This window comes from Triticum urartu, chromosome 2 (genome assembly GCF_003073215.2).
Source record: "Triticum urartu cultivar G1812 chromosome 2, Tu2.1, whole genome shotgun sequence".
NCBI lineage: Eukaryota > Viridiplantae > Streptophyta > Magnoliopsida > Poales > Poaceae > Triticum > Triticum urartu.
This window is the reverse complement of record NC_053023.1, coordinates 383,159,679-383,231,767: the sequence shown is the minus strand read 5'-3', so window position 1 is coordinate 383,231,767 and position 72,089 is coordinate 383,159,679. Positions and strand designations below refer to the sequence as shown.

At 42.5% G+C, this 72,089-nt stretch overlaps 2 protein-coding genes across 2 annotated transcripts; both read left to right on the top strand.

Moving 5' to 3' along the window:
• The first annotated feature begins 22,039 nt into the window (after window positions 1-22,039).
• Window positions 22,040-38,198, top strand: LOC125537433 (187-kDa microtubule-associated protein AIR9). The gene is made up of 38 exons (XM_048700748.1): window positions 22,040-22,228; window positions 22,918-23,699; window positions 23,794-23,859; window positions 24,065-24,130; window positions 24,226-24,297; window positions 24,377-24,442; window positions 24,544-24,606; window positions 24,680-24,745; window positions 25,053-25,152; window positions 25,616-25,717; window positions 26,171-26,394; window positions 27,522-27,636; window positions 28,044-28,164; window positions 28,306-28,478; window positions 29,149-29,281; window positions 30,601-30,701; window positions 30,773-30,820; window positions 30,938-31,122; window positions 31,236-31,353; window positions 31,825-31,952; window positions 32,128-32,296; window positions 32,647-32,765; window positions 32,876-33,044; window positions 33,212-33,296; window positions 33,385-33,458; window positions 33,562-33,681; window positions 34,008-34,194; window positions 34,286-34,407; window positions 34,495-34,702; window positions 35,087-35,160; window positions 35,241-35,379; window positions 35,465-35,646; window positions 35,902-36,057; window positions 36,152-36,283; window positions 36,583-36,641; window positions 37,338-37,370; window positions 37,474-37,605; window positions 37,722-38,198. The coding sequence occupies exons 2-38, from the start codon at window positions 23,016-23,018 to the stop codon at window positions 37,896-37,898; spliced, it is 4,968 nt and encodes a 1,655-aa protein (XP_048556705.1). The 5' UTR covers window positions 22,040-22,228; window positions 22,918-23,015; the 3' UTR covers window positions 37,899-38,198.
• Window positions 38,199-38,854: 656 nt separating this feature from the next.
• On the top strand, window positions 38,855-39,610 carry LOC125537432 (photosystem I reaction center subunit psaK, chloroplastic). Its single transcript, XM_048700747.1, has 2 exons — window positions 38,855-39,105; window positions 39,201-39,610. Exons 1-2 carry the CDS (start codon window positions 38,956-38,958, stop codon window positions 39,441-39,443), a joined length of 393 nt encoding a protein of 130 aa, XP_048556704.1. The 5' UTR covers window positions 38,855-38,955; the 3' UTR covers window positions 39,444-39,610.
• Window positions 39,611-72,089: the final 32,479 nt, after the last annotated feature.

The window sequence follows — 72,089 nt, the reverse complement described above, 5'->3', positions numbered from 1 at the left end:
ATCGAAGCTCCAAACATCAAATGGTTCAATAACGAGTGAATAATTCATAGGCATTTCTTGACGTCTACTAATATTACCAATTCTTTGACATTCATCACAAGATAAGACAAACTTACGGGCATCCTTGAAGAGAGTAGGCCAATAAAAACCGGATTGCAATACCTTATGTGCAGTTCTATCTCCAGCATGGTGTCCTCCATAAGTTCGGAGTGACACTTGCGTAGGATCTGTTCCTGTTCATGCTCAGGTATACAACGTCTAATAACACCATCTACTCCTTCTTTATAAAGGTTTGGGTCATCCCAAAAGTAATGTCTTAAATCATAGAAAAACTTTTTCTTTTGCTGGTATGTGAAACTAGGTGGTATAAATTTAGCAACAATGTAATTGGCATAATCAGCATACCATGGAGCAGTGCGAGAAGCATTTATGATAGCTAATTGTTCATCAGGAAAGCTATCATCAATAGGTAGTGGGTCATCAAGAACATTCTCTAACCTAGACAAGTTGTCTGCAATGGGATTCTCAGCTCCCTTTCTATCAATAATATGCAAATCAAATTCTTGTAGCAGGAGAACCCATCTAATAAGTCTAGGTTTAGCATATTTCTTTTCCATAAGATATTTAATAGCAGCATGATCAGTGTGAATAGTTACTTTAGAATCAACAATATAAGGTATGAACTTATCAAAGGCAAATACAACTGCTAAGAATTTCTTTTCAGTAGTAGCATAATTTCTTTGGGCATTGTCTAGAGTTTTACTAGCATATTGAATAACATTTAATTTTTTATCAACTCTTTGTCCTAGAACAACACCTACAACATAGTCACTAGCATCACACATGATTTCAAAGGGTAAATTCCAATCAGGTGGCTAAACAATAGGTGCAAAAATCAAGGCTTTCTAAAGTATTTCAAATGCTTCTACACAATCATCATCAAAGACAAAAGGAATATCTTTTCGTAATAGGTTAGTCAGAGGCCGGGAAATTTTTGAGAAGTCCTTAATGAACCTCCTATAAAAACCGGCATGACCAAGGAAACTTCTTATACCTTTTATGTCCTCGGGACATGGCATCTTTTCAATAGCATCAACTTTAGCTTTGTCAACTTCAATACCTCTTTCAGAAATTTTATGCCCCAAGACAATACCTTCATTAACCATAAAGTGGCACTTCTCCCAATTCAAGACAAGCTTAGTTTCTTCACATCTCTGCAAAACTCGATCAAGGTTGCTCAAGCAATCATCAAAAGAGGATCCATAAACAGAGAAATCATCCATGAAAACTTCACAAATCTTTTCACAAAAGTCAGAGAATATAGCCATCATGCATCTTTGAAAGGTAGCAGGTGCATTACATAAACCAAAAGGCATATGTCTATAAGAAAAGGTACCGAAAGGGCAAGTAAAAGTAGTCTTTTCTTGATCATCAGCTGACATAGGTATTTGAGAGAAACCAGAGTAACCATCTAGATAGCAAAAATGTGTATGTTTGGATAATCTTTCTAGCATTTGATCAATGAAAGGCAAAGGGTAATGATCTTTTTTAGTAGCTTTATTTAATTTGCGGAAATCAATCACCATCCTATAACCTGTAATAATTCTTTGCAGAATCAATTCATCTTTATCATTAGGAACGACGGTAATACCTCCCTTCTTAGGGACATAATGGATAGGGCTTACCCACTGACTATCAGCAACGGGATAAATTATACCTGCTTCAAGGAGCTTTAATATTTCCTTTCTTACCACTTTTTTCATCTTAGAATTTAGCCGTTGTTGGTGATCAATAACTGGTTTGGCGTCTTTCTCCAAATTTATTTTGTGTTGACATAGGGTGGGACTAATGCCCTTAAGATCATCAAGAGTATATCCAATAGCAGCATGGTGCTTCTTCAGAGTTTTCAATAATTTCTCTTCTTCATGCTCTGAAAGGTTAGCACTAATAATAACAGGATATATCTTATTTTCATCAAGATAAGCATATTTAAGAGTATTAGGCAATGGTTTAAGCTCAAACACGGGATCACCCTTGGGTGGAGGAGGATCCCCTAGGATTTCAACAGGCAAGTTGTGTTTCAGAATAGGTCCCTGTTTAAAGAATACTTCATCTATTTCCCTTCTTTCATTCATATATGTATCATTTTCATGGTCTAGCAAATATTGTTCTAAAGGATCACTAGGAGGCACGGCAATAGAAGCAAGACCAATAATTTCATCTTTACTAGGCAATTCCTCATCACGGGGTTGTCTACTAAATTTAGCAAAATTAAACTCATGCGACATATCACCCAAACCAATAGTAACAACATCTTTTTCGTAGTTTATCCTAGCATTAACAGTGTTCAAGAAGGGTCTACCAAATATAATGGGACAAAAGCTATCTTGTGGGGAACCAAGAACAAGAAAATCGGCAGGATATTTAACCTTCCCACACAAGACTTCAACATCTCTAACAATCCCAACCGGTGAAATAGTATCTCTATTGGCAAGTTTAATGGTAACATCGATATCTTCTATCTCAGCAGGTGCAATATCATGCATAATTTCTTCGTATAAGGAATGAGGTATTGCACTTGCACTAGCACCCATATCACATAAGCCATGATAACAATGATCTCCTATTTTAACGGAAATAACATGCATGCCTACAACAGGTCTATGTTTATTTTTAGCATCAGGTCTAGCAATTCTAGCAGCTTCATTGCAGAAGTAAATAACATGCACAACAATATTATCGGCCAAGAGATCTTTAATCATAGAAATTTTAGGTTCAACTTTAACTTGCTCAGGGGGTTTGTGTGTCCTAATATTACTTTTGTTGACTACAATTGAAGCTTTAGCATGACCCTTTATTCTAATAGGGAAAGGTGGCTTCTCAATATAAGCAGCAGGAACAACAGGATCATCATAAATGATAGTCTTTTATTCAACTTTAATAGGAGCAACTACTTTTAACTTAGTGGGAGGATTATATTTAAACCACTTCTCCTTTGGGAGATCAACATGAGTAGCAAAGGATTCACAGAAAGAAGCTACTATCTCAGAGTCAAGTCCATATTTAGTGCTAAATTCGCGAAAAACATCGGTATCCATAAAAGATTTAACACAATCAAACTTAGGTGTTATACCTGACTCCTTACCTTTTTCGAGGTCCCAATCTTCGGAGTTGCGTTTAATTATTTCCAATAAAGACCATTTGAATTCAATAGTATTCATCATAAAAGATCCAGTACAAGAAGTATCGAGCATGGAGCGATTACTGAGAGAAAGCCGAGCGTAAATTTTTTGAATAATCATTTCTCTTGAGAGCTCATGATTGGGGCATGAATATAACATTGACTTAAGCCTCCCCCAAGCTTGAGCGATGCTTTCTCCTTTGAAAGGCCAAAAATTATATATATAATTACGATCACGATGAATAAGATGCATAGGATAAAACTTTTGATGAAATTCCAAATTTCAATCGTTGGTAGTTCCATGATCCAATATCATCACATAGCCTCAACCATGTCAATGCATCTCCCTTCAAAGATAAAGGGAAGACCTTATTCTTGATAACATCCCCGGGCATACCTGCAAGCTTAAATAATCCACAAACTTCATCCATATAGATTAGGGGCAAATCAGGATGTAATGTTCCATCACCTGTGAAAGGATTAGCTAGCAGTTTTTCTATCATACCCGAAGGAATTTCAAAGTAAACATTTTCAGTAGGTTCAGTAGGTTGAGGAGCAACTCTTTGCTCTAGTGGTCAGGGTGAAGATACCCCGAACAAGCCCCTCAAAGGATTATGTTCCATAGTAACAAGTGACGGTAAATTTCAGCACACTGTATAAATTTTTCCTTACCAAATTCCACCTACCAAAGGCGCTTCACTCCCCAGCAACGGCGCCAGAAAGAGTCTTGATGGCCCACAAGTGTAGGGGATCTATCGTAGCCTTTTTGATAAGTAAGAGTGTCGAACCCAACAAGGAGCAGAAGGAAAATGATAAGCAGTTTTCAGTAAGGTATTCTCTGCAAGCACTGAAATTATCGGTAACAGATAGTTTTGTGATAAGGTAATTTGTAACGAGTAGCAAGTAATAAAAGTAAATAAGGTACAACAAGATTGCTCGATCCTTTTTGTAGCAAAGTACAAGCCTGGACAAACTCTTATATGAAGGAAAGCGCTCCTGAGGACACATGGGAATTATCGTCAAGCTAGTTTTCATCACGTTCATATGATTCGCGTTCGGTACTTTGATAATTTGATATGTGGGTGGACCGGTGCTTGGGTACTGTCCTTACTTGGACAAGCATCCCACTTATGATTAACCCCATTGCAAGCATCCGCAACTACAACAGAAGTATTAAGGTAAACCTAACCATAGCATGAAACATATGGATCCAAATCAGCCCCTTACGAATCAACGCATAAACTAGGGTTTAAGCTTCTGTCACTCTAGCAACCCATCATCTACTTATTACTTCCCAATGCCTCCCTCTAGGCCCAAACAATGGTGAAGTGTCATGTAGTCGACGTTCACATGACACCACTAGAGGGATGACAACATACATCTCATCAAAATATCGAACGAATACCAAATTCACATGACTACTTATAGCAAGACTTCTCCCATGTCCTCAGGAACAACCGTAACTACTCACAAAGCATGTTCATGTTCATAATCAGAGGGTTATTAATATGCATAATGGATCTGAACATATGATCTTCCACCAAGTAAACCAACTAGCATCAACTACAAGGAGTAAGAAACACTACTAGCAACCCACGGGTACCAACCTGAGGTTTGGATACAAGAGACGAACTAGGGTTTGAGATGAGACGGTGCCGGTGAAGATGTTGATGGAGATTGACCCCCGCCCGATGAGAGGATCGTTGGTGATGACGATGGTGATGATTTCCCCCTCCCGGAGGGAAGTTTCCCCGGGAGAACAGCTCCGCCGGAGCCCTAGATTGGTTCCGTCTCGTGGCGGTGGAGTTTCGTCCCGTGAGCTAGCTTATGATTTTTTCTCGGATGAAAGACATCATATAGCAGAAGATGGGCACCGGAGGCTTGCCAGGGGGCCCGCGAGGCAGGGGGCGCGCCCCCCACCCTCGTGGCCAGGGTGTGGGGACCCTCTGATGGATTCTTTCGCCAGTATTTTTTATTAATTTCAAAAATAACTTTCGTGAAGTTTCAGGACTTTTGGAGCTGTGCAGAATAGGTCTCTAATATTAGCTCCTTTTCCAGTCCAGAATTCCAGCTGCCGGCATTCTCCCTCTTCATGTAAACCTTGTAAAATAAGAGAGAATAGGCATAAGTATTGTGACATAATGTGTAATGACAGCCCATAATGCAATAAATATTGATATAAAAGTATGATGCAAAATGGACATATCAATGTGTGAATACATAGACAAAACAAAGTGTCCCTAGTATGCCTCTACTAGACTAGCTCGTTAATCAAAGATGGTTAAGTTTCCTGACCATAGACATGTGTTGTCATTTGATGAACGGGATCACATCATTAGGAGAATGATGTGATGGACAAGACCCATCCGTTAGCTTAACATAATGATCATTAAGTTTTATTGCTATTGCTTTCTTCATGACTTATACATATTCCTCTGACTATGAGATTATGCAACTCCCGAATACCGGAGGAACACCTTCTGTTCTACGGTGCGGAAGATGTGTTGCCCTATGATATTATCCATGACTCACCTTGAGTGCGCATGTACATAGAGAGAGAGGCCGAGCTTGATCGGCAGGACAGCCTAGATACCGAGGAGCGCAATGTTGCAAAAGCCCGTTCCGCATTTTATCAACAACAGGCCCGCAGATACCAAAGTAGAGAAGTACAGGCCAAGACTTATAATGTCGGCGAACTCGTCTTACACTTACCGGTGAAGAAAAAGGACAAACTCAAGCCCAAGTGGGAGGGTCCCTTTATAATTGACCAGGTTCTCACGGGAGGAGCATACCGCCTGCGTGCTGCATCAGACAATCGCCTAGAGCCAAACCCCTGGAACGCGGCCAGACTCCGAATATTCTATGCCTAGCGCCGAACTATGTGTTTGTCTCCTTCTCCCTATTGCCTCCTTTATTTTTTCCTCTCTTTTTGTTTTCTCTTTTTCCTAGGACTTAAAATCTTTCACACGGCTAAACCATGCACCTGTGATGTACACATCTTAGAGAATGTACGTCCACTATACCTGGGGGCTCCCCGGACATAAGCTTATTTTTTGAGCATCAAGCTCATCACATATGTGTTTTTTCTCATATGTACCTTTTCTTCGCCATTATATGCATCGATATGACTTAAGTTTTGGCCAAGCTGGGTTGCCTGGCTCCTGTGCTTATGCCCTACGTTCCTGTTAGTTCGGCTAGGGCATAAAGGGAGCACCTCTGCGATTGTTACTGTCGGGTCATCCGGATGTGTACCTCAGACTGGGTGAAGCCGAAAGCTAGCGTTCTTAAGGGAATATTCGGTCGGCAGACTAAAGATGTTGTATATTCCTTCCATTATGAACCCCCAGATAACTACCTGTACTGTACTATTATCGATCACAATTCGGACATGCATTTTAATGCATGCACACCTAGGGAAAGGAACCCCTAACGGAACTATTCTCTCTGGAAGATGTTTCTTACAATCATAATGTAATATAACATAACTAGTCGGATACACATTGTCTGTTCAAGCAACTATGACCCCTACGCCTAGTTCCCACGCATACCACGGTCTATTTTATCGCTAAGGTATTCGGAAACACTCCGCACCTTCGGGTCCAGAGGTCGAAGCAAAAAGGTCTGCCATGACAATTGTTTTTATAATTCAGCTAGAATCACATATGTCAAGGAAAGTACATAGTCACTAGAACTCAAAAACTTCCTCCTCTATGTCGTCCAGCAGGCGATCTAATTTACAATCCTGCTGGGAATACTTGGCGGCTACTTCCACTTGGTCATATACCAAATTAACGGGAACTTCTTTTCCATCTGACCCTAGAGGTCCGACTCGAGCCATATGATTCGATCAAGCTTGGTATACCATGTTTTCACCATGGCCCAGGCTTCTCGTGCACCTTCCCGACAGGCCGATATCTTCCACAGTCGAAAGCGCCGCCGGGCTCCCTTGAATAGTTGTATCAGCTCCTCCATCTTTCCCGGAGGGGAGGCGGATGGCCATAGGGCCTTGGCAACACTTCGCAATGCCTGCGGAGCTTGCTCATGCACCTGCTACAGCTCTTGTAGCAGACCGCTCGAAGATCCAGACATCTCCTCTTCAGGACGGCCAGTCAGCATACCTGCAGACATAACTATATCAGTCTTTCTACCTCCGAATTATTCGAAGGTAAGTTCGACGACATAATGAATATGCCGCCTCGCAGCCTTTTATTCTCCTTTACGGAGTGCGCCAGCTGGGCCCGTACATCTTTCAGTTCCTCGCCCAGTTGGGTATTTGAATCCCGGAGCTTGTTTTCCTCCACGACGCCTTTGCTAGCGCACGCTCGCCCGCGGCTAACAGTTTTTTGGCTCCTCGTTCTCCGCTTTGAGCGGCTTCCATATTTTCTTGCACTTGACCTAATGATCCTATTAAAACATAAGCATTCATGCTAGCATTATTGGTATACCATTATGTTTTCTCGATGGAGGGAAACATTACCAGGAGATGCCTTCTTGGATTTCTCCAGTTCGGCATTGGCAGCAGCTAGCTGGGTCCGACACTTTTTTAGCTCCTGAGATAACATACCGTTCTTCTCTGTAAGCACCTGGTTATACATTGATCCTTAAATCAGTTATATCAACTACTTTAAGCCTCGGGGGCTATTGGTGTATGATTATTAAATCTACGCTTACCCGCATATCTTTCAGATGCTGGTCCGTGGCTCGGACAAGACCATCCCGAGCAGCTCGGATGTATGCATCGGCCGAATTGAAGGCATCAAATGCCTCTTTTGAAAAACTGGGATTATGAAGAACGGCCCTCCGATGACGATGATTCATAGCGCTCTCCACTTCAGAGTCCGTGACGGACATATCGTCTGAATCCTCGATGGAAGGACAATTCGGTGCCACTCCCGTGTCAGCCCCCGTCCTTTGGGCAGGGTCCGGAACCTGACTGGTGGATGCACGTCCGGACGGATCCCCGGACATGGTCCGGCGGATACTTGTCCAAATAGAATGCGGCGAATGGCATTACAATTTGATGTAACGATCAGAAAGGGTATTCTTGAAAAGAAAAGCCTTACATCTTTAACGAGGGTTCTGCCGTGTTATCGTTTGCCTTCCTCTTCGAAGATGCGCCACGCGTGGGCGCTGCTCTCCTCGGAGATGCTTCCGGTGCATGTTGCGGCGCTGAGTGCCTCCCCTTTGGAACACGGAATAGTGTGGTGGGTGAGGCATAGTAAGGTAGCTCTTTCAAAGAAAGTGCCTTTTAAATTACTTACATGCGAAGCGGGAAGGAGGCCAGGGTAATCGGGGATGATGGGTGTTGGGGAACATAGTAATTTTAAAAAAATTCCTACACACACGCAAGATCATGGTGATGAATAGCAACGAGAGGGGAGAGTGTCGTCCATGTACCCTCGTAGACTGTTAAGCGGAAGCGTTATAACAACGCGGTTGATGTAGTTGTACGTTTTCACGATCGACCGATCCTCAGCACCGAACGTACGACACCTCCACGTTCAGCACACGTTCAGCTCGGTGACGTCTCGCGAACTCACAATCCAATAGAGCTCGGGGAAGAGTTTCGTCAGCACGACGACGTGGTGACGATGTTGATGAAGCTACCGACGCAGGGCTTTGCCTAAGCACCACTACGATATAACCGTGGTGGATTATGGTGGAGAGGGGCATCGCACATGGCTAAGAGGTCAACAGATCAATTGTTGTGTCTATGGGGTGCCCCTTGCCCCCGTATATAAAGGAGCTAGGGGGGAGGCGGGGGGCCAAGGAGGAGGTCGCGCCAAGGGGGGAGTCCTACTCCCACCGAGAGTAGGACTCCCTCTTTTCCTAGTTGGAGTAGGAGAGGAGAAGGAAGGGAGAGAGAAAGAGATAGAAAGGGCCCCCCCTCCTTGTCGGGCGCGCGACTGCCCTTGGCCGCCCCTCCTCTTCTCCCACTAAGGCCCATTAGGCCCAATATACTCCCCGGGGGGTTCCGGTAACCCCCGGTACTCTGGTAAATGTCTGGAACCTCCCGGAACCTTTCCGGTATCCGAACAAAGTCATCCAATGTATCGATCTTTACGTCCCGGCCATTTAGAGACTCCTCGTCATGTCCGTGATCATATCCGGGACTCCGAACTACCTTCGGTACATCAAAACACAAAAACTCATAATACCGATCGTCATAGAACTTTAAACGTGCGGACCCTACGGGTTCGAGAACTATGTAGACATGACAGAGACACGTCTCCAGTCAATAACCAATAGCGGAACCTGGATGCTCATATTGGTTCCTACATATTCTACGAAGATCTTTATCGGTCAATCCGCATAACAACATATGTTGTTCCCTTTGTCATTGGTATGTTACTTGCCCGAGATTCGATCGTCGGTATCTCAATACCTAGTTCAATCTCATTACCGGCAAGTCTCTTTACTCGTTCCGTAATGCAACATCCTGCAACTAACTCATTAGTCACATTGCTTGCAAGGCTTATAGTGATGTGCATTACCGAGAGGGCCCAGAGATACCTCTCCGACAATCGGAGTGACAAATCCTATTCTTGATCTATGCCAACTCCATGAACACCATTGGAGACACCTATAGAGCACCTTTATAATCACCTAGTTACGTTGTGACGTTTGGTAGCACACAAAGTGTTCCTCCGGTATTCGGGAGTTGCATAATCTCATAGTCATAGGAACATGTATAAGCCATGAAGAAAGCAATAGCAGTAAACTTAAACGATCAAGTGCTAAGCTAACAAAATGGGTCAAGTCAATCACATCATTCTCCTAATGATGTGATCCCGTTGATCAAATAACAACTCATGTCTGTGGCTAGGAAACTTAACCATCTTTGATCAATGAGCTAGTCAATTAGAGGCATACTAGTGACGCTTTGTTTGTCTATGTATTCACACATGAATTATGTTTCCAGTTAATACAATTCTAGCATGAATAATAAACATTTATCATCAAATAAAGAAATAAATAATAACTTTATTATTGCTTATAGGGCATATTTCCTTCAGTCTCCCACTTGGACTCGAGTCAATAATCTAGATTACACAATAATGATTCTAACACCCATGGAGTCTTGGTGCTGATCATGTTTTGCTCGTGGAAGAGGCTTAGTCAGCGGGTCTGCAACATTCAGATCCGTATGTATCTTACATATCTCTATGTCTCCCACCTGGACTTGATCCCGGATGGAATTGAAGCGTCTCTTGATGTGTTTGGTTCTCTTGTGAAATCTGGATTCCTTTGCCAAGGCAATTGCACCAGTATTGTCACAAAAGATTTTCATTGGACCGATGCACTAGGTATGACGCCTAGATCGGATATGAACTCCTTCATCCAGACTCCTTCATTTGCTGCTTCCGAAGCAGCTATGTACTCCGCTTCACACGTAGATCCCGCCATGACGCTTTGTTTAGAACTGCTCCAACTGACAGCTCCACCGTTCAATATAAACACATATCCGGTTTGCGATTTAGAATCGTCCGGATCAGTGTCAAAGCTTGCATCGACGTAACCATTTACGACGAGCTCTTTGTCACCTCCATAAACGAGAAACATATCCTTAGTCCTTTTCAGGTATTTCAGGATGTTCTTGACCGTTGTCCAGTGATCCACTCCTGGATTACTTTGGTACCTCCCTGCTAAACTAATTGCAAGGCACACATCAGGTCTGGTACACAACATTCCATACATGATAGAGCCTATGGCTGAAGCATAGGTAACACTTTTCATTCTCTCTCTATCTTCTGCAGTGGTCGGGAATTGACTCTTACTCAACTTCACACCTTGTAACACAGGCAAGAACCCTTTCTTAGCTTGATCCATTTTGAACTTCTTCAAAACTTTATCAAGGTATGTGCTTTGTGAAAGTCCAATTAAGCGTCTTGATCTATCTCTATAAATCTTGATGCCCAATATATAAGCAGCTTCACCGAGGTCTTTCACTGAAAAACTCTTATTCAAGTATCCTTTTATGCTATCCAGAAATTCTATATCATTCCCAATCAACAATATGTCATCCACATATAATATTAGAAATTCTACAGAGCTCCCACTCACTTTCTTGTAAATACAGGCTTCTCCAAAAGTCTGTATAAAACCATATGATTTGATCACACTATCAAAACATTTATTCGAACTCCGAGAGGCTTGCACCAGTCCATAAATGGATTGCTGGAGCTTGCACACTTTGTTAGTACCCTTTGGATCGATAAAACCTTCAGGTTGCATCATATACAACTCTTCTTCCAGAAAACCATTCAGGAATGCAGTCTTTACATCCATTTGCCAAATTTCATAATCATAAAATGCGGCAATTGCTAACATGATTCGGACGGACTTAAGCATCGCTACGGGTGAGAAGGTCTCATCGTAGTCAACTCCTTGAACTTGTCGAAAGCCTTTCGTAAAAAGTCGAGCTTTGTAGACGGTAACGTTACCGTCAGCGTCAGTCTTCTTATTGAAGATCCATTTATTCTCGATGGCTTGCCGATCATCGGGCAAGTCAACCAAAGTCCACACTTTGTTCTCATACATGGATCCTACCTTAGATTTCATGGCTTCAAGCCATTTTGCGGAATCTGGGCTCATCATCGCTTCCTCATAGTTCGTAGGCTCGTCATGGTCAAGTAACATGACCTCCAGAACAGGATTACCGTACCACTCTGGCGCGGATCTTACTCTGGTTGACCTACGAGGTTCAGTAGTAACTTGATCTGAAGTTTCATGATCATCATCATTAGCTTCCTCACTAATTGGTGTCGGTGTCACAGGAACCGGTTTCTGTGATGAACTACTCTCCAATAAGGGAGCAGGTACAGTTACCTCATCAAGTTCTACTTTCCTCCCACTCACTTCTTTTGAGAGAAACTCCTTCTCTAGAAAGGATCCATTCTTAGCAACAAATGTCTTGCCTTCGGATCTGTGATAGAAGGTGTACCCAACAGTCTCCTTTGGGTATCCTATGAAGACACATTTCTCGGATTTGGTTTCGAGCTTATCAGGTTGAAGCTTTTTCACATAAGCATCACAACCCCAAACTTTAAGAAACGACAACTTTGGTTTCTTGCCAAACCACAGTTCATAAGGCGTCGTCTCAACAGATTTCGATGGTGCCCTATTTAACGTGAATGCAACTGTTTCTAAAGCATAACCCCAAAACAATAGTGGTAAATCAGTAAGAGACATCATAGATCGCACCATATCTAGTAAAGTACAATTACATATTCGGACACACCATTACGCTGTGGTGTTCCGGGTGGCGTGAGTTGCGAAACTATTCCACATTGTTTCAAATGCATACCAAACTCGTAACTCAAATGTTCTCCTCAACAATCAGATTGTAGAAACTTTATTTTCTTGTTACGATGATTTTCCACTTCACTCTGAAATTCTTTGAACTTTTCAAATGTTTCAGACTTATGTTTCATTAAGTAGATATACCCATATCTTCTTAAATCATCTACGAAGGTGAGAAAATAACGATACCCGCCGCGAGCCTCAATATTCATCGGACCACATACATCAGTATGTATGATTTCCAACAAGTCTGTTGCTCGCTCAATTCTTCCGGAGAATGGAGTTTTAGTCATCTTGCCCATGAGGCATGGTTCACAAGTACCAAGTGATTCATAATCAAGTGATTCCAAAAGTCCATCAGTATGGAGTTTCTTCATGCGCTGTACACCAATATGACCCAAACGGCAGTGCCACAAATAAGTTGCACTATCATTATCAACTTTGCATCTTTTGGCTTCAACATTATGAATATGTGTATCACTACTATCGAGATTCAACACAAATAGACCACTCTTCAAGGGTGCATGACCATAAAAGATATTACTCACATAAATAGAACAACCATTATTCTCAGATTTAAATGAATAACCGTCTCGCATCAAACAAGATCCAGATATAATGTTCATGCTTAACGCTGGCATCAAATAACAATTATTTAGGTCTAAAACTAATCCCGAAGGTAGATGTAGAGGTAGCATGCCGACGACGATTACATCGACTTTGGAACCATTTCCCACGCGCATCGTCACCTTGTCCTTAGCCAGTCTTCGCTTTATCCGTAGTCCCTGTTTCGAGTTGCAAATATTAGCAACAGAACCAATATCAAATACCCAGGTGCTACTGCGAGCTCTAGTAAGGTACACATAAATAACATGTATATCACATATACCTTTGTTCACCTTGCCATCCTTCTTATCCGCCAAATACTTGGGGTAGTTCCGCTTCCAGTGACCAGTCCCTTTGCAGTAGAAGCACTCAGTCTCAGGCTTACGTCCAGACTTGGGTTTCTTCTCTTGAGCATCAACTTGTTTGCCGTTCTTCTTGAAGTTCCCTTTCTTCTTCCCTTTACCCTTTTTCTTGAAACTGGTGGTCTTGTTGACCATCAACACTTGATGCTCCTTCTTGATTTCTACCTCCGCAACCTTTAGCATTGCGAAGACCTCGGGAATCGTCTTATCCATCCCTTGCATATTATAGTTCATCACGAAGCTCTTGTAGCTTGGTGGCAGTGATTGAAGAACTCTGTCAATGACACTATCATCTGGAAGATTAACTCCCAGCTGAGTCAAGTGATTATGGTACCCAGACATTCTGAGTATATGTTCACTAACGGAACTATTCTCCTCCATCTTGCAGCTGTAGAACTTATTGGAGACTTCATATCTCTCAATCCGGGCATTTGCTTGAAATATTAAATTCAACTCCTGGAACATCTCATATGCTCCATGATGTTCAAAACGTCGTTGAAGTCCCGGTTCTAAGCCATAAAGCATGGCACACTAAACTATTGAGTAGTCATCAGCTTCGCTCTGCCAGACGTTCATAACATCTGGTGTTGCTCCTGCAGCGGGTTTGGCACCCAGCGGTGCTTCCAGGACGCAATTCTTCTGTGCAGCAATGATGATAATCCTCAAGTTACGGACCCAGTCCGTGTAATTGCTACCATTATCTTTCAACTTTGCTTTCTCAAGGAACGCATTAAAATTCAACGGAACAACAACACATGCCATCTATCTACAATAACATAGACAAGCAAAATACTATCAGGTACTAAGTTCATGATAAATATAAGTTCAATTAATCATATTACTTAAGAACTCCCACTTAGATAGACATCCCTCTAATCATCTAAGTGATTACGTGATCCATATCAACTAAACCATAACCGATCATCACGTGAAATGGAGTAGTTTTCAATTGTGAACATCACTATGTTGATCATATCTACTATATGATTCACGCTCGACCTTACGGTCTCAGTGTTCTGAGGCCATATCTGCATATGATAGGCTCGTCAAGTTTAACCTGAGTATTCTGCGTGTGTAAAACTGTCTTACACCCATTGTAGATGAACGTTGAGCTTATCACACCCGATCATCACGTGGTGTCTCGGCACGACGAACTTTGGCAACGATGCATACTCAGGGGGAACACTTTTACCTTGAAATTTAGTGAGAGATCATCTTATAATGCTACCGTCAAACAAAGCAGAATAAGATGCATAAAGGATAAACATCACATGCAACCAATATAAGTGATATGATATGGCCATCATCATCTTGTGCCTTTGATCTCCATCTCCAAAGCACCGTCATGATTACCATCGTCACCGGTGCGACACCTTGATCTCCATCGTAGCATCATTGTCGTCTCACCAACTATTGCTTCTACGACTATCACTACCACTTAGTGATAAAGTAAAGCAATTACAGGGCGATTGCATTGCATATAATAAAGCGACAACCATATGGCTCCTGCCAGTTGCCGATAACTCCGTTACAAAACATGATCATCTCATACAATAAATATAGCATCATATCTTGACCATATCACATCCCAACATGCCCTGCAAAAACAAGTCAGAAGTCCTCTACTTTGTTGTTGCAAGTTTTACGTGGCTGCTACGGGCTGAGCAAGAACCGTTCTTACCTAAGCATCAAAACCACAACGATAGTTCGTCAAGTTAGTGATGTTTTAACCTTCTCAAGGACCGGGCATAGCCACACTCGATTCAACTAAAGTTGGAGAAACTGACACCCGCCAACCACTTGTGTGCAAAGCACGTCGGTAGAACCAGTCTTGCATAAGCGTATGCATAATGTCGGTCCAGACCGCTTCATCCAACAATACCGCCGAACCAAAGTATGACATGCTGGTAAGCAGTATGACCTGTATCGCCCACAACTCACTTGTGTTCTACTCGTGCGTATAACATCTACGCATAAACCTGGATCGGATACCACTGTTGGGGAACGTAGTAATTTAAAAAAATCCTACGCACACGCAAGATCATGATGATGCATAGCAACGAGAGAGGAGAGTGCCGTCCACGTACCCTCGTAGACCATTAAGCGGAAGCGTTATAACAACGTGGTTGATATAGTCGTACGTCTTCACGATCGACCGATCCTCAGCACCGAACGTACGACACCTCCGCGTTCAGCACACGTTCAGCTCGGTGACATCCCGCGAACTCGCGATCCAGTAGAGCTCGGGGAAGAGTTTCGTCAGCACGACGGCGTGGTGACGATGTTGATGAAGCTACCGACGTAGGGCTTCGCCTAAGCACCGCTACGATATAACCGAGGTGGATTATGGTGGAGGGGGCACCGCACACGGCTAAGAGATCAACAGATCAATTGTTGTGTCTATGGGGTGACCCCTGCCCCCATATATAAAGGAGCTAGGGGGAGGCGGCCGGACAAGGAGGAGGGCGCGCCAAGGGGGGAGTCCTACTCCCACCGGGAGTAGGACTCCCTCTTTTCCTAGTTGGAGTAGGAGAGGAGAAGGAAGGGAGAGAGGAAGAGAAGGAAAGGGGGGCGCTGCCCCCCTCCTTCTCCAATTCGGACTAGAGGGGGAGGGGGCGTGCGAATGCCCTTGGCCGCCCCTCCTCTTCTCCCACTAAGGACCATTAGGCCCAATATACTCCCCGGGGGGTTCCGGTAACCCCCCGGTACTCCGGTAAATGTCGGAAACCTCCCGGAACCTTTCCGGTATCCGAACATAGTAATCCAATATATCGATCTTTACGCCTCGGCCATTTAGAGACTCCTCGTCATGTCCGTGATCATATCCGGGACTCCGAACTACCTTCGGTACATCAAAACACAAAAACTCATAATACCGATCGTCACAGAACTTTAAGCGTGCGGACCCTACGGGTTCGAGAACTATGTAGACATGACTGAGACATGTCTCCGGTCAATAACCAATAGCGGAACCTGGATGCTCATATTGGTTCCTACATATTCTACGAAGATCTTTATCGGTCAAACCGCATAACAACATATGTTGTTCCCTTTGTCATCGGTATGTTACTTGCCCGAGATTCGATCGTCGGTATCTCAATACCTAATTCAATCTCGTTACCGGCAAGTCTCTTTACTCGTTTCGTAATGCAACATCGCGCAACTAACTCATTAGTCACATTGCTTGCAAGGCTTATAGTGATGTGCATTACCGAGAGGGCCCAGAGATACCTCTCCGACAATCGGAGTGACAAATCTTATTCTTGATCTATGCCAACTCCACGAACACCATCGGAGACACCTGTAGAGCACCTTTATAATCACCCAGTTACATTGTGACGTTTGGTAGCACACAAAGTGTTCCTCCGGTGTTCAGGAGTTGCATAATCTCATAGTCATAGGAACGTGTATAAGTCATGAAGAAAGCAATAGCAACATACTAAACGATCGGGTGCTAAGCTAATGGAATGGGTCATGTCAATCAGATCATTCACCTAATGATGTGATCTCGTTAATCAAATAACAACTCCTTGTTCATGGTTAGGAAACATAACCATCTTTGATTAACGAGCTAGTCAAGTAGAGGCATACTAGTGACACTCTGTTTGTCTATGTATTCACACATGTATTATGTTTCCGGTTAATACAATTCTAGCATGAATAATAAACATTTATCATGATATAAGGAAATAAATAATAACTTTATTATTGCCTCTAGGGCATATTTCCTTCAATGGGTACATCCGTACCATCATAGCTCGTCTGATAGAATATTCCATCCTCGAGCTCCACAAATATGTCCGGATCTTCTTCATATCTGGGGTCAAGATCCCGGTTGTGATTCTCCGGCAGAGGAGCAGGGTCATGGATCCCCTCGATAGCCTTTCGCCATTCCTGTTATAAGCGGATATGATACTGCCTGTCAAGAATGATTCAAGGACAGGAGTAAAATAGTAGAGTTATAGCTTACCCAGCTAGGAGGATTATACATGAAAAATCCGTCTCGATATTGGAGACGGGTGAACTCCTCCCTCTCCCCTTTATACAGTTCGGCCAATATTTTGGCCAGAGTGGCAGGGGTCTTTGGGCCCTTCCGACCATAGCGTGAGGCGTCGTCTTCCCCGTTGTAATGCCACATGGGCAGCCCTCTGTATTGGAGTAGCTGGACCCCCGGTGCTATGGAGATCGCCATTACCTCGACTATTGACAATCCGGACTAGGCAAGCATCTTAATCTTGCCCAGCAGCAGGCTAATCTCTGCACTATCCTCTTCCTCGAGGCTCCGAGGATGCCAGCTATGGCGTTTCTTCAACGGAGCGCTTGAGAACTCGGGGAGGCCCATACGGACGGGGCCGGGAAGAGCGACATCGTCAATATAGAACCATTCGGAGGTACACTCTTCGGAAGCCTTCTTCAGCGTGCCGGACAGGTATCCGGTCCCGGCGATGCGCTACACTTCGGCTGCCCCCACTTCAAAAATTGACCCTCCTTGATTACGAGGGACGAGGCAGAACAGTCTTCTCCATAAATCGAAATGGGCCTCGCAAGCCAGGAATAGCTCACATAGAGCGACATAACCCGCAATATGTAGGATAGAGGCGGGAGTGTGACTATGCAGTTGGAGGCCGTAATACTCCAGCAGACCTTGGAGGAAGGGATGGATCGGAAATCCGACACCTCTTAACAAGAAGGGGACGAAGCATACTCGTTCCCCTTGGACGGATTGGGAAAGTTCTCCGCTTGAGCCCTGCCATTGAAGGATGCCATCCCTGCTCGTACGGGGACCAAATCCGCGGGGGGTGGGGGGGGAGAAAGCCCTGTGTTTGCAGCTTCACCAGCTGACTGTGAGAAACTGAACATCTCTCCCAATTCCCCTTTTCGGAGTTGTGGGGACGAGAGGAAGAGCTAGGAGCGCTAGCCATGTTGGGGTGGTTCTGCTCCGCAAGTTATGAGGGTTTCTTCCGTGGGATTTGGAGGGGATCTGAGATCTATTCTCTTTAAATAGGCACCTTTTTGGTACGGTCAGGGTGGTATATGTAAAAATACCCTGACCTCTTGTATTCACTCAACACGTGGAAGATGAAGTCAGGAAGGCGCGGAAGCCGAGGGATGCGACATTAAATGGACAGCCGAATACATCACTTTAAAGTCATAGGAGGAAGAACCCGCCTTGCAATGTCGAAGACTATCTGTATGCCGAATACCTCGTCATTGAAGCCTGGTTCGGGGGCTACTGGGGGAGTCCTGGAGTAAGGGGTCCTCGGGCGTCCGACCTATTGGATATGGGCCGGACTGATGGGCTGTGAAGATACAAAGACCGAAGACTCTGCCCGTGTCCGGATGGGACTCTCCTTGGCGTGGAGGGCAAGCTTCGCGACCAAATATGAATATTCCTTTCTCTATAACCGACCTTGTGTAACCCTAGATCCCTCCTATGTCTATATAAACCGGAGGGCTAGGTCCGTAAATAGCCCCGAATAATCATAGCCAGACTAGACTTTTATGGTTTAGTCATTATGATCTCGTGGTAGATCAACTCTTGTAATACTCATATTCATCAAGATCAATCAAGCAGGAAGTAGGGTATTACCTCCATAGAGAGGGCCCGAACCTGGGTAAACATTGTGTCCCCCGTCTCCTGTTAACATCAATCCTAGACGCACAGTTCGGGACCCCCTACTCGAGATCCGCCGGTTTTGACACCGACAGGCACCCCAAAGGCACAACAATAGTTCTCTTAGCCGTGTGCGGTGCCCCCCTCCACAGTTTACTCCTCCGGTCATAGCGTCGTAGTGCTTAGGTGAAGCCCTGCACGGATCACGTCACCATCACCGTCACCACGCCGTCGTGTTGACGAAGCTCTCCCTCGACCCTCTGCCGGATCAAGAGTTCGAGGGACGTCATCGAGCTGAACGTGTGCTGAACTCGGAGGTGTCATACGTTCGGTATTAAGATCGGTTGGATCATGAAGACGTTCGACTACATCAACCACGTTAACCTAACGCTTCCGCTTTTGGTCTACGAGGGTACGTGGACACACTCTCCGCCTCTCGTTGCTATGCATCTCCTAGATAGATCTTGCGTGATCATAGGATTTTTTTTGAAATTGCATGCTACGTTCCCCAACAACAAGTTCTCTCAACAATGATAACACAATTAGATCATATAACAATCCCTCAACATGCAACAAAAAGTCACTCCAAAGTCACTAATAGCGGAGAACAAATGAAGAGATTATTGTCGGGTACGAAACCACCTCAAAGTTATTCTTTCTGATCGATCTATTGGGCTATTCCTATAAGTGTCACCAACAATCCTAGAGTTCATACTAAAATAACATCTTAAGACACACATCAACCAAAACCCTAATTTCACCTAAATACTCCAATTTCAGCACAAGTATCCGCGGGTTTGATCATGCATCACACAATCTCAGATTCATCTATTCAAACCAACACAAAGAACTTCAAAGAGTGCCCCAAAGTTTCTACCGGCGAGTCAAGACTAAAACGTGTGCCAACCCCTATGCATAAGTTCACAAGGTCACAGACCCTGCAAGTTGATCACCAAAACATACATCAAGTAGATCACGTGAATATCCCATTGTCACCACAGATAAACACATGCAAGACATACATCAAGTGTTCTCAAATCCTTAAATATTCAATCCGATAAGATAACTTCAAAGGGAAAACTCAATCCATTACAAGAAGGTAGAGGGGGATAAACATCATAAGATCCAACTATAATAGCAAAGCTCGCGGTACATCAAGATCATGCCAAATCAATCAAACACATAGATACTGGTACTTACCCTCAGCCCCGAAGGTGAATTGCTCCCTCCTCGTCATGGAGAGCGTCGGGATGATGAAGATGGCCACCGGTGATGGTCTCCCCCTCTGGCAGGGTGCCAGAACAGAGTCCCGATTGGTTTTTGGTGGCTACAGAGGTTTGCGGCAGCGGAACTCCCGATCTAGATTTCTTTTCGGAGGTTTATGTATTTATAGGAATTTTTGGCGTCGGTTTCACGTCAGGGGGTCCACAAGGACGGAGGGCGCGCCCTCCACCCTTGTGGAGGTCTCGTGGCTCTTCTGGCCCAACTCCTTTGCTTCGGGGCTTCTTCTAGTCCATAAAAAATTACCGTAAATTTTCAGCTCATTTGGACTCCGTTTAATATTCCTTTTTTGCGAAACTCAAAAACAAGGAAAAACATAAACTGGCACTGGGATCTAGATTAATAGGTTAGTTCAAAAAATCATATAAAATAGCATATAAATGCATATAAAACATCAAAGATTGATAATATAATAACATGGAACAATAAAAAATTATAGATACGTTGGAGACGTATCAACAGACAGCTAGAGGACGACGACGTCCCAATAGAGGAAGTGGCCGACGACGAGCCAACGCCACCCTCCTCATCTACGCCATGGCGCCACCCTCCTCCTCCGCACCACCCTTGTCGGTACATTGCACCATGACCATCGGCGAGTCCCGTTCCCATTACATGGACATGGTGAGGGATGAGCGGGAGGAGCAGTTCCGGGAGCGCGCTGGCCGAAGCCGCCTACAACCACCAGCTCCTTCAGGAGCACCAGCAGGCAGAGGAGCAGCTTGCCGCCGGCAGGGGCGGCGCCGCTCGAGTCCTACCACTTTGTCCGCTAGAGGTACCGCTAGCGTCAGGCGGAACTGGAGGCCGCCTACAAGGAGTTCAACGAGGCAACAGATGAGGTGTGGCGCAAGACCGACGACGAGGCAGAGAACACCGCCGAGGCCGCGCTCCGCCGCCACAACCACGAAGCCAGCACGTCCGCGATCGCAGTCGGCAATGAGGAAGAGTAGTGCACGGTAGGTCGCCACCGTTCGGGTCCCAAGAAGGCCACCGCTGTTGAAGCCAAGCTTGGTGGGCCGAACATCAACAACCGACTAGCCGCTTGGCGGCGACGCGAAGACGGACAACTTCACTTCCTGAGGCTTTGGAGACAGAGATGTAGAGTGCAGAGGCGCAACTGGAGAAGGCAAAGCTTCAGTTCTGAGGGCTCATGGTCGGACACGAGGAACAGATGCCAGCAATAATAGATTAGGTTAACTAATTATACCTCTAGGGTCGGATATGTAACGAAATCCACCATGTTTATATGAAATTCGGATGTGTTTGAACAAACTTCGTATGTTTAGTTTGAATTGTTGTTTAAATATGTGCAGACTGATCCTTATTTATAAACGGATGTGAAAGAAAATTTGCGGGCCACGATGCCCTAACCTAGCCGGAGACTACTCTCACGAAACTCAACGCCGCTCCAAAGTCCCAGCGGCCAGCCGGGCCACGCGAAAGAACCAGTACGCCGGCGTCGGCGGCACTTTACAGTAACCACCCCCATCCCTTGACGTCTAGTAATTTTCAGGAGCTCGAGGCTCAAAGCGGAAAAAGTCGAACGATTTTCGAAGCGCCCGGGCGGGGCCCAGACGAAAGCGCGGAGAGCGGGACCGGGACCGGGACCAAACCCAAACCCGGCAACCTTTTATTTTTCGAGTTTATGCATCCGGCCCCCGGAATTTGTCTATAATTATATGGACCGGCTCGCTTTGCTTCGCTTGACCCCCTCGGATACTCTTCCCCGGCTGATGCTGTCTATTGCCTCCGCTCTTCCACTCCGCTTCTCGTCTCCGTCTCCCACCGCCTACCACCTCGCACGCTCCTGGCCGCATTGGCCGAAGCCCGAAGGGGAGGCAGGGCCGGCGGCTGGGCTCGGCTCCGGCTACGACACGGGAGGTGAGCTGAGAGGGACTGACCCCTTGCCTGCCCGCTGCTCGGTCTTTTTCCGCTGGAAATTCCTGATGTTTTTTTCTTTCGGATTGAGTTTTTAACTTTCGAGCCGCAGTTCTGAGTGACCGGTGGTTTGAGAGTCCAGGGCCTGGTTATTTATCCAAGTATTTCGCCTGGGGGCTCGCCGGCGGTGATTTCCGGCGGGCGTTTCGGTCGCCTTCTCGCCGAACCAGTGGTGGAGGTTTATGCGCATTCACTACTGCTCGCTAGGGTTCTAGGAGCGTTTTGGCGGCGTGGTTTGAGTCTTTTTACGACTTTTGGTGTTTTGCCATCTCGGACGAAATTTTGATTCTGTTTTGAATTCCGGCCTCAAACTTACTGCTGCTACACGTTTCTTCCTGAGCTTTAAAAGTTATTTTTTTTTCTTCCAGAAATGAGCTTTAAAAGTTTCGCATATTTTGGTAGGACGTCGTGATTGCACGATTTTTCAGTCTGATTGGTACTAGCTCGCGTCACACCCTTGGTCATTTCCGTTGAGGCGTTGACGAATTCGGCCACTATTTCAATTTCTGAACTGGCGTGCAGGCTCCATGCCAAGGGAATCTGCGTTTTTTGTATTGAATTGTTAAGCAATTTGCTGACCCTTTCATCCCTGTCACACTAATTGGGTGTTTGTCTGTCTCTTTGCAATCCAGCTCACTCATGTGTTCAGCTGCCAAGAGGTTGTTGGCTTGACTGACTATTAACGCATTGGAGGTGAACCCAGTTGAGGCCTTTATCCTGCTTGTCGGGAATGGAAGCTCCACCGGAGGCATCAAAGCCGGCAGATGCTAAACCGGTGAAGCCTCGACCATCTGCACCCACTGCCAGGATTGCGTCTTTGTCAGTCAAGAAGCGGACTGATGGTCTTACCTCGGCACAGTTGAATGTGTCCCGGTCTTCGTTGATGAAGCCTACCTCTACCGTCACCGCTGGTTCGGTGCAGAGAAGAAGCAGCACCGGAACTGCCGGGAAGCAACAGGAGAATGGGAGCTCAGTTGTTGCTAAGAAGGTTAGTCCTTCGCTGTCGGATGCGGCCAAGAGGAGTAAACCGGTGTCAGTCCCCACTGTTAGTTCCAGACCTTCACTGGAGAAGAGGACATCTTTGGTGTCTGAGAGGACCAAGGTAGATTCGGTGAAGAAGCCTTCTGTTAAGGCATCGCCAACTTCAACACTGAACAAGGTCCCATCCCTGACAGAGAGCTCCAATGGCAGCAGCACGACTGCCAGTTCCAGGAGAATGGCATCAAATGCTTCTCTGCACTCACCGCGGTCCTCTTCAGTGACAAGCAGTGTCACAAAGAAATTGGGTTCTCGGACGTCATCGGCGGACAAGGGTTCTTCTGTGTTGAGCCGGAGGAAGAGTTCGACTGCTGATAGTCGTGACTCACGGTTTATGATGCTGCCACAGGTGGATCTGAAGGCTAGCGATGAAGTGGTTAGTGTTGCTTTTCTGCTTGTTTTGTCAATAACTAAGATGATTGCATCATGTGGTTGTTTTCTTCCATCCAACATATTTTCTGCTGCTACAGAGACTGGATTCAAGAGGTCACAGGGTTCGTAGTCTGAAACAGTTGAGATTAACACCTAAACTTGAGGTAAAGTGCATCCAGCCTTTCCTTTTCTGTTTTCCAGCATTTAAAACTCACAGCTTTTTGTGCTTTTGAATAACTAGAGAGAAACAATCTTGCTAATTTGTATGGTAGTTGCTAAACTTAGCAAGTGTGCAAAGATATATATAACCAGCATTGCTTATGCAATGGCATGGATAAAATGACTGCTAACTATATTTCCTGTTTCTAGTTTGTGTATCTACGGGACAATCTGTTATCAAGTTTGGAGGGCACTGAGATACTCAACGGCGTAAAGGTATCCCCTCATTCCCTTTTTGTTGTTCATCCTTCATGTGCAATATTTTTGTTGATTCTGGTTTTGCTGTGCTATGTGTTTCATAATATTTCCAGGTTCTTGATTTGAGCTTTAATGACTTTAAGCTCCCTGGGTTTGAGCCTCTTGAGAATTGCAAAGTCCTCCAGGTTTGTGCTTCCCCAGTCGTATTCATTGAACACATAGAAGGCTCATGTGCACTAATTTCATTTATACTGAACCATGTAGCAACTTTATCTTGCTGGAAATCAAATAACTTCACTTGCCAGCCTTCCCGAATTTCCTAACTTGGAGGTATGATAATGTTGTCAACTTAGTCTTAGCAGGTAGCAGTTGATCATTTACTTATTTTGACAAAGCTAAATCTCAGCCTCGTATTTCTCTTGCTGCACCAGTTCCTTTCTGTCGCCCAAAATAAGTTGAAGTCACTCTGTATGGCCAGTCAGCCTCGACTTCAAGTGAGTTTGCTGATTTTGTCTGACTTGAACATAATCAAATAAGCTAGTTAGACCTGACTTTGTTTATGTATAGGTGTTAGCAGCCAGCAGGAATAGAATATCAACTTTGAGGGGATTTCCACATTTACCTTCTCTGGAGGTAGGTTTTCTTCAGTTTTAGTTATAAGTAATTTACACTGCTTATTTTCTTATCAAGCTAAGTTATATCAGCATGTATCTCCATACCTTAGTTGGTAGCCTTTAACTTGATGTTATTGAACCTTATATGCATCGATGGAGCAATTCACTCCACTCTTGATGATGATATGATGTTCGCACAAACACTTGGAACCTGAATTTTATGTATAAGAATTATTCAATTATATGAAGTTACTCAAGAATATTGATGCATGAAGATTTAGCATAGTTGGCTCACATGTGCTATATTAAACTCAAATTGCCTTCAGAGTTTACGTGTGGAGGAGAATCCACTTCTTGAGATGCCACACTTGGAAGCTGCTTTGATTTTGCTTGTAGGCCCTACTATGAAAAAATTCAACGACCGAGGTATGCCCAAACATGCTTTTCACTGTCCTGCGTAGTTACTAATTTTTGATTGGACGGTATGTAGTAAGAAATAGCTGTCTTGATGTCTGATCTTAAGCTTATTGCTGTGGTAAAATCTCATTCAATCGGGATGTCGTTACTCTGAATGAAAAGGCAGGCGATTCTGTTACTTGAGATATTTCCAGATAAACCACTTTCCGTTTCCTTTTCCTTGAAAAATGTCGCCATACGAATAGTTCTTTTTTTTTTTCAAATTCTGAGAGTTGAGGTAGCTCAGTGTCAATTCTTTGTTGGCATATATAGTAGGGATATGACTGCTGTGATCTCTTATGTTGATAAATTGATCAATCATGCGTAGTCCTGCATTGGTCGTGTTGGGTAAGTATAGATGTTTGGTGTGACCTGAATATTGTATCTAATTACACTAAGATCTTTCATATTCTGAAGTGTGAATTTGATGCAGATCTGAATCCCACCGAGGCTGAGGTTGTGAAGCAATATCCTGCTCATACAGCTATTTGCATTCGTGATGGTTGGGAATTTTGCTCCCCTGAACTTGCTGCTGGTATGATTTTACTGCACAGAAACTTTGTTTGTTGACTTCTTTTGTCGTTGTTAACACATTTTCTAAGGATTTCAGTTTTAGACTTTTAGTATAATATATATTCCTTAAAGACATGTGTTTGGTTAGACACACGGGCTTTATGCTAGTGCATGATGCCAAAGGATTGTGTGTCAGAGTGGTCAACCTGGCATTTCTTCTCAAGGCATGTCATTTTTCCTTTTTGAACAAGGGAATTTGAATTTTAACACATGGTACTTTTGTGAATAATACTAGGTTTCATGTTCTTTTAGTTCTTCTTTGTTCTCATGAATAAAACATAGGCAGCATGCCAAGGCTTGATGTGACATCATGAACTAAAGCTGTATGATACATATTTGTTACCTGGTTCTTGACTTCTTTAGTATCTTTGATAGCCTAATTGCACATTTATTTTGTTTTAAATTCCGTGAACAGATTCAACATTCTCCTTCCTGCTTGAGCAATGGAAGAATAAATTGCCCCAGGACTACATAGTGAAGACAGCTTATGTTGACCATCCATTTGAAGAAGACCCCTGCCATTGCCATTTTAGCTTCACAAATCTTAGTAGTGAAGGTAAACTAGTCCTCAAATACCAATGGTTTCTAGGTGGCAAGACACCGACAGGTTTTGTGCCTATTCCTGAAGAATTAAGCGAGGTACAAATACTCCTCCTAAGGTTATTTGCGTTGTAAAGAACTGACGTTTCAGACCTTTTTGTAGTTTGTACCGTCATCCATGGTGTTTCTGTTTATCCCAACTGCCCGTTTCAGCTAGAGCTTTGCCCAATATTAGCCAGCACTGGTTGATAGACCTTAAGAATGCAAAAATAACCTTTATATTAGGGTTGCACTCTAAGATTGTCAAACATGATTGACGCCAGCAGTTAGGGCACTTCCGTCCTTTTGCTCCTTGTTCACTAAAATTACCTAAAGCTAAAAGTACTGAATAAATCGCCATTACATGCGGTGTGGATAAGAAATTTAAACCACAAACTTGCATCATACAAAACTAGGACCAAATTAATGGCTCGATGAAAACCCCTGCCTCCAGAGTGCACATATTATCTTCTGCAATTTGCATTTTCATCTATCATCGACTTCGACCTTATTTTCTCTGCTATTGTATTCTACAAGTTCTATGTCCCTACTAGTTTTGTATAGTTCTACCAGTTTTGCCATGCTACCATCCTTTTCCAATTCTAAATTCTTGCTATATGTAAAATATAAGGTGTACTGGCCGAAGAGTGAGGATAAGAAATTTAAACCACAAACTTGCATCATACAAAACTAGGACCAAATTAATGGCTTGATGAAAACCCCTGCCTCCAGAGTGCACATATTATCTTCTGCAATTTGCATTTTCATCTATCATCGACTTCGACCTTATTTTCTCTGCTATTGTATTCTACAAGTTCTATGTCCCTACTAGTTTTGTATAGTTCTACCAGTTTTGCCATGCTACCATCCTTTTCCAATTCTAAATTCTTGCTATATGTAAAATATAAGGTGTACTGGCCGAAGAGTGAGGATAAGAAATTTAAACCACAAACTTGCATCATACAAAACTAGGACCAAATTAATGGCTTGATGAAAACCCCTGCCTCCAGAGTGCACATATTATCTTCTGCAATTTGCATTTTCATCTATCATCGACTTCGACCTTATTTTCTCTGCTATTGTATTCTACAAGTTCTATGTCCCTACTAGTTTTGTATAGTTCTACCAGTTTTGCCATGCTACCATCCTTTTCCAATTCTAAACTCTTGCTATATGTAAAATATAAGGTGTACTGGCCGAAGAGTGAGGATGTTGGAAAATGTTTGAAAGTTGAATGCACTCCAGTACTGAATGATGCTGAATTCCCGCCTGTCTTTGCTGTATCTTTACCTGTTTGTCCAGGTATATCAAACAACTCATTGAATATTCATAATAATTGATTCTGATTTCTAGTAATTCTATAATTGGTGCCCATTTTGCATGTAGTAGTAAGTTAGATAAAATGTTTGTAGTTTTGTACTTAATTATGGGGCCCTTTCACTGAAACTCCTCTGAAGCTTTATTTGCCTTGCTGCAAGATTTCTAGCTTTTTTATTTCTTGTGAGAGTAGAAATAGTTTTTCCCTCTGTTAGTACTTATGCACAAATAATTGCCTTGAGCAGCCATTATTTTGGCATACTAGACAAGAGTACCCTGTATTATCCAATAACACAATGCTCTTATGGATGGTCAACCAGTGTGCTAATCTACTATATGGTGGCAAACACTACATAGTTCAAAGGTTTTCTTATCCTGTTTCTGTTTACCAGGGACTGGATATCCAAAGGTTATCAATCTAACAGTCAATGGTGAACTAGTAGAAGGAAATGTACTCAAGGGTGTTCCTCAGATTGCTTGGTGTGGTGGGACACCAGGGAAAGGTGTTGCAAGGTTGGTTTACCTCTTTACCCTACTAACTTTCTACCATTTTTATTTGCTTAAATGAACATTTTATCAAATGTTTTTATTTCCCTTCCTATTTTTCTTGTAGTAAGGAATGTCCTTGACTTGTTAAATCTCTTTTGGGTCTAGTTGGTTGAGGCGAACATGGAACGGCAATGCTGTAATAGATGGAGCCGAAGGGATGGAATATCAGCTAACTATAGATGATATTGATTCAAGTTTGGTATTTATGTACACGCCTGTTACGGAAGAGGGCGTTAAGGGGGAGCCACAATGCACAATGACAGATTTTGTAAAGGCTGGTAAATACTTTTCTCTGCAATCACTTTTTACTGTTACAATTTTCCGTTGAACTTAAGATATGGGACACATATTCATTAGGGTTACATATTTGCAAGCATCTCTTCCGATCTATCTGTAATGGACTTTTTAGACAATGAATGCTTTTATTACCCCCTCTGCATCATGGATGCATCCAGCCATACTTAATTACAAACTTATTACGTCATAAAGAAGAAAATGATCTTGACTAAAAAAGAAGAGGCCAAAACAACCAGACCAATCACCTTGTGATGGATATGTTTAGTTTTGGCTAAATGTAATCCTGCTATCTAAATTATTTTACAAATTATATATGCTGGAGCCTCTGCGGACAGAAGATACAGATAATTTGCTGCTGATATTTTAAAAAATTCACCAGAAAAGATATTGTTAAGAATGCATGTTTATTTGTACATATGGCCTTTCCATTTCAAAAATAACTGATGATGGTTCATCTGCTTATAGTCCTTTAACCTCTAGATAAAAGTGTTCACTTGTTTAAAAATAAGGACCGTGTCCATTAGAGTTGTCATCTTGATCTCAATTTGTATGTTCCATAATTTTTGCTCATACTCATATGACCTATTTGTAATGACTAGGCACTATTTTTATCTCTAATTTCATAACTGTTTGTCTATGACATTATTTCAGGCACACCATCAGTTAGCAATGTACACGTTGTTGGAGATATTGTTGAAGACAACACAATCAAAGGAAACGGAAAATACTTTGGTGGCAAAGAGGGACTGAGCAAATTCCAATGGTTCAGAGAGAAGGAAAATGGGTATGCGCCATTTTTGTGGGATCATTAAGTATATTGAATAAAGTATAGATCACCTTTTGTGTATATATGGTTTAGCACTTTCATTACAGCCAAGCATTGCACTCGTTATAACTATTACCAATCCGAGTCTTGACCGCTTATTCTGCTTACGCAGTGAGGTTTTTCCTGTATACCATTGACATGAGCGCAGACCCACTCCCTAGTAGCACCACTGAGATCAAGTAGTTTGGGCCTTAAGCCAATTAAACATAAGCATGGAAGGGTTGTCCTCTGTAGAGATTAGATATGATTTCATCTGTTAATCTTAGTTGCGTAGGGCTAAGAGAGCCATCTATATAAATATTAAATAATCATGTATCGGTACTGATCATGGAATGAATGAGAGTATGAACTAGTACAAATCTAATCCCAGTCTGTCCCTTCTGCCCCCTTCACCAACCTGCGAGATGGCCAGCCTACCCTCGGCCCTCGCTTCTCAGAGCATTACATCCGGTCCATCCTGTCACCTTCATCGGTCTTAGGCCCAGTATCAAATTTAGCATTTGACAACCAGTTCCAGGAATTTTGTGTGTAGCCAGACAAAAACGACCAAGGCTTTATTATCAATTTGGACAGAAATAGTAGATCTTAATAAGATTGCAAGGAAAGGTCTTTACTTGAGCGTTTGTGCTTTTTTCCTGGGAGCACCCGTCAAGTTTTCTTCTGTAAACGTTTCCTTATCCTTCTGAAGTAAAATAATATTTTGATTTGTCCTATGCCTCGGTTGAGTACTTATAGGTTGAACCGATCAGCTGAACTTTGAAACCAGGTCAGTCGACCAGGCTTATCTCGTCTCTTATGAAATAGCAATTCAGGAACTGGTATGCCTTCTGAGAATCTGGACTGCCAAAACCAAATCTTTCATAGTCATATGCGATGTCTAAGGTATCATTCTTATGTTGTCACTAGGAAGATCCTACTTACATCACCCATTGTGTCTGAACAGATCTTTTGGTCTTAATAATCCAAGTAGATGCCTTTACATAGCTAGATTAAATAGACTGAACATTATCGGACTGTGGTTGTACCAATAGAATGTGATTTTGATGCCCCTTGCTTCCGACATCCCCATTTGTGATGCTGGGCTCTAGGCACCTAGGAGTTTCCAACATTTTAAGGAGCAATATTCAACTGAATGTAAACTTATAAAGTAAATAAGAAATATGAAAGAATGATTTATCTTTAGCTGCTCTGGTTGAGCACTAGTCTAGCACCACACGCAGTGTGTAGAAATTGATGTAGTATGCTATTTATGGAAACAACTACTTGATCTTGTGCAGTGGATATCTTCTAGTGCTGTCGAATAGCACACAATACACACTAACCAAGGAGGATGTGGGCTGGTGCCTCAAATTTGTATATACTCCCATCAATCTTGAAGGTCCGTTCAACTGTCCACTGCTTGTGTGCATTGATATTTTGTTATACTAAATTATATTAGTGTCTTTCCAGGCCAGGAGGGTGAAGCTGCTTTCGCCATAACAGAGGCAGTACGGAAAGGTAGCAACTAATGACGTTGTGCCCATTTTGCAGTTAAAGTGTTAATGTTTCTGTGCTTTACGATAATGTTGCTATTAGCTGTGTGATCACTTTGCTTTACTTCCCTTGGTCGGTTAGCTCCTCCGAAAGTCTTTGATTTGAAGATTATTGGTGAAGCAAGAGAAGGAAGCAAGGTATCTGTTACTGCTACCGTCACAGGTGGAACTGAAGTATCCAGCAGGGTTCAGTGGTTCAAGGCATCTTCATCTGAATTTGTGAATGACCATGAGCTTGAAGCCCTTTGTACATCTAAAGTCTCCAAGGTATGTTAAATTTTATTCTCTACTTCTCTTGGTGTTGCAGCATTACTGAACTTGTAGTCATGTTTTTAATGGAGATATGGTGAGTTACAATCTCTTTGTGAATTTTATACTAGACATTCCGCATTCCTCTTGGGGCTGTTGGATGTTATATTGTTGCAAAGTTTACTCCTGTGGGACCTGATGGCGAAATTGGTGCACCAGCCTATGCTGTATTAGATGATGTTGTGGAAAGTAAGTTCATGTTCTGTCAAACTCAACTATTTGTCCTAAATATCATTTTGTGTTCACACTTCTGATAAGGATGAATATTCTGTTCACAACTCTCACCAGTGGCCATTTGTAGTTTTGTCTACCAGTAAATTATCTGCCCACACTTGAATACTAAATTCATGAATGGTAGATGACCTAATTAATTTATTGAATGGGTGGCTAGAAGTTTTCTACAGTTCCACTGGACTATCTCCACAAATTTCTTAGCCAGTAGATTTTGGTATTTCTCCTGTTTATTATTGGAATACTGGGAGCATAAAATTCATCCAAAACTTTTGTAAGGTCATGAAGGTCCACATCATTCACCTTCAAGCTTTTGTTTTTGTTTGGGCAAATATGCACTAGCATCTTGTGATTTACCTCTTTGTTCTCGTGCTGTTGCCATTTGCTTTCTAAATTTGACAGCTTGGTTATATTTCTCCTCTGTTGCAGCATTGCCGCCCAGTCTGAACTTTTTGACAGTCACTGGTGAATTCTCAGAGGATCAAATGTTGACTGCATCATATGGGTATATTGGGGGCTATGAAGGAAATAGTCTATACAGCTGGTATCTTCATGAGGTATTGCTATACTTTCTTGTTTGTAGCTTAGTTCACACTGATTCTCAGTAAATAGCACTCATCATGCATATTGGGCTTCTAGAAATGCATATATTTAGTATATACTCCTTGGGTACTAGCTATGTTCTACGTTCTTTATGCCACACTGTTGCTCCACTTACAAAAAGTTTGACAGACTGAGGATGATGAAGGCAGCCCACTTTCAGAAGCGTCTGGTTTGCTACAATATCACATTAAAAAGGAAGATGTTGGGAAGTTTGTCTCTTTCAAATGCATACCAATCAGGAACGATGGTATTGTTGGTGAGCCAGGAGTTTTCATGGGAAATGATAGAGTTACACCAGGTGCACATTCTCCTTCCTCCCGAGCAATTTCTCAAATAGGAGATCACTTTATGTGCCAAGCAAGAAGCTGACTGAATAAATGAAGTAGGATTCTTTGCGGATGCCTAATATGCTTTTGCGTCGTGACATGATGCCGAGATTGTATATATGTCAAAAACAAAGGAGTAGTCGAGTAGAATAGTTTCAGTATGCCACTTAATTCTCTTTTGTGGATTGGTTGCTTTTTTATGGCTGAGTTATGTTTCCTGACTGTAGTTTTGACATAGTCTAGATGTTAACTGACCAATAAAATTCGTCAAGCAAAATGATTTCCAATGCACTGACTAATTAAATCTCTTCACTTTTAACAGGAAATCCGACGCTACTTTCTCTTGAACTAAATGGTGAGGCCATTGAAGGGACAACTATGGTTACCAATAGAAGATACTGGGGAGGAGAAGAAGGGGACACGATATTCCGTTGGGTACTGGTAGGTTATTGAAACACCATTATTGTTTTCACACAATGATGACTTTTTGTAACTTCTAACAGATTGGGTATCCAGTGGCATCCTTAAAATGAACTCTCTTTTGTGTGTAGACAAGTTCTGATGGAACCTGGAATGAAATTGAAGGCGCAACAAGCTCATCATACAGCTTGAAATGCGATGATATTGGCTTCTACGTGTCTGTCTCGTGCGAGCCTGTTAGAATTGATGGAGTTCATGGTTCTTTGGTGTCGACAGAAGCAATCGGTCCTATTATTCCTGGTACATTAGCTGACAATTTTATCTCATGGGAAAATAAGCGCTTTTCTTTAGTTCTCATGCTTCTGTACACATGTGCATGTGGACACGCATTTCCTCCAATCTATTCATTGATGTAATAACACTGGCTAGCTAAATGGACCAAAATCCCCTTGTATACTTGTTTGCAGGGCCACCGGCATGTCGATCACTTGAGCTAGCTGGCTCTATGCTTGAAGGTGGTCGGTTGACCTCTCATGCTGAGTATACTGGAGGGTAAGCCACACTGCCAGTGTTCCAGGTTATGCCTATTGACATATACTAGCCGATCTGATTTGGTTGCTTCTTTTTCTTCTCATTCTAGTGTTAAGGGAAACTGCATCCAGCAATGGTTCAGGTCACATGATGATGGTAGCAAGGATGAGTTGATTGCCGATGGTCAGTGCACATTAAGTTTTTTTTAAGGATTGCGCCCTATCAGATACAGTTGCTGTTTTTTCTCTGTTGGAGCAGAATTAATGTTCAATTGTTTGTCTCTTAGAATGTCTAGATCTTGTTCTAGCTGATGTTGATTGCCGAATTGAGGTTATATTTACACCTGTACGAGAAGATGGAGTGCAAGGGTCACCTAAGAGTGTTTCTTCGGATATAATCTTACCTGGTTAGTGCTTCTTCCAAAATGCTCTACTGTTTCCATCAGTGGAGAAGCCTTGATCTAGTGCAGAAAGAAAATGCCTAGTAGCTTTAATCTTCATTAATCATAACATGGATTGTCCTTGTATGTGATAATCTGGATCCTGTAGGAAGTACTCCCTCTGTAAACTAATATAAGAGCGTTTAGATCACTAGAATAGTAATCTAAACGCTCTTATATTACTTTACGGAGGGAGTAGATGAAATGAATTCAGTTTTGAGCATAGCGTGCCCAAACTCTATACAAATTTTAATCTAAAGAATTGTCTGTTTGTTAATCCGCCATTGACACAGGGGAGCCCAAGGGTGTCAGTCTTGTTATACCAGAGTGTTTTGAGGACAATGAAATTTCTCCTATCAAAGCCTACTTCGGTGGCAAAGAAGGCACTGGAAAATATACTTGGTTCCGAACTACAGAGAAGCTTGATAACTTGGAACCTGAGCTGGTGGCATCATGTTCAGAAGTCGTCGGAGAAACCTTGTGCGTTCTTTTACTGATTGCATCAAGGCTTTTGCTTTTGAAGGATTTATGTTAAGAGCTAATTCATTTGAAATAATGCAATGTCTAACAGATTGTACAAACCTTCATTGGTTGATGTTGGCTTCTACTTGATCCTTTGCTGGGTTCCTACACGATGTGATGGAAAGACTGGTGACCCATTGATGGCTATCACTGATAACCCTGTCATGGCAGGTTGCCACTTGATCTGTTCCTACTTGACATTGCTATGTATTAAGTATTTACTTCCTGCAGATTCTTACTCTTGTATGAGATTTGCAGCTTTTCCATCTGTTTTGGATGTTAACTTGAAGAAGACAAGTTCAGACTTATACAGTGGAGTAGGCATTTATTATGGTGGATATGAGGGATCAAGCTTGCATAAGTGGTATAGGGAATCTAGTGATGGGACCAGGATTTGTATAGATGGCGCTGCTTCAAGTACATATGAAGTGGCAGATGCAGATTACAGCTGCCATCTGTTGTTTGGGTAAATCATTTTAATTAAGTCTATTTTTGTCTTGACACTTTTTATTGGAATCACTTGATGGTTTGTTTATTCTCATCTTAGGTTAGATAATATAGTCCACGTGAAGAAACCTCAGTGGCATGTTATGTTTTTTCTTTTCAAAGTCGTTCTACTGTTTTTTTCTCAAATATATTATGATCCATAATTCACCAGAAAATTGCGTTCCAAAGGATTTGTCTGCAGAATGTTGCTTCTGTTGTATATTTCATCGTTCTAAGATAAATGACAACATCTGACATACTTTCATTGGAATAAAAAGTAACTTATGGATAATTTGGTTGAAAATTACTGGGCATGATCTTTCCTGATGTCTAATATGCAGTATGTGTTTGCAATTCTTGGCAGGTATACCCCTGTTCGTTCAGATGGAGTCATTGGCGAAGAAAAGTTCTCTGAACCATCTGATATAATCTTTCCAGGTAAGCTATACGTCTCTGAACCTATTGGATATATTACTTTTATGTTCTCATTTTTATGTAACTGAATCTTTCTGTTGCAGAGCAACTCAAAATCGAGACCCTTTCATTCAAAGGAAATCAAGTTGAGAGAGAAACACTTGCTGTAGTTGAACAAATTCCAAGAAATGAGACTCAAGAGCATATATGGGGTAACTACAAGAAAGAAATAAAATACCAATGGTAAGAAAAGGGATGTAACATCTATATCTTTGGATATACTTTGGTCAATATGTGTGTAACATGTACTGTATATCTTTGGATGCAGGTTTGCCTCAAATGGATCAGGAGTGGACCTGTCTTTTGAACCTTTGGCTACCGAGTGCTCTCCTTCATACAGAGTACGCTTTGAGGATATAGGCCGATGCCTCAAATGTGAATGCATTGCTATTGATGTATTTGGACGATCCAGTGAATCGGTATCAGCTGTGACCTCCCCTGTTTTGCCAGGTCTTTTCTACTGCTTATATTTAGATCCAATGTGTTCTTATTTGTTCAATGTGTGCATGCTTCTGCCCTGTCCATTGAAGTTCTTTTGGCTGCTAAAAGTAAATAATAGGAGTAGTTCTTTTAAGGGCATTTGCAATATTTGACCCAAACATGAAGATCAAGTTGCACTTGTATTGGTGATTGTTGATAATTGGTATTCAGTCTCATGCAAAGTTGCAGTAATATCTATAATCAGTGGTATTTGTCTTTTAACAGGACTACCTAAAATTGAAAAACTGGAAATTGAAGGAAGAGGTTTCCACACCAACTTATATGCTGTTCGGGGTATCTATAGTGGTGGTAAAGAAGGCAAGAGCAAAATTCAATGGCTTAGGTCAATGGTTGGAAGCCCTGATCTTATCTCCATACCTGGTATGATTACTTTGTACCTATTTTAAAAGATGTACCCAATCAACTATTCTTCTAGACTTTGACATCTTTTACCCGCGCTTGATTTCTTGTGCAGGTGAAACTGGAAGGATGTATGAAGCAAACGTTGATGATGTAGGGTATAGACTTGTTGCAATTTACACACCTGTGAGAGAGGATGGGGTTGAGGGACGACCTGTTTCTGCTTCAACAGAGCCGATTGCTGTTGGTATAGTCAAATTGCCTACCCCATCCTTATAAGAAACACCTACCATCTTTCCCACCAATGTCCTCCTATTACCATTTACTGCAATTTTACTACTGTATTTATTAAACTTATGAATGTGGCATGCCTCTATAGAATGGAACATGAACACGTGGCAGTGCATACATGTCGTATTTATGATAAATGTATTCAATTAGGGAATCATTATTTAAAATCATCTTAGGCTCTTAGCTATTCTAGTCATTGTTTTCGTACAGCCTTCACTAGTTTGTCGTATTAATTTCTGCTTTCATCTTATTCAGAACCCGAAATTTACAAGGAAGTAAAACAGAAGCTTGACGACGGTTCTGTCAAGTTTGAGGTGACAACCTTTCTTCTCTGAAATTCCCCTTTTTTTTTCTCTAGTTCAGAGCTAACATGAATGGATTAATATCTGTTTGACAAACTGTTAAAATCAGTTTAGTTTCCTATTCACTGTTGTCACTGAGAGATGAGTAACAGTCGTGAACTCTTCCCACTAAATTCTGAGTCTGAGAAAAATTCCATTGCAATGATTATTTGTGCTGTCCCTGCAGAAGAAAATATGATTGTTTGTGCTCTCGGGGAGCGCATGCTCTCTTTATTTTGGAAAATTAAAAAACTGACTTGAGAAGTTTCAAACCAAACCCCCAAAATCTGATGCGTAGATATTAGAGGAGCCATGTGCCAGCAAGTTTTTTTGTGGAAATTCATTGTTTTGGGGTTGGGTGAAGGAAAAAAGTAAAAGTGAGGAGCTAGAATAGCATTTTCATGTTTTTCTTTAAGTCCCTGAGTTTGTTTTTCCCCACAACAAAGTGGAAAATTCATTGATTTGGGCAAATGAATTGTGTTTTTCACGAAACATGCAATCTGAAAACAAACTTGAGTCAATTGTATACATTCCAGTCACTACTAACTATTTTAAATATAATATTGTTACAATGTTTGCGATCTTCAAAGTAATGGTATACCTTGTGTTATCTTAGTGAAATTTATTCTTTGTCTACTGACTAGAGTGCATCAACTTTGCATTAAACAGGTTTTGTGTGACAAGGACCGAACACCAAAAAAGGTATTTCCCCAAACTTTTGATGTCCTTACGCATCGGCTCACCAGCATACTAAGATATCCAAATATACCTATCTTACCCAAAAAATTAATTAAAATACTAACAGGCACAAGTGATGGGACATTTGGAGCGGAGAATTTTGGAAGTCAACAGAAAGAGAATCAAGGTTGTAAAGCCTGGATCCAAGACATCATTTGCAACTACTGAAGCCCGAGGGACATACACCCCCCCATTCCATGTAAGCTGTTACCATGAACTGGATAGATATATACAATCTGGTATTGGTAATATGTACTCCATTTTTCTTCAGCAATATGCTATGCACTTATGCTAACATTTATTTGAGGCTTGCAGGTTGAGCTATATCGTAACGATCAGCACCGTTTCAAGATTGTCGTTGACGGTGATAACGAAGTTGACTTGATGGTTCAAACGCGGCATATGCGAGATCTTGTCATTCTGGTGATCAGGGGCCTCGCCCAAAAGTTCAACAGCACCTCCCTCAACTCACTTCTCAGGATAGAGGCATGAAAACATGATATATCTGAGAATGTACGTCAATCAGGAACGTATGTTGTTCAATACCGGTGTTGCAATTTGTTGGTTTGTAGTGTGTATTTTGTAGGATTTGTAGCGTGTCAGCTTGTTTGATCCTTTTGTTCTTCTAAAGAACCAACACACAAGAGCTAGTGGCCCTTGTGACTCTGTTTTTTTTACATGTCTCATGAAATGTATATAGGGTTTTCAGAGTGTGAGAGAGTGGTGTTGTATTCAAATACAGCTTGCGCATGCCATGCCGTCATAATATCAGGTCATATTGTTGATGATCAATCATTCCTCTTTATCGTAGTGATGTCAGGATTGGTATTCGGTGTGCTCTGAGGTACTACCGTCATGGTGTATGTGACATTACGACTTGGAAGACGCATCACACACTTTATTTTCATTGGCAAATTCGTGCGTGCCACGTAAAACCAAGTTTTTTTTGTTTTGAATTTGCAGGTTGCAAATATACTCCCTTCGGTTCTTTTTACTCCGCATATTAGAGTTGTGTCAAGTCAAACTTTGTAAACTTTGACTAAATTTATATTAAAAAATATCAACATCTACAATACCAAATATATATACCATGAAATTACATTTCATAATGAATCCAATAATATTAATTTGACATTGTGAATGTTGATACTTTTTTCTATAAATTTAGTTAAAATAGAGATGCTTTGACTTCGGACAAAACTTATATACAGACTAAAAAGGATCGGAGGAAGTAGTTATTTATTTATTTAACAGCAACGAAAAGAGCTAATTATTTTACTGAACCGTTTCATGCCGGTGATGCCGTCAGCAAAAGAATAGCGACAGACGGAGAGGAGCTAGACACGGTGGTGTATCTTATCCGAACTGGCAGGCACTCCCTAACCAGGGGGCGCCACGTCGGTGGCAAGGATCCGAAACCTATCCTCGAGTGGCCGCCGCTCGCCACGCGATCCCCCGTGTGGCTCCGGCTCCACAAGATTTAAGAAAGGAGCTCGTTGAGCATTGCACCTGAGCAATCGCAGCATCCACAGCACACAAATCCGCAGCCATGGCCTCCCAGCTCTCCGCCATGACCTCCGTGCCGCAGTTCCACGGCCTCAGGAGCTACTCCTCGCCCAGGTCCATGGCCACGCTGCCGTCCTTGAGGAAGAGGTCCCAGGGCATCCGCTGCGACTACATCGGCTCCTCCACCAACATCGTAAGATCACACACATAGTACTACGTATACATGCGAATGGGTCAGGCATTGATTGTTTATTTGGTTAAAATAATTACTACTATACGCGGATGCAGATCATGGTGACGACGACGACCCTGATGCTGTTCGCCGGGCGGTTCGGGCTGGCGCCGTCGGCGAACAGGAAGGCGACGGCGGGGCTCAAGTTGGAGGCGCGCGAGTCCGGGCTGCAGACGGGCGACCCGGCCGGCTTCACGCTCGCCGACACGCTCGCATGCGGCTCCTTCGGCCACATCTTGGGCGTCGGCATCGTGCTCGGCCTCAAGAACACCGGCGTCCTCGACCAGATCATCGGCTAGAACCTTCCTTTTCCGTCCATAGCTGTTCTGCATTCGCATCGCGCGCTCCATGTAGTGGATCAATTAATGCTCCCTTCGTGATTTGATCATGTGGTGTAGTACAATGTATGTGTATGCATCTTTGTTTCAGCGGGACGTACCGCCGCGCCGGTGTGGCAACTCCTTCATCCCATGCGTTTTTCATCATCTATAGTATCTTTCACATGGTGAAGATGGTCCTGTGCTATAGAAAGAACAACATAGAGTCCAAAAACTAAATAAGTACTCCCTCTGTGAAGGAATATAAAATTGTTTAAATCACTACTTAGACCAGTTAATGATCTAAACGATCTTATATTTCTTCACAGAGAGTAACAATAAAAGTGCAAAACAACTCATGTCGCCCCCTCTCACGGCTTGAGGAGAAACCAGCGACGCCTCCTCTTCCACCCCCTCCCCTTTCTCCTCCCGCCGTCACCAGAGGTGCCGCCGCCGAAGCTCGGCTGGCTTTGAGGAGCTTCTTTGGCCGTGTGGCGTGGTAGTGGCTGCTACCCGGAGGGGTCGCTCGGTGCGGGTGTCGTCGGCTGGTGTTAGAGTTGTGCTGAATATTGTATACAAGGTAGGTTATAGTTAGACTCTGCGTCGTATGGTGTGTAGACAGAGTATGTTGTGGTGTCATAGTAGGACTTTTGTATCTTATAGACACACGAAGTAACAACCTATGCCAACATAACAGGACATACATGCAGGGGAGCTGGTGTGTGGTATTGTAGCGGTATCATGGAGATGAGCATCCATAGTCAGGCCCAGGGATGTAGCCGATGTTCGGTGAACCTTGTTAGCAAATCTCACTGTCGTGCCTCGTGTGATTGCTTAGTCATCAGTGGATCGCCTCAAATTATTCTAACAAGTGGTATCATGAGCAAGTTTCAAGGAGGTCGCAGATTGTTGATCTAGAGGAACGGTGCCAATCTTGTATGGTTCGCTTGGAAGCAGGAGAGAAGATCATATCACGTTCAGAGGCGACAAGTTTAAGACTGTGCATGAGATGTGACAAAGGTATCGGAACGGTGAGGCAAATGGAAAGCGAAGACGCGCAACACCAGAGGCCCTCGACTTGTGTGATCTCGCCGAGATCGATCCTAACAGCAGAACCCAACACCTGTTGTAGACTGTGCATGTAGCCACGTGTGCGTACCCAACAATAGAAGATCTAGATTAAAGCTACCGCAGGCTCGAGCCAGGCATCCTTTCGACCAAGCGCTCACCCCCTTGGACGCTGCTTTGGCCCAACCAACCCCGGAGGCCCAGCTCGTCGTCCAGCATGCCGCCTGGTACTCACGATGGAGTTGTTGGGTTTCCCAGAAGAGAAAGAGTGAAACAGTATAGTAGCAGATGGTATTTCCCCTCAATTAAGAAAAATGTTTATCAAATCAGTAGGAGGCACCACACCAGCAATGTAGACAGTACCTACACACAAACACATCAATTGCTTGCACCCAAGAAAAGTAAGGGGTCGTCACTCCCCTTGTTCTCGCCAGTTGCAAGATTAAAACTGATAGTGATAGATAAAGTAAATAAAAAGTAAGAAGAAAATAAAGAGAGCAAACAAAGCAATTGTAGGATTCTTAGTATTATGGAGAATGGACCGAGGGGCCACAGGTTCATTAGGCCTCTCTCAAAAGCATAGTAATGGTGGGTAAACAAATTACTGTCAGGCAATTGATAGAATTGAGCATAGTTATGATGATCATCCATGTCATAATCATTACATAGGCATTACATCCGTGACAAGTAGACAGCTAATCCAAGTGCATCTACTACTATTACTCCCACACCAAGACAACTATCCAGCATGCGTCTCAAAGTATTAAGTTCATGACAAACAGAGTAACACTTTAAGCAAGATGACATAATGTAGAAAAAATAAGATAAATCAATATGACCAAACCCCGTCGTTTTATCCATAGTAGCAACAATACAATACGTGCCTTTGCCCCTCATGTCATAAGGCAAGATCACAACAAGATTAAACCTACCACAAAGCACCTCTCCTGCTGAAGATAAATCAATCTAATTTGGCCAAAGTAGATAGATAGATTAGAGAGAAATACAAAGCTATAAAATTACGCAGCAAAGAGATCACAAGAGACTCAAATAAATCCAATAAATAATCAGATCATAAACCCACAATTCACCAGATACCAACAAACACACCGCAAAGGATTACATCAGATTGATCTTAGAGAAGATCATTGTATTGAAAATAAAAAAAACAAAGAGAAAGCCATCTAGATACTACTATGGACCCGTAGGTCCTAAGGAACTACTCACACACACTACTGCAGGATGCTGCTAACACGACACTACGATCAGAGACCCTTCGACGAAACTGTGTGCGATGCAATAGTCGCAAAAGGTGATGTGAAAACCCGTCAAAAAGGTGCAAAACGTTTGCGATGACAGATGCATCAAACACGGTTTAGATTTTAGTTGCGTGTGCGATGCAGGGCATATGATTTAGTTCAATGAACTGTTTGTGATGAGGTAGAAGAATAGAAACGGGCAGCCAGATGAAGGTGTGTGCGATATACGGCATACGGTTCACTCGGATGAACTATTTATGATTAGGAAAAACAAAAGAAATGGTCAGTCAGATCAAAGTGTGTGCGATAGAGGGCAAACAGTTCACTCGAATAAACTGTTTGCGTTGAGCCAAGATAACAGAAACAGTTCAATATATCAAGATGTGTGTGATAAGCGACAAACAGGTCTGTAATCAGAAATGTGTGCGAAGACCGATAATAACACAGACGATTGCTTCTAATAAGACGTATGTGATATGCTCTGTCTATGCAACATCTATTGGCCATTGGGCGACGGGCGGTCATCCGGATATGCCATAAGGATGCGAAGAGGCATCCTATATGAGCAAGGACTAGCTGTTCCACCAATATCTCGTCTAAGAGAACTCTCAAGTTAACTGTGCTCAGGCTAAAGCCGCCTTCAGATGGGTGACTGGATGGGAAGTTGTCTTGATGTTAAATTAACTGATGGGATGAGTCATAGAGATCAAATTAAATGACATCTATGATCCATCCCATCAGTTAAATTAACCTCGAGGTCCTTGTTTTTTTAACACATGTTAAAGAAGGTCTACTACAATAGTTTTTGACAATGTGCGATACGTGGCATACAGTTGATCTATCCGACCTGTTTGTGATGGAATAAGCCATGTGTGTTGTGGGCAAACGCTTGCTAGTATACAACCGTTTGCAATTGATGAATTCATCACCAACGGGTTCCCTAGTGTGGCATGTATTCATCTGGTCATCATCTCATTCTTGTGTTAGCTCGATGTTCCTTATATGCTAAGTTTCCATTAATTGATGGCGTTTTATGAACACACCATTGTTTCTCGTTATTTCCTCACCTATTTTCTGCCACATTGTCACCACAGATACGCACGACAAGACATACATAAAGTGTTCTCAAATATTTAAAGACTCAATCCGATAAGATAACTTCAAAGGGAAAACTGAATCCATTACAAGAGATTAGAGGGGGAGAAGAAACATAAGATCCAACTATAATAGCAAAGCTCGCGATACATCAAGATTATGCCAAATCAAGAACACGAGAGAGAGAGAGAGAGAGATCAAACACATAGCTACTGGTACATACCCTCAGCCCCGAGGGAGAACTACTGCCTCCTCGTCATGGAGAGCACCGGGATGATGAAGATGGCCACCGGAGAGGGATTCCCCCTCCGGCAGGGTGCCGGAACGGGTCTAGATTGGTTTTCGGTGGCTACGGAGGCTTCTGGCGACGGAACTCCCGATCTATTGTGCTCCCCGATCATTTTAGGGTATGGAGATATATAGGTGAAGGAAGTATGTTAGGGGAGCCACGAGGGGCCCACGAGGGCGAAGGGCGCGCCCAGGGGGGTGGGCGCGCCCCCCTGCCTCGTGCCTTCCTCGTTGCTTCCCTTACGTACACTCCAAATCTTCTAGGTTGCTTCCATTCCAAAAATAAGTTCTGTGAAGTTTCAGGTCAATTGGACTCCGTTTGATTTTCCTTTTCTGCGATACTCTAAAACAAGGAAAAAACAGAAACTGGCACTGGGCTCTGGGTTAATAGGTTAGTCCCAAAAATCATATAAAATAGCATATAAATGCATATAAAACATCCAAGGTTGATAATATAATAGCATGGAACAATCAAAAATTATAGATACGTTGGAGACGTATCAGCATCCCCAAGCTTAATTCCTTCCCGTCCTCGAGTAGGTAAATGATAAATTTTTTTTTTGATGTGGAATGCTACCTAACATATTTCTCTAAGTAATTCTCTTCATTTTGGCAAGAATATTCAGATCCATAAGATTCAAGACAAAAGTTTAATATTGACATAAAAATAATAATACTTCAAGCATACTAACCAAGTAATCATGTCTTCTCAAAATAACATGGCCAAAGAAAGCTATCCCTACAAAATCATATAGTCTGGCTATGCTCTATCTTCACCACACAAAATATTTAAATCATGCACAACCCCGATGACAAGCCAAGCAATTGTTTCATACTTTTGATGTTCTCAAACTTTTTCAATCTTCACGCAATACACGAGCGTGAGCCATGGACATAGCACTATAGGTGGAATAGAATGGTGGTTGTGGAGAAGACAAAAAGGAGAAGATAGTCTCACATCAACTAGGCATATCAATGGGCTATGTAGATGCCCATCAATAAATATCAATGTGAGTGAGTAGGGATTGCCATGCAACGGATGCACTAGAGCTATAAGTGTCTGAAAGCTCAAAAAGAAACTAAGTGGGTGTGCATCCAACTTGCTTGCTCACGAAGACCTAGGGCATTTTGAGGAAGCCCATCATTGGAATATACAAGCCAAGTTCTATAATGAAAGATTCCCACTAGTACATAAAAGTGAGAATATAGGAGACTCTCTATCATGAAGATTATGGTGCTACTTTGAAGCACAAGTGTGGTAAAAGGATAGTAGCATTGCCCCTTCTCTCTTTTTCTCTCATTTTTTTATTTTTTATTTTTTTATTTGGGCCTTCTTTTTTTATGGCCTCTTTTTTATTTTGGCTTCTTTGGCCTCTTTTTTTTCGTCCGGAGTCTCATCCCGACTTATGGGGAATCATAGTCTCCATCATCCTTTCCTCACTGGGACAATGCTCTAATAATGATGATCATCACATTTTTATTTTCTTACAACTCAAGAGTTACAACTCGATACTTAGAACAAGATATGACTCTATATGAATGCCTCCGGCGGTGTACTGGGATGTGCAATGACTCATGAGTGACATGTATGACATAATTATGAATGGTGGCCTTGCCACAAATACGATGTCAACTACATGATCATGCAAAGCAATATGACAATGATGGAGCGTGTCATAATAAACGGAACGGTAGAAAGTTGCATGGCAATATATCTCGGAATGGCCATGGAAATGCCATAATAGGTAGGTATGGTGGCTGTTTTGAGGAAGGTATATGGTGGGTTTATGGTACCGGCGAAAGTTGCGCGGTACTAGAGAGGCTAGCAATGGTGGAAGGGTGAGAGTGCATATAATCCATGGACTCAACATTAGTCATAAAGAACTCACATACTTATTGCAAAAATCTATTAGTTATCAAAACAAAGCACTACACGCATGCTCCTAGGGGGATAGATTGGTAGGAAAAGGCCATCGCTCGTCCCCGACCACCATTCATAAGGAAGACAATCAATAAATAAATCATGCTCCAACTTCATCACATAACGGTTCACCATACGTGCATGCTACGGGAATCACAAGCTTCAACACAAGTATCTCTCAAATTCACAAATACTCAACTAGCATGACTCTAATATCACCATCTTCATATCTCAAAACAATCATCAAGTATCAAATTTCTCATAGTATTCAATGCACTTTATATGAAAGTTTTTATTATATCCCTCTTGGATGCCCATCATATTAGGACTAAATTCATAACCAAAGCAAATTGCCATGATGTTTAGGACTCTCAAAATAATATAAGTGAAGCATGAGAGTTCATCTGTTTCTTCAAAATAAAACCACCACCGTGCTCTAAAAAGATATAAGTAAAGCACTAGAGCAACAACAAACTACTCCGAAAGATATAAGTGAAGATCAATAAGTAGTCGAATAATTATGCAACTATATGAAGACTCTCTAACATTTAAGAATTTCAGATCTTGGTATTTTATTCAATCAGCAAGAAAAGCAAAAGAAAATGAGATTCTAAGAATAGCAAACATCATGTGAAGAAGCAAAAACTTAGGATCAACCGATACTAACCGATAGTTGTTGAAGAAGAAAGGTGGGATGCCAACCGGGGCATCCCCAAGCTTAGATGCTTGAGACTTCTTGAAATATTATCTTAGGATGCCTTGGCATCCCCAATCTTGAGCTTTTGTGTCTCCTTAATTCCTCTCATATCACGGTATCCCTAAATGTCAAAAGCTTCATCCACACAAAACTCAACAAGGACTCGTAAGATAAGTTAGTATAAACCAATGCAAAAAACTTATCATAATCTACTGTAGAAAATCACTAAAATTATTATTCAACATTGCATACTAAATGCCTCTGCATATTTAATAGTTCTATCCTCAAATAGAATCATTAAAGAAGCAAACATATGCAAACAATGCAAACATAACAGCAATCTGCCTAAACAGGACAGTCTGTAAAGAGTGCAGCTAGATCCATACTTCCCTAACTCCAAAAATTATTAAAGAAAATTCCCATTGTAGTAAATTTATCATAGCTTAATATGCAAAAGGTTTCAACATTTTATCACATTCTGACTTTTCTAGGGAATTATTGCAACAGCGGTAAACTTTCTGTTTTCAAACAGCAACATGAAGACTTGTAAAAGAGGCATAGTAAAGGCTATCAATGCCACTTTTATTGAAATAAAAGATACAAAACATTTTTCTAAATAACAGCAAGAAAATCCTAACAAAATAAATTAACGCTCCAAGCAAAACACATATCATGTGGTGAATAAAAATATAGCTCCAAGTAAAGTTACCGATGGAAGTAGACGAAAGAGGGGATGCCTTCCGGGGCATCCCCAAGCTTAGGCTTTTAGGTTTCCTTAGATTATCTTGGGGGTGCCATGGGCATCCCCAAGATTAGGCTCTTGCCACTCCTTGTTCCATAATCCATCAAATCTTTACCCAAAACTTGAAAACTTCACAACACAGAACTTAAAGTAGAAAATCTCGTGAGCTCCGCTAGTATAAAAATAAATAAATCACCATTTAGGTACTCTTGTGAACTCATTATAAATTCATATTGGTGTAATATCTACTGTATTACAACTCATATATGGTTCATACCCTCCGATACTACTCATAGATTCATCAAAATAAGCAAACAACACAAAAAACAGAATCTGTCAAAAACAGAACAGTCTGTAGTAATCTGGATCAAACGTATACTTATGGAACCCCAAAAATTCTAAAATAAATTTCTGGAAGCGAGTAATTTATCTATTAATCATATACAAAAATAATTAACTAAATAGCACTCTCCAATAAAAAATGGCAGCAATTCTCGTGAGCGCTAAAGTTTCTGTTTTTTTACAGCAAGATCAACAAGACTTTCCCCAAGTCTTCCCAGAGGTTCTACTTGGCACAAACACTAATTAAAACATAAAAACTCAACTATAACAGAGGATACATAAATTATTTATTACTAAACAGGAACAAAAAGCAAGGAGCTAAAATAAAATTGGGTTGCCTCCCAACAAGCGCTATCGTTTAACGCCCCTATCTAGGCATGATGATTTCAATGATGCTCACATAAATGATAAGAATTGAAACATAAAGAGAGCATCATGAAGAATATGACTAGCACATTTAAGTCTAACCCACTTTATATGCATAGGGATTTTGTGAGCAAACAACTTATGGAAACAAGAATCAACTTGCATAGGAAGGTAAAACAAGCATAACTTCAAAACTTTAAGCACATAGATGAAGAAAATATGCCCTAGAGGCAATAATAAAGTTATTATTTTATTTCCTTATATCATGATAAATGTTTATTTTTCATGCTAGAATTGTATTATCCGGAAACATAATACTTGTGTGAATACATAGACAAACTAAACGTCACTAGTATGCCTCTACTTGACTAGCTCGTTAATCAAAGATGGTTATGTTTCCTAACCATAGACGTGTGTTGTCATTTGATTAACGGGATCACATTATTAGGAGAATGATGTGATTGACATGACCCATTCCATTAGCTTAGCACCCGATCGTTTAGTATGTTGCTATTGCTTTCTTCATGACTTATACATGTTCCTATGACTGAGATTATGCAACTCCCGTTTGCCGGAGGAACACTTTGTGTGCTACCAAACGTCACAACGTAACTGGGTGATTATAAAGGAGCTCTACAGGTGTCTCCACAGGTACATGTTGGGTTGGCGTATTTCGAGATTAGGATTTGTCACTCCGATTGTCGGAGAGGTATCTCTGGGCCCTCTCGGTAATACACATCACATAAGCCTTGCAAGCATTGCAACTAATGAGTTAGTTGTGAGATGATGTATTACGAAACGAGTAAAGATACTTGTCGGTAACGAGATTGAACTAGGTATTGAGATACCGACGATCGAATCTCGGGCAAGCAACATACCGATGACAAAGGGAACAAAGTATGTTGTTATGCGGTCTGACCGATAAAAGATCTTCGTAGAATATGTGGGAGCCAATATGAGCATCCAGGTTCCGCTATTGGTTATTGACCGGAGACATGTCTCGGTCATGTCTACATTGTTCTCGAACCCGTAGGGTCCGCACGCTTAACATTACGATGACAATTTCATTATGAGTTTATATATTTTGATGTATCGAAGTTAGTTCGGAGTCCCGGATGTGATCACGGACATGATGAGGAGTCTCGAAATGGTCGAGACATAAAGATTGATATATTGGAAGCCTATGTTTGGACATCAGAAGTGTTCCGGGTGAAATCGGCATTTTACCGGAGTACCGGGAGGTTACCGGAACCCCCCGGTAACCTAATGGGCCTTAATGGGCCTAGTGGAGGAAGAGGAGAGGAGGCCTAGGGGCTGCCGCGCGCCCCTCCCCCCCAAGTCCGAATTGGAAAAGGAGGGGGGCGCCCCCCCTTTCCTTTCTTCCTTCTCTTCCTTCTTCCCCAAGTCCTAATCCAACTAGGGAAAGGGGGGAGTCCTACTCCCGGTAGGAGTAGGACTCCTCCTGCGCGCCTCCTCCTAGGGCCGGCCGCACCCCCCTTGGCTCCTTTATATACGGGGGCAGGGGGCACCCATAGACACAAGTTGATCTCTAAGATTGTTCTCTTAGCCGTGTGCGGTGCCGCCTTCCACCATAGTCCTCGATAATATTGTAGTGGTGCTTAGGCGAAGCCCTGTGACAGTAGAACATCAAGATCGTCACCACGCCGTCGTGCTGACAGAACTCTTCCCCGACACTTTGCTGGATCGAAGTCCGGGGATCGTCATCAAGCTGAACGTGTGCTAGAACTCGGAGGTGCCGTAGTTTCGGTGCTTGATCGGTCGGGCCGTGAAGACGTACGACTACATCAACCGCGTTGTCATAACGCTTCCGCTTCCGGTCTAAGAGGGTACGTAGACAACACTCTCCCCTCTCGTTGCTATGCATCACCATGATCTTGCGTGTGCGTAGGAATTTTTTTTGAAATTACTACGTTCCCCAACAGTGGCATCCGAGCCTAGGTTTTATGCGTTGATGTTATATGCACGAGTAGAGCACAAGTGAGTTGTGGGCGATATAAGTCATACTGCTTGCCAGCATGTCATACTTTGGTTCGGCGGTATTGTTGGACGAAGCGGCCCGGACCGACATTACGCGTACGCTTACGCGAGACCGGTTCTCCCAACGTGCTTTGCACAAAGGTGGCTAGCGGGTGTCAGTTTCTCCAACTTTAGTTGAACCAAGTGTGGCTACGCCCGGTCCTTGCGAAGGTTAAAACAGCACCAACTTGACAAACTATCGTTGTGGTTTTGATGCGTAGGTAAGAACGGTTCTTGTTAAGCCCGTAGCAGCCACGTAAAACTTGCAATAACAAAGTAGAGGACATCTAACTTGTTTTTGCAGGGCATGTTGTGATGTGATATGGTTAAGACATGATGCTAAATTTTATTGTATGAGATGATCATGTTTTGTAACTGAGTTATCGGCAACTAGCAGGAGCCATATGGTTGTCACTTTATTGTATGCAATGCAATTGCGTTGTAATGCTTTACTTTATCACTAAGCGGTAGCGATAGTCGTGGAAGCATAAGATTGGCAAGACGACAACGATGCTATGATGATGATCAAGGTGTCGCGCCGGTGACGATGGTGATCATGACGGTGCTTCGAAGATGGAGATCACAAACACAAGATGATGATGGCCATATCATATCACTTATATTGATTGCATGTGATGTTTATCTTTTATACATCTTATCTTGCTTTGATTGACGGTAGTATTTTAAGATGATCTCTCACTAATTATCAAGAAGTGTTCTCCCTGAGTATGCACCGTTGCGAAAGTTCTTCGTGCTGAGACACCACGTGATGATCGGGTGTGATAAGCTCTATGTTCAAATACAACGGGTGCAAAACAGTTTCACACGCAGAATACTCAGGTTATACTTGACGAGCCAAGCATATACAGATATGGCCTCGGAACACAGAGACCGAAAGGTCGAGCGTGAATCATATAGTAGATATGATCAACATAGTGATGTTCACCAATGAAACTACTCCATCTCACGTGATGATCGGACATGGTTTAGTTGATTTGGATCACGTGATCACTTAGAGGATTAGAGGGATGTCTATCTAAGTGGGAGTTCTTTAGTAATATGATTAATTGAACTTAAATTTATCATGAACTTAGTACCTGATAGTATCTTGCTTGTTTATGTTTGATTGTAGATAGATGGCCCGTGCTGTTGTTCCGTTGAATTTTAATGCGTTCCTTGAGAAAGCAAAGTTGAAAGATGATGGTAGCAATTACACGGACTGGGTCCGTAACTTGAGGATTATCTTTATTGCTGCACAGAAGAATTACCTCCTGGAAGCACCGCTGGGTGCCAGGCCTGCTGCTAGAGCAACACCAGATGTTATGAACGTCTGGCAGAGCAAAGCTGATGACTACTCGATAGTTCAGTGTGCCATGCTTTACGGCTTAGAATCGGGACTTCAACGATGTTTTGAACGTCATGGAGCATATGAGATGTTCCAGGAGTTGAAGTTAATATTTCAAGCAAATGCACGGATTGAGAGATATGAAGTCTCCAATAAGTTCTATAGCTGCAAGATGGAGGAGAACAGTTCTGTCAGTGAGCATATACTCAAAATGTCTGGGTATAATAATCACTTGATTCAATTGGGAGTTAATCTTCCAGATGATTGCGTCATTGACAGAATTCTCCAATCACTGCCACCTAGCTACAAGAGCTTCATGATGAACTATAATATGCAAGGGATGAATAAGACTATTCCCGAGCTCTTCGCAATGCTTGAAAGCTGCGGAGGTAGAAATCAAGAAGGAGCATCAAGTGTTGATGGTCAACAAGACCACTAGTTTCAAGAAAAAGGGCAAAGGGAAGAAGAAGGGGAACTTCAAAAAGAACAGCAAGCAAGTTGCTGCTCAAGAGAAGAAACCCAAATCTGGACCTAAGCCTGAAACTGAGTGCTTCTACTGCAAGCAGACTGGTCACTGGAAGCAGAACTGCCCCAAGTATTTGGCGGATAAGAAGGATGGCAAGGTGAACAAAGGTATATGTGATATACATGTTATTGATGTGTACCTTACTAATGCTCGCAGTAGCACCTGGGTATTTGATACTGGTTCTGTTGCTAACATTTACAACTTGAAACAGGGACTACGGATTAAGCGAAGATTGGCTAAGGACGAGGTGACGATGCGCGTGAGAAATGGTTCCAAAGTCGATGTGATCGCGGTCGGCACGCTACCTCTACATCTACCTTCGGAATTAATATTAGACCTAAATAATTGTTATTTGGTGCCAGCGTTGAGCATGAACATTATATCTGGATCTTGTTTGATGCGAGATGGTTATTCACTTAAATCAGAGAATAATGATTGTTCTATTTATATGAGTAAAATCTTTTATGGTCATGCACCCATGAAGAATGGTCTATTCTTATTAAATCTCGATAGTAGTGACACACACATTCATAATGTTGAATCCAAAAGATGCAGAGTTGATAATGATAGTGCAACTTATTTGTGGCACTGCCGTTTAGGTCATATCGGTGTAAAGCGCATGAAGAAACTCCATACTGATGGACTTTTGGAACCACTTGATTATGAATCACTTGGTACTTGCGAACCATGCCTTATGGGTAAGATGACAAAAACACCGTTCTCCAGTACTATGGAGAGAGCAACAGATTTGTTGGAAATCATACATACAGATGTATGTGGTCCGATGAATGTTGAGGCTCGTGGCGGATATCGTTATTTTCTCACCTTCACAGATGACTTAAGCAGATATGGGTATATCTACTTAATGAAACATAAGTCTGAAACATTTGAAAAGTTTAAAGAATTTCAGAGTGAAGTTGAAAATCATCGTAACAAGAAAATAAAATTCCTACGATCTGATCGTGGAGGAGAATATTTGAGTTACAAGTTTGGTGTACATTTGAAACAATGCGGAATAGTTTCGCAACTCACGCCACCCGGAACACCACAGCGTAATGGTGTATTCGAATTTCGTAATCGTACTTTACTAGATATGATGCGATCTATGATGTCTCTTACTGATTTACCGCTATCATTTTGGGGTTATGCTTTAGAGACGGCCGCATTCACGTTAAATAGGGCACCATCAAAATCCGTTGAGACGACGCCTTATGAACTGTGGTTTGGCAAGAAACCAAAGTTGTCGTTTCTGAAAGTTTGGGGCTGCGATGCTTATGTGAAAAAACTTCAACCTGATAAGCTCGAACCCAAATCGGAGAAATGTATCTTCATAGGATATCCAAAGGAAACTATTGGATACACCTTCTATCATAGATCCGAAGGCAAGACTTTTGATGCTAAATTCGGGAACTTTCTAGAGAAGGAGTTTGTCTCGAAAGAAGTGAGTGGGAGGAAAGTAGAACTTGATGAGGTAACTGTACCTGCTCCCTTATTGGAAAGTAGTACATCACAGAAACCGGTTTCTGTGACACCTACACCAATTAGTGAGGAAGCTAATGATGATGATCATGAAACTTCAGAACAAGATACTACTGAACCTCGTAGGTCAACCAGAGTAAGATCCGCACCAGAGTGGTACGATAATCTTGTTCTGGAAGTCATGCTACTAGATCATGATGAACCTACGAACTATGGAGAAGCGATGGTGAGCCTAGATTCCGCAAAATGGCTTGAAGCCATGAAATCTGAGATGAGATCCATGTATGAGAACAAAGTGTGGACTTTGGTTGACTTGCCCAAAGATCGGCAAGCAATTGAGAATAAATGGATCTTCAAGAAGAAGACTGACGCTGACGGTAATGTTACTGTCTACAAAGCTCGACTTGTCGCAAAAGGTTTTCGACAAGTTCAAGGGATTGACTACGATGAGACCTTCTCACCCGTAGCGATGCTTAAGTCTGTCCGAATCATGTTAGCAATTGCCGCATTTTATGATTATGAAATTTGGCAGATGGATGTCAAAACTGCATTCCTGAATGGATTTCTGGAAGAAGAGTTGTATATGATGCAGCCGGAAGGTTTTGTCGATCCAAAGTGAGCTAACAAAGTGTGCAAGCTCCAGCGATCCATTTATGGACTGGTGCAAGCCTCTCGGAGTTGGAATAAACGCTTTGATAGTGTGATCAAAGCATTTGGTTTTGTACAGACTTTTGGAGAAGCCTGTATTTACAAGAAAGTGAGTGGGAGCTCTGTAGCATTTCTGATATTATATGTAGATGACATATTACTAATCATAAATGATATAGAATTTCTAGATAGCATAAAGGGATACTTGAATAAGAGTTTTTCAATGAAAGACCTCGGTGAAGCTGCTTACATATTGGGCATTAAGATCTATAGAGATAGATCAAGACGCTTAATTGGACTTTCACAAAGCACATACCTTGACAAAGTTTTGAAGAAGTTCAAAATGGATCAAGCAAAGAAAGGATTCTTGCCTGTGTTACAAGGTGTGAAATTGAGTAAGACTCAATGCCCGACCAATGCAGAATATAGAGAGAAAATGAAAGATGTTCCCTATGCTTCAGACATAGGCTCTATCATGTATGCAATGCTGTGTACCAGACCTGATGTGTGTCTTGCTATAAGTCTAGCAGGGAGGTACCAAAGTAATCCAGGAGTGGATCACTGGACAGCGGTCAAGAACATCCTGAAATACCTGAAAAGGACTAAGGATATGTTTCTCATATATGGATGTGACAAAGAGCTCATCGTAAATGGTTACGTTGATGCAAGCTTTGACACTGATCCGGACGATTCTAAATCGCAAACCGGATACGTGTTTACATTAAACGGCGGAGCTGTCAGTTGGTGCAGTTCTAAACAAAGTGTTGTGGCGAGATCTACACGTGAAGCGGAGTACATAGCTGCTTCGGAAGCAGCAAATGAAGGAGTCTGGATGAAGGAGTTCATATCCGATCTAGGTGTCATACCTAGTGCATCGGGTCCAATGAAAATCTTTTGTGACAATACTAGTGCAATTGCCTTGGCAAAGGAATCCAGATTTCACAAGAGAACCAAGCACATCAAGAGACGCTTCAATTCCATCCGGGATCTAGTCCAGGTGGGAGACATAGAGATTTGCAAGATACATATGGATCTGAATGTAGCAGACCCATTGACTAAGCCTCTTCCACGAGCAAAACATGATCAGCACCAAAGCTCCATGGGTGTTAGAATCTTTACTATGTAATCTAGATTATTGACTCTAGTGCAAGTGGGAGACTGAAGAAAATATGCCCTAGAGGCAATAATAAAGTTATTATTTTATTTCCTTATATCATGATAAATGTTTATTGTTCATGCTAGAATTGTATTAACCGGAAACATAATACTTGTGTGAATACATAGACAAACTAAACGTCACTGGTATGCCTCTACTTGACTAGCTCGTTAATCAAAGATGGTTATGTTTCCTAACCATAGACGTGTGTTGTCATTTGATTAACGGGATCACATTATTAGGAGAATGATGTGATTGACATGACCCATTCCATTAGCTTAGCATCCGATCGTTTAGTATGTTGCTATTGCTTTCTTCATGACTTATACATGTTCCTATGACTATGAGATTATGCAACTCCCGTTTGCCGGAGGAACACTTTGTGTGCTACCAAACGTCACAACATAACTGGGTGATTATAAAGGAGCTCTACAGGTGTCTCCAAAGGTACATGATGGGTTGGCGTATTTCGAGATTAGGATTTATCACTCCGATTGTCGGAGAGGTATCTCTGGGCCCTCTCGGTAATACACATCACATAAGCCTTGCAAGCATTGCAACTAATGAGTTAGTTGTGAGATGATGTATTACGAAACGCGTAAAGAGACTTGCCGGTAACGAGATTGAACTAGGTATTGAGATACCGACGATCGAATCTCGGGCAAGTAACATACCGATGACAAAGGGAACAAAGTATGTTGTTATGCGGTCTGACCGATAAAAGATCTTCGTGGAATATGTGGGAGCCAATATGAGCATCCAGGTTCCGCTATTGGTTATTGACCGGAGACATATCTCGGTCATGTCTACATTGTTCTCGAACCCGTAGGGTCTGCACGCTTAACGTTACGATGACAGTTTCATTATGAGTTTATATATTTTGATGTACCGAAGTTAGTTCGGAGTTCCGGATGTGATCACGGACATGATGAGGAGTCTCGAAATGGTCGAGACATAAAGATTGATATATTGGAAGCCTATGTTTGGACATCGGAAGTGTTCCGGGTGAAATCGGCATTTTACCGGAGTACCGGGAGGTTACCGGAACCCCCCGGTAACCTAATGGGCCTTAATGGGCCTAGTGGAGGAAGAGGAGAGGAGGCCTAGGGGCTGCCGCACGCCCCTCCCCCCCAAGTCCGAATTGGACAAGGAGGGGGGCGGCGCCCCCCCCTTTCCTTTCTTCCTTCTCTTCCTTCTTCCCCAAGTCCTAATCCAACTAGGGAAAGGGGGGAGTCCTACTCCCGGTAGGAGTAGGACTCCTCCTGCGCGCCTCCTCCTAGGGCCGGCCGCACCCCCCTTGGCTCCTTTATATACGGGGCAGGGGGCACCCCTAGACACAAGTTGATCTCTAAGATCGTTCTCTTAGCCGTGTGCGGTGCCCCCTTCCACCATAGTCCTCGATAATATTGTAGTGGTGCTTAGGCGAAGCCCTGCGACAGTAGAACATCAAGATCGTCACCACGCCGTCGTGCTGACGGAACTCTTCCCCGACACTTTGCTGGATCAGAGTCCGGGGATCGTCATCGAGCTGAACGTGTGCTAGAACTCGGAGGTGCCGTAGTTTCGGTGCTTGATCGGTCGGGCCGTGAAGACGTACGACTACATCAAACGCGTTGTCATAACGCTTCCGCTTCCGGTCTACGAGGGTACGTAGACAACACTCTCCCCTCTCTTTGCTATGCATCACCATGATCTTGCGTGTGCGTAGGAATTTTTTTTGAAATTACTACATTCCCCAACAATAGAGAGGAAACTTGATATTATTGCAATTCCTACAAGCATATATTCCTCCCTCATAATAATTTTCAGTAGCATCATGAATGAATTCAACAATATAACCAGCACCTAAATCATTATTTTCATGATCTACGAGCATAGAAAATTTACTACTCTCCACATAAGCAAAATTCTTCTCATTCAGAATAGTGGGAGTATCATAAGAGACTTTAATACTATAAATTGTTTCCACATTAAAAGAGTAATGTTCAGAAAAGGGGTAATCATAATCATGACAAGTTTTATAAATATAATCATCACTACTTTTTATAGCATATGTTTCATCACAATAATCATCATAAGTAGCAACTTTGTTCTCATCATAATCAATTGAAACCTCTTCCAAGATAGTGGAATCATTAATAAATAAAGTCATGACCTCTCCAAATCCACTTTCATAAATATAATCATCATAAGTAGGAGGCATGCTATCATCATTATAAATTTGCATATCAAAACTTGGGAGACTAAAAATAGCATCTTCATTAAACGTAGCATCCCCAAGCTTGGGCATTTTCATATCATAAGCATAATCACTCTCATAATTAATAGTATGGATAGCACCAATAGTATAGCAATTATCATATTCTTCCAAGCAAGTGCCAAAAAGATTTTCAAGATCATAAGAAGTATCATTATCTCCTACAATTATATTTTCATGAGGCACAATAGTAATAGGAGCAGTATTATTTGGGAGAGATATCTTTTTACCTCTCTTCCTCTTTCTTTTCTTCTTCTTCACTACATCGTGTGTGGGTTCAATCCTCTTTTTGGAGCTCCTTATTAATGAGATTGGTTGAATAGGAGGCTCCTCCTTGTTACCTGATTCATCATAAGAAATAATAGGAGGGTATTGGGAAGTCTCTTCCCTTTCATTACTATTCTCTTCATATTCTATTTGTTTTCTTTTCTTTATGTAGTTGGCAATACAAGGATTTTCAATACAATTCACCGCACAATACATATAAATTTCCTCTAGATCAAAATGAAGAACTCTATCAAGGGAAAATTCTGGAATATCCTTAGTTATACGTTTCATTTCTTCATAACCCAAGAGCAAACTAAGTTCATTATTATGTGCAAGGGAAATCAAGTCATCACAATTTTTGGATACGATACGATCATAAAACAATTTGCATTGGGTACTGAAATGATCATGTTCATTGCAAAGTTCACAAGTACGGCTAAGAAAATTTAAATTTTCAGCACAAACTTCTAGCCTTTCTTGCAACCATTTAGTTTCTAAATGCTTATGCCTCTTGCAATATCTATCTTCCTTATTTGGTGTATACTTGCAAACCCAATGCACTCCACAAAAATTGACATGTTTATAGGAGACATTTTCATCATAACTAGTGCAATCATCATTAGTACTGTGGATATTCAATGAGTTCATACTAACAACATTGCAATCATGCTCATCATTCAAAGATTTAGTGCCAAACATTTTAATGCATTCTTCTTCTAACACTTTGGCACAATTTTCCTTTCCATCATACTCAAGAAAGATATTAAAAAGATGAAGCGTATGAGGCAAACTTAATTCCATTTTTTTGTAGTTTTCTTTTATAAACTAAACTAGTGCTAAAACAAGAAACAAAAAGATTCGATTGCAAGATCTAAAGATATACCTTCAAGCACTCACCTCCCCGGCAACGGCGCCAGAAAAGAGCTTGATGTCTACTACACAACCTTCTTCTAGTAGACGTTGTTGGGCCTCCAACTGTAGAGGTTTGTAGGACAGTAGCAAGTTTCCCTCAAGTGGATGACCTAAGGTTTATCAATCCGTAGGAGGCGTAGGATGAAGATGGTCTCTCTCAAGCAACCCTGCAACCAAATAACAAAGAGTCTCTTGTGTCCCCAACACACCCAATACAATGGTAAATTGTATAGGTGCACTAGTTCGGCGAAGAGATGGTGACACAAGTGGTATATGGATGGTAGATAAAGGTTTTTGTAATCTGAAAATATAAAAACAGCAAGGTAACTAATGATAAAAGTGAGCGTAAACGGTATTGCAATGCGTTGAAACAAGGCCTAGGGTTCATACTTTCACTAGTGCAAGTTCTCTCAACAATAATAACATAATTGGATCACATAACTATCCCTCAACATGCAACAAAGAGTCACTCCAAAGTCACTAATAGCGAAGAACGAACGAAGAGATTATGGTAGGGTACGAAACCACCTCAAAGTTATTCTTTCCCATCAATCCGTTGGGCTATTCCTATAAGTGTCACAAACAGCCCTAGAGTTCGTACTAGAATAACACCTTAAGACACAAATCAACCAAAACCATAATGTCACCTAGATACTCCAATGTCACCTCAAGTATCCATGGGTATGATTATACGATATGCATCACACAATCTCACATCTATTCAACCAACACATAGAACCTCAAAGAGTGCCCCAAAGTTTCTACCAGAGAATCACGACGAAAACGTGTGCCAACCCCTATGCATAGGTTCATGGGCGGAACCCGCAAGTTGATCACCAAAACATACATCAAGTGAATCACGTGATATCCCATTGTCACCACAGATACACACGGCAAGACATACATCAAGTGTTCTCAAATATTTAAAGACTCAATCCGATAAGATAACTTCAAAGGGAAAACTTAATCCATTACAAGAGAGTAGAGGGCGAGGAGAAACATAAGATCCAACTATAATAGCAAAGCTCGCGATACATCAAGATTGTGCCAAATCAAGAACACGAGAGAGAGAGAGAGAGATCAAACACATAGCTACTGGTACATACCCTCAGCCTCGAGGGAGAACTACTGCCTCCTCGTCATGGAGAGCACCGGGATGACGAAGATGGCCACCGGAGAGGGATTCCCCCTCCGGCAGGGTGCCGGAACGGGTCTAGATTGGTTTTCAGTGGCTACAGAGGCTTCTGGCGGCGGAACTCCCGATCTATTGTGCTCCCCGATCGTTTTAGGGTATATGGAGATATATAGGCGGAAGAAGTACGTCAGGGGAGCCACGAGGGGCCCACGAGGGTGGAGGGCGCGCCCAGGGGGGTGGGCGCGCCCCCTGCCTCGTGCCTTCCTCGTTGCTTCCCTTACGTACACTCCAAGTCTTCTGGTTTGCTTCCGTTCCAAAAATAAGTTCCGTGAAGTTTCAGGTCAATTGGACTCCGTTTGATTTTCCTTTTTTGCGATACTCTAAAACAAGGAAAAAACAGAAACTGGCACTGGGCTCTGGGTTAATAGGTTAGTCCCAAAAATCATATAAAATAGCATATAAATGCATATAAAACATCCAAGGTTGATAATATAATAGCATGGAACAATCAAAAATTATAGATACGTTGGAGAGGTATCAAACTCCTGAATACCGGAGGAACACTTAGTGTGCTATCAAACGTCACAACGTAACTGGGTGACTATAAAGATGCTCTACAGGTGTCTCCAATGGTGTTTGTTGAGTTGGCATAGATCAAGATTAGGATTTGTCACTCCGTGTATCGGAGAGGTATCTCTGGGCCCTCTCGGTAATGCACATCACTATAAGCCTTGCAAGCAATGTGACTAATGAGTTAGTTGCGGGGTGTTGCATTACGAAACGAGTAAAGAGACTTGCCGGTAACGAGATTGAACTGGGTATTGAGATACCGACGATCGAATCTCGGGCAAGTAACATACCGATGACAAAGGGAACAATGCATGTTGTTATGCGGTTTGACCGAAAAGATCTTCGTAGAATATGTAGGAACCAATATGAACATCCAGGTTCCGCTATTGGTTATTGACTGGAGATGAGTCTCGGTCATGTCTACATAGTTCTCGAGCCCGTAGGGCCCGCACGCTTAACGTTTGATGACAATCGGTAGTATGAGTTTATGTGTTTTGATGTACCGAAGGCAGTTCGGAGTCCCGGATGTGATCACAGGCATGACGAGAAGTCTCGAAATGGTTGATACATAAAGATCGATATATTGGAAGGATATGTTTGGACACTGGAATTATTCCGGATGAGTTCGGGCTTTTTCTGGAGTACCAGGAGGTTACCGGAACCCCCCGGGGAGTCAATGGACCTTAGTGGGCCTTAGTGGGAGAGAGGAGGAGGCGGCTAAGGTGGGGGCACCCCCCAAGCCCAATCCAAATTGGGAGGGGGGGCGCCCCGCCTTTCCTTCTGTCCTTCTCCCTCTTCCTTCTTCTCCTACTCCAACTAGGGAAGGGGGGGACCTACTCCAACTTGGAGTAGGAATCCCCCTTGGGTGAGCCATAGAGAGGGCCGACCCTCCCCTCCTCCACTCCGTTATATACGGGGGAGGGGGGCACCCCATAGACACACAAGTTGATTGTTTAGCCGTGTGTGGTGCCCCCCCTCCATAGAATTCCACCTCGGTCATATCGTTGTAGTGCTTAGGTGAAGCCTTGCGTCAGTAACTTCATTATCACCGTCATCACTCCGTCGTGATGATGAAACTCTCCCTCGGCCTCAACTGGATCAAGAGTACGAGGGACGTCACCGAGCTGAACGTGTGCAGATCGCGGAGGTGCCGTGCATTCGGTACTTGATCGGTTGGATCGCGAAGACGTTCGACTACATCAACCGCATTTCATAACGCTTCCGCTTTCGGTCTACGAGGGTACGTAGATATACTCTCCCCCTCTCATTGCTATGCATCTCCTAGATATATCTTGCGTGATCGTAGGATTTTTTTTGAAATACCGCGTTACCCAATAGTGGCATCCGAGCCAGGTCTATGCGTAGATGTTATATGCACAAGTAGAACACAAAGGAGTTGTCGGCGTGGGTATATACATATTGCTTGCCGTCACTAGTTGATTCTTGATTCAACGGTATTGTTGGATGAAGCGGCTCAGACCGACATTACGCGTATGCTTACACGAGACTGGTTCTACCGACGTGCTTCGCACACAGGTGGCTAGTGGGTGTCTGTTTCTCCAACTTTAGTTGAATCGGTTTCAATGAACAGGGTACTTTCTGAAGATCAAAAAGCAATCACTATACTACATTGTGGTTTTGATGCGTAGGTAAGAACGGTTCTTGCTAGAAGCTCGTAGCAGCCACGTAAAACTTGCAACAACAAAGTAGAGGACATCTAACTTGGCTTTGCAGGGCATGTTTGTTGGGAACGTAGTAATTTCAAAAAATTTCCTACGCACATGCAAGATCATGGTAATGCATAGCAACGAGAGGGGAGAGTGTTGTCTACGTACCCTCGTAGACCGTAAGCGGAAGCATTATAACAACACGGTTCATGTAGTCGTACGTCTTCACGATCGACCGATCCTCAGCACCGAACATACGGCACCTCCGCGTTCAGCACACGTTCAGCTCGGTGACGTCCCGCGAGCTCACGATCCAGTAGAGATTCTGGTAAGAGCTTCATCAGCACGACGGCATGATGACGGTGATGATGATGCTACCGACGTAGGGCTTCTCCTAAGCACTGCTACAATATGACCGAGGTGGATTATGGTGGAGGGGGGCACCGCACACGGCTAAGAGATCAATTATCAATTGTTGTGTCCATGGGGTGCCCCCCTGCCCCCGTATATATAGGATCTAGGGGGAGGCGGCCGGCCAAGGAGAAGGGCGTGCCAAGGGGGGAGTCCTACTCCCACCGGGAGTAGGACTCCTCCTTTCCTAGTAGGAGTAGGAGAAGGGAAGGGAGGGAGAGAGGAAGAGAAGGAAAGGGGGGCGCCGCCCCTCCTTGTCCAATTTGGACTAGAGGGGGAGGGGGCGTGCGGCTGCCCTTGGCCGCCCTTCCTCTTCTCCACTAGGGCCCATTAGGCCCAATATACTCCTCGGGGGGTTCCGGTAACCCCCCGGTACTCCGGTATATGCCCGAAACCCCCCGAAACACTTCCGGTGTTCGAACATAGTCGTCCAATATATCGATCTTTACGTGTTGACCATTTCGAGACTCCTCGTCATGTCCGTAATCATATTCGGGACTCCGAACTACCTTCGGTACATCAAAACACAAAAACTCATAATACCGATCGTCACAGAACTTTAAGCGTGCGGACCCTACGGGTTTGAGAACTATGTAGACATGACCGAGACACGTCTCCGGTCAATAACCAATAGCGGAACCTGGATGCTCATATTGGTTCCTACATATTCTACAAAGATCTTTATCGGTCAAACCGCATAACAATATACGTTGTTCCCTTTGTCATCGGTAAGTTATTTGCCCAAGATTCAATCGTTGGTATCTTAATAACTAGCTCAATATCGTTACCGGCAAGTCTCTTTACTCGTTCTGTAGTGCATCATCCCGTAACTAACTCATTAGTCACATTGCTTGCAAGGCTTATAGTGATGTGCATTACCGAGAGGGCCCAGAGATACCTCTCCGACAATCGGAGTGACAAATCCTATTCTTGATCTATGCCAACTCAACAAACACCATCGGAGACACCTGTAGAGCACCTTTATAATCACCCAGTTACATTGTGATGTTTGGTAGCACACAAAGTGTTCTTCTTGTATTCGGGAGTTGCATAGTCTCATAGTCATAGGAACATGCATAAGTCATGGAGAAAGCAATAACAGTAAACTAAACGATCAAGTGCTAAGCTAACGAAATGGGTCAAGTCAATCACATCATTCTCCTAATGATGTGATCCCGTTAGTCAAATGACAACTTATGTCTATGGCTAGGAAACTCAACCATCTTTGATCAACGAGCTAGTCAAGTAGAGGCATACTAGTGACACTATGTTTGTCTATGTATTCACACATGAATTATGTTTCCGGTTAATACAATTCTAGCATGAATAATAAACATTTATCATGATATGAGGAAATAAATAATAACTTTATTATTGCCTCTAGGGCATATTTCCTTCAGTCTCCCACTTGCACTAGAGTCAATAATCTAGATTACACAGTACTGATTCTAACACCCATGGAGTCTTGGTGTTGATCATGTTTTGCTCGTGGAAGAGGCTTAGTCAACGGGTCTACAACATTCAAATCCCTATGTATCTTGCAAATCTCTATGTCTCCCACCTGGACTTGATCCCGGATGGAATTGAAGCGTATCTTGATGTGCTTGGTTCTCTTGTGAAATCTGGATTCCTTTGCCAAGGCAATTGCACCAGTATTGTCACAAAAGATTTTCATTGGACCCGATGCACTAGGTATGACACCTAGATCGGATATGAACTCCTTCATCCAGACTCCTTCATTTGCTGCTTCCGAAGCAGCTATGTACTCCGCTTCACACGTAGATCCCGCCACGATGCTTTGTTTAGAACTGCACCAACTGACAGCTCCACCGTTCAATATAAACACGTATCCGGTTTGCTATTTAGAATCATCCGGATCAGTGTCAAAGCTTGCATCAACGTAACCATTTACGACGAGCTCTTTGTCACCTCCATAAACGAGAAAGATATCCTGAGTCCTCTTTAGGTACTTCAGGATGTTCTTGACCGCTGTCCAGTGATCCACTCCTGGATTACTTTGGTACCTCCCTGCTAAACTAATAGCAAGGCACACATCAGGTCTGGTACACAACATTGCACACATGATAGAGCCTATGGCTGAAGCATAGGGAACACTTTTCATTTTCTCTCTATCTTCTGCAGTGGTCGGGCATTGAGTCTGACTCAACTTCACACCTTGTAACACAGGCAAGAATCCTTTCTTTACTTGATCCATTTTGAACTTCTTCAAAACTTTGTCAAGGTATGTGCTTTGTGAAAGTCCAATTAAGCGTCTTGATCTATCTCTATAGATCTTGATGCCCAATATGTAAGCAGCTTCACCGAGGTCTTTCATTGAAAAACTCTTATTCAAGTATCCTTTTTATGCTATCCAGAAATTCTATATCATTTCCAATCAACAATATGTCATCCACATATAATATTAGAAATGCTATAGAGCTCCTACTCACTTTCTTGTAAATACATGCTTCTCCAAAAGTCTGTATAAAACCATATGCTTTGATCACACTATCAAAACGTTTATTCCAACTCCGAGAGGCTTGCACCAGTCCATAAATGGATCGCTGTAGCTTGCACACTTTGTTAGCTCCCTTTGGATCGACAAAACCTTCTGCTTGCATCATATACAAATCTTCTTCTAGAAATCCATTCAGGAATGCAGTTTTGACATCCATTTGCCAAATTTCATAATCATAAAATGCAGCAATTCCTAACATGATTCGGACAGACTTAAGCATCGCTACGGGTGAGAAAGTCTCATCGTAGTCAACCCCTTGAACTTGTTGAAAACCTTTCGCAACAAGTCGAGCTTTGTAGGCAGTAACATTACGGTCAACGTCAGTCCTTTTCTTGAAGATCCATTTATTTTCTATGGCTTGCCGATCATCGTGCAAGTCAACCAAAGTCCACACTTTGTTCTCATACATGGATCCCATCTCAGATTTCACGGCTTCAAGCCATTTTGCAGAATCTGGGCTCACCATCGCTTCTTCATAGCTCGTAGGTTCGCCTTGGTCAAGTAACATGACCTCCAGAATAGGATTACCGTACCACTCTGGAGCGGATCTTACTCTGGTTGACCTACGAGGTTCGTTAGTAACTTGATCTAAAGTTTCATGATCAATATCATTAGCTTCCTCACTAATTGGTGTAGGTGTCACAGGAACCGGTTTCTGTGATGAACTACTTTCCAATAAGGGAGCAGGTACAGTTACCTCATCAAGTTCTACTTTCCTTCCACTCACTTCTTTCGAGAGAAACTCCTTCTCTAGAAAGGATCCATTCTTAGCAACAAATGTCTTGTCTTTGGATCTGTGATAGAAGGTATACCCAATAGTTTCCTTTGGGTATCCTATGAAGACACATTTCTCCGATTTGGGTTCGAGCTTATCAGGTTCAAGCTTTTTCACATAAGCATCGCAGCCCCAAACTTTAAGAAACGACAACTTTGGTTTCTTGCCAAACCATAGTTCATAAGGCGTCGTCTCAACGGATTTCGATGGTGCCCTATTTAACGTGAATGCAGCCGTCTCTAAAGCATAACCCCAAAACGATAGCAGTAAATCAGTAAGAGACATCATAGATCGCATCATATCTAGTAAAGTACAATTACGATGTTTGGATACACCATTACGCTGTGGTGTTCCGGGTGGCGTGAGTTGTGAAACTATTCCGCATTGTTTCAAATGTAGACCAAACTCATAACTCAAATATTCTCCTCCACGATCAGATCGTAGAAACTTTATTTTCTTGTTACGATGATTTTCCACTTCACTCTAAAATTCTTTGAACTTCTCAAATGTTTCAGATTTATGATTAATTAAGTAGATATACCCATATCTGCTCAAATAATTTGTGAAGGTGAGAAAATAACGATACCCCCGCGAGCCTCAATATTCATCGGACCACATATATCAGTATGTATGATTTCCAATAAATCTGTTGCTCGCTCCATTGTTTCGGAGAACGGCGTTTTAGTCATCTTGCCCATGAGGCATGGTTCGCAAGTACCAAGTGATTCATTATCAAGTGATTTCAGAAGTCCATCAGTATGGAGTTTCTTCATGCGCTTTACACCAATATGACCCAAACCACAGTGCCACAAATAAGTTGCACTATCATTATCAACTCTGCATCTTTTGGCTTCAACATTATGAATATGTGTATCACTAGTATCGAGATTCAACACAAATAGACCACTCTTCAATGGTGCATGACCATAAAAGATATTACTCATATAAATAGAACAACCATTATTCTCAGATTTAAATGAATAACCGTCTTGCATCAAACAAGATCCAGATATAATGTTCATGCTTAGCGCTGGCACCAAATACCAATTATTCAGGTCTAAAACTAATCCCGAAGGTAGATGTAGAGGTAGCGTGCTGATGGCGATCACATCGACTTTGGAACCATTTCCCACGCGCATCGTCACCTCGTCCTTAGCCAGTCTTCGCTTAATTCATAGTCCCTGTTTCAAGTTGTAAATGTTAGCAACAGAACCAGTATCAAATACCCAGGTGCTACTGCGAGCATTAGTAAGGTACACATCAATAACATGTATATCACATATACCTTTGTTCACCTTGCCATCCTTCTTATCCGCCAAATACTGGGGGCAGTTCTGCTTCCAGTGACCAGTCTGCTTGCAGTAGAAGCACTCAGTTTCAGGCTTAGGTCCAGATTTGGGTTTCTTCTCTTGAGCAGCAACTTGCTTGTTGTTCTTTTTGAAGTTCCCCTTCTTCTTCCCTTTTCCCTTTTTCTTGAAACTAATGGTCTTGTTGACCATCAACACTTGATGCTCCTTCTTGATTTCTACCTCCGCAGCTTTCAGCATTGCGAAGAGCTCGGGAATAGTCTTATTCATCCCTTGCATATTATAGTTCATCATGAAGCTCTTGTAGCTAGGTGGCAGTAGTGATTGGAGAATTCTGTCAATGACGCAATCATCTGGAAGATTAACTCCCAATTGAATCAAGTGATTATTATACCCAGACATTTTGAGTATATGCTCACTGACAGAACTGTTCTCCTCCATCTTGCAGCTATAGAACTTATTGGAGACTTCATATCTCTCAATCCGTGCATTTGCTTGAAATATTAACTTCAACTCCTGGAACATCTCATATGCTCCATGACGTTCAAAACATCGTTGAAGTCCCGATTCTAAGCCGTAAAGCATGGCACACTGAACTATCGAGTAGTCATCAGCTTTGCTCTGCCAGACGTTCATAACATCTGGTGTTGCTCCAGCAGCAGGCCTGGCACCCAGCGGTGCTTCCAGGAGGTAATTCTTCTGTGCAGCAATGAAGATAATCCTCAAGTTACGGACCCAGTCCGTATAATTGCTACCATCATCTTTCAATTTTGCTTTCTCAAGGAACACATTAAAATTCAACGGAACAACACACGGGCCATCTATCTAAAATAACATAGACAAGCAAAATACTATCAGGTACTAAGTTCATGATAAATTTAAGTTCAATTAATCATATTACTTAAGTACTCCCACTTAGATAGACATCCCTCTAATCATCTAAGCGATCACGTGATCCATATCAACTAAACCATAACCGATCATCACGTGAGAGGGAGTAGTTTTCAATGGTGAACATCTCTATGTTGATCATATCTACTATATGATTCACGCTCGACCTTTCGGTCTCAGTGTTCCGAGGCCATATCTGCATATGCTAGACTCGTTAAGTTTAACCCGAGTATTCCACGTGTGCAAAACTGTCTTACACCCGTTGTAGGCGAACGTTGAGCTTATCACACCCAATCATCACGTGGTGTCTCGGCACGACGAACTTTGGCAACGGTGCATACTCAGGGAGACCACTTTTACCTTCAAATTTAGTGAGAGATCATCTTATAATGCTACCGTCAAACAAAACAAAATAAGATGCATAAAGGATAAACATCACATGCAATCATTATAAGTGATATGCTATGGCCATCATCATCTTGTGCCTTTGATCTCCATCTCCGGAGCACCATCATGATCACCATCGTCACCGGCGCGACACCTTGATCTCCATCGTTGCATCGTTGTCGTCTCACCAATTATTGCTTCCACGACTATCGCTACCGCTTAGTGATAAAGTAAAGCAATTACAGGGTGATTGCATTGCATACAATAAAGCGACAACCATATGGCTCCTTCCAGTTGCCGGCAACTCCGTTACAAAACATGAGCATATCATACAATAAATATAGCATCATGTCTTGACCATTTCACATCACAACATGCCCTGCAAAAACAAGTTAGACGTCCTCTACTTGTTGCAAGTTTTACATGGCTGCTACAGGCTGAGCAAGAACCGTTCTTACCTACGCATAAAAACCACAACAATATTTCGTCAAGTTAGTGCTGTTTTAACCTTCACAAGAGCCGGGCTAGTCACACTCGGTTCAACTAAAGTTGGAGAAACTGACACCCGCCAGCCACCTGCGTGCAAAGCACGTCGGTAGAACCAGTCTCGCGTAAGCATACGCGTAATGTCGGTCCGAGCCGCTTCATCCAGCAATACCGCTGAACCGAAGTATGACATGCTGGTAAGCAGTATGACTTGTATCACCCACTACTTACTTGTGTTCTGCTCGTGCATATAACATCTACGCATAAACCTGGCTCGGATGCCACTGTTGGGGAATGTAGTAATTTCAAAAAAAATCATATGCACACACAAGATAATGGTGATGCATAGCAACGAGAGGGGAGAGTGTTGTCTACGTACCCTCGTAGACCATAAGCGGAAGCGTTACAACAACGCGGTTGATGTAGTCGTACGTCTTCACGATCGACCGATCCTCAACACCGAACGTACGGCACCTCCGTGTTCAGCACACGTTCAGCTCGGTGACGTCCCGCGAGCTCACGATCCAGTAGAGCTTCCGGGAAGAGCTTCGTTAGCACGACGGCGTGATGATGATGCTACCGACGCAGGGCTTCGCCTAAGCACCGCTACGATATGACTGAGGTGGATTATGGTGGAGGGGGGCACCGCACATGGCTAAGAGATCAATGATCAATTGTTGTGTCCATGGGGTGCCCCCTGCCCCCGTATATAAAGGAGCTAGGGGGAGGCGGCCGGCTAAGGAGGAGGGCGCGCTAAGGGGGGAATCCTACTCCCACCGGGAGTAGGACTCCTCCTTTCCTAGTAGGAGTAGGAGAAGGGAAGGAAGGGAGAGAGGAAGAAAAGGAAAGGGGGGCGCCGCCCCCCTCCTTGTCCAATTCGGACTAGAGGGGGAGGGGGCGCGCGGCTGCCCTTGGCCGCCCTTCCTCTTCTCCCACTAGGGCCCATTAGGCCCAATATACTCCCCGGGGGGTTCCGGTAACCCCCGATACTCCGGTATATGCCCGAAACCTCCCGAAACACTTCCGGTGTCCGAACATAGTCGTCCAATATATCGATCTTTACATCTCGACCATTTCGAGACTCCTCATCATGTCCGTGATCATATCCGGGACTCCGAACTACCTTCGGTACATCAAAACACAAAAACTCATAATACCGATCGTCACAGAACTTTAAGCGTGCGGACACTACGGGTTCGAGAACTATGTAGACATGACCGAGACACGTCTCCGGTCAATAACAAACAGCGGAACCCGGATGCTCATATTGGTTCCTACATATTCTACAAAGATCTTTATCGGTCAAACCGCATAACAATATACGTTGTTCCCTTTGTCATCGGTAAGTTACTTGCCCGAGATCCGATCGCCGGTATCTTAATACCTAGCTCAATCTCGTTACCGGCAAGTCTCTTTACCCGTTCTGTAGTGCATCATCCCGTAACTAACTCATTAGTCACATTGCTTGCAAGGCTTATAGTGATGTGCATTACCGAGAAGGCCCAGAGATACCTCTCCGACAATCATAGTGACAAATCCTATTCTTGATCTATGCCAACTCAACAAACACCATCGGAGACACCTGTAGAGCACCTTTATAATCACCCAGTTATGTTGTGACGTTTGGTAGCACACAAAGTGTTCTTCTGGTATTCGGGAGTTGCATAATCTCATAGTCATAGGAACATGTATAAGTCATGGAGAAAGCAATAGCAGTAAACTAAACGATCAAGTGCTAAGCTAACGAAATGGGTCAAGTCAATCACATCATTCTCCTAATGATGTGATCCCGTTAATCAAATGACAACTCATGTCTATTGCCAGGAAACTCAACCATCTTTGATCAACGAGCTAGTCAAGTAGAGGCATACTAGTGACACTATGTTTGTCTATGTATTCACACATGTATTATGTTTTCGGTTAATACAATTATAGCATGAATAATAAACATTTATCATGATATGAGGAAATAAATAATAACGTTATTATTGCCTCTAGGGCATATTTCCTTCAATGTTGTGATGTGATATGGTCAAGATGTGATGAGATATAAATTGTTGTATGAGATGGTCATGTTTTATTGAAGTTATCGGCAACTGGCAGAAGCCATATGGTTGTCTCTTTATTGCATAAGATGCAAGCGCCATATAATTGCTTTACTTTATCACTATGCGATAGCAATAGTTGCAAAAGCAATAGTTGGCGAGACGACCATGTGACGACACGTTGATAGAGATCAAGATGATGGAGATCATGGTGTCATGCCGGTGATGTTGGAGATCATGACGGTACTTTGAAGATGGAGATCAAAGGCACAAGATGATAATGGCGATATCATATCACTTATTTGATTGCATGTGATGTTTATCCTTTATGCATCTTATTTTGCTTAGTACGACGGTAGCATTATAAGATGATCTCTCACTAAATTTCAAGGTATAAGTGTTCTCCCTGAGTATGCACAGTTGCTACAGTTCGTCGTGCCGAGACACCACATGATGATCAGGTGTGATAAGCTCTACGTTCACATACAATGGGTGGAAGCCAGTTTTGCACACGTAGAATACTCGGGTTAAACTTGACGAACCTAGCATATGCAGATATGGCCTCAGAACACTGAGACCGAAAGGTCGAGCGTGAATCATATAGTAGATATGATCAACATAGTGATGTTCACCATTGAAAACTACTCCATATCACGTGATGATCGGACATGGTTTAGTTGATATGGATCACGTGATCACTTAGATGATTAGAGGGATGTCTATCTAAGTGGGAGTTCTTAAGTAATATGACTAATTAAACTTTTATTTATCATGAACTTAGTCCTGGTAGTTTTTCCGTATCAATGTTGTAGATCAATAGCTCGCGTATAGCTCCCTGTTTTATTTTTAATATGTTCTTAGAGAAAAATAAGTTGAAAGATGATAGTAGCAATGATGTGGACTCGGTCCATGATCTAAGGATTATCCTCATTGCTGCACAAAAGAATTATGTCCTTGATGCACCGCTAGGTGACAGACCTGTTGCAGGAGCAGGTGCAGACGTTATGAACGTTTGGCAAGCTCAGTATGATGACTACTTGATAGTTTAGTGCGCCATGCTTTATGGCTTAGAACCGGGAGTTCAAAAACCATTTTGAACGCCATGGAGCATATAAGATGTTCCAAGAGCTGAAATTGGTATTTCAGACTCATGCCCGAGTCAAGAGGTATGAGTCCTTTGACAAATACTTTGCCTACAAGATGGAGGAGAATAGCTCAACCAGTAAGCATGTGCTCAGAATGTCAGAGTACTACAATCGCTTGAATCAAGTGGGAGTTAGTCTTCTAGATAAGATAGTGATTGATAGAGTTCTCTAGCACTATCACCAAGTTACCAGAACTTCGCGATGAACTATAATATGCAAGGGATGACGAAAACGATTCCCAAGATCTTCGTGATGCTGAAATCGACGAAGGTAGAATTCAAGAAAGAGCATCAAGTATTGATGGTTAACAAGACCACTAGTTTCAAGAAAAGGGGGCAAAGGAAAAGAAAGGGAACTTCAAAGAATGGCAAGCAAGTTGCCACTCCCGTGAAGAAACCCAAAGCTAGACCTAAGCCTGAAACTGAGTGCTTCTACTGCAAAGGGAATGGTCACTCGAAGCGAAACTACCCCAAATACTTGGCGGATTAGAAGGATGGCAAAGTGAACAATGGTATATTTGATATACAGATTATTGATGTGTACTTTACTAGTGTTCATAATAGCCCCTGGGTATATGATACTGGTTCAGTTGCTATGATTAGTAACTTGAAACAGGAGTTACAAAATGAACAGAAACTAGTTGAGGGCAAGGTGACGATATGTGTTGGAAGTGATTCCAAGGTTGATAAGATCACCATCGCACACTCCCTTTACCTTCGGGATTAGTGTTGAACCTAAATAAATGTTATTTGGTGTTTGCGTTGAGCATAAATCTGATTGGATCATGTTTATTGCAATACAGTTATTCATTTAAGTCAAAGAATAATTGTTGTTCTATTTACACGAATAAAACCTTATATGGTCATACACTCAATATAAATGGTTT

Bases quoted from the DNA above. Each gene is read 5' to 3' on its own strand.
- LOC125537433 (XM_048700748.1), top strand. From the start codon at position 23,016: ATGGAAGCTCCACCGGAGGCATCAAAGCCGGCAGATGCTAAACCGGTG. The intron at 36,284-36,582 runs GTATAGTCAAAT...CATCTTATTCAG, and splicing joins AACAGAGCCGATTGCTGTTG to AACCCGAAATTTACAAGGAA. The intron at 36,642-37,337 runs GTGACAACCTTT...TGCATTAAACAG, and splicing joins ACGGTTCTGTCAAGTTTGAG to GTTTTGTGTGACAAGGACCG.
- LOC125537432 (XM_048700747.1), top strand. From the start codon at position 38,956: ATGGCCTCCCAGCTCTCCGCCATGACCTCCGTGCCGCAGTTCCACGGC. The intron at 39,106-39,200 runs GTAAGATCACAC...ACGCGGATGCAG, and splicing joins TCGGCTCCTCCACCAACATC to ATCATGGTGACGACGACGAC.